At 36.6% G+C, this 72089-nt stretch overlaps 3 protein-coding genes across 3 annotated transcripts; 2 read left to right on the forward strand and 1 right to left on the reverse strand.

The window, feature by feature from the left end:
* Nucleotides 1-13901: 13901 nt before the first annotated feature.
* LOC149968636 (uncharacterized) lies at nucleotides 13902-25326 on the forward strand. Its single transcript, XM_090168203.1, has 2 exons — nucleotides 13902-13968; nucleotides 24737-25326. Exons 1-2 carry the CDS (start codon nucleotides 13902-13904, stop codon nucleotides 25324-25326), a joined length of 657 nt encoding a protein of 218 aa, XP_090024329.1.
* Nucleotides 25327-39832: 14506 nt separating this feature from the next.
* LOC149968637 (uncharacterized) lies at nucleotides 39833-48356 on the reverse strand. Its single transcript, XM_090168227.1, has 10 exons — nucleotides 48207-48356; nucleotides 46889-47079; nucleotides 46243-46437; nucleotides 46092-46170; nucleotides 45606-45773; nucleotides 45336-45545; nucleotides 45108-45276; nucleotides 44990-45050; nucleotides 41320-41535; nucleotides 39833-41130 (listed from the first exon to the last, which is right to left on the reverse strand). Exons 1-10 carry the CDS (start codon nucleotides 48354-48356, stop codon nucleotides 39996-39998), a joined length of 2574 nt encoding a protein of 857 aa, XP_090024353.1. The 3' UTR covers nucleotides 39833-39995.
* Nucleotides 48357-49175: 819 nt separating this feature from the next.
* LOC149968638 (uncharacterized) lies at nucleotides 49176-50225 on the forward strand. Its single transcript, XM_090168240.1, has one exon. The coding sequence runs from the start codon at nucleotides 49176-49178 to the stop codon at nucleotides 50223-50225; it is 1050 nt and encodes a 349-aa protein (XP_090024366.1).
* Nucleotides 50226-72089: the final 21864 nt, after the last annotated feature.

The following is a 72089-nucleotide window of genomic DNA, read 5'->3' on the forward strand; positions in this document are numbered from 1 at the left end:
TTATACCACATTAATTAATTAATTTCTTAATTAAATAATTAATTAAATAATTAGTTAAATAATAAATTAAATAATTAAATAATTAATTAATTAATTAACGAAAATTGTATTGAACCTATATTCCATCCGTTTTTACACACAATCCTAAGGATTTATGTGTATTAGTCTCACGTACAGTGTAGCTGTTGCCGATGCCGCCGATGGCGCCGTGTCGCGCATACCTCTTCAACGGTTAGGGCTAGAAGAGTCAATGATATCTCGTTCGAATGTACAGACATCGCCATTGATAACCTTTTATAAAGTTTTCAAATCGGAGCCCAAAAAGTTGGGCATTTGCCTAATTTACTATTTTCGGTGATTTCCTTTATGTGGTTGATATTTTGTTAAAAATTAAGTCCGGTAACGTTAAAAAAATATTTTTGTACTACAACAACTTTGGTTATATCAGTAAATATTAAATTTAAGTATAGTTTTCGGGGTTATTTACGGGACCCCAATGTTCGTGGTTTTATATTTCCGCCTGAAAGTCGACATAACATTCCTTAATTTAAGTCCGATTTTCATGAAAGTTATATTTTCGGATAGCTGTTGTTTACATTTAACCTAGAATTGCAATTTCGTCACTTAATTTTAATTCTAAGTTAGGTTTTTTGAACAGCGTATACGGACCCCCTCCACTTCCAACATTGTAAATCCGCGTGTTTATAGAGGTCTACGCGCCCGTTTCCCTCTGGCGTTTTTCAGAAGTAACAATTAAGTATGACACTGATCAGCCTAGTCTTCGGCGTGTGACCAGAAGTAACAAATAAGTGTGATCAGAAGTAACCAATGAGTGTGATCAGAAGTAACTAATAAGTATGATCAGAAGTAACTAATAATGGTGACCAGTAGTAACTAATAAGTATGATCAGAAGTAACTAATAAGTATGACCAGTAGTAACAAATAAGTTACTAGAAGAAATAAGTGTGCCACTCAACGACTGACTAGTAGTAACAAATAAGTGTGATCAGAAGTAAAAAATAAAAGTGACACTGATCGAAGGAATCTTCGATGCTTTCAAAGTATGACTAGAAGTAACAAATAAGTGTAAATATGTATATATGTGTGACCGTGGATATACTTTGGTTGCGATACCGGCGTTGCAGGTTGCTGTGAATAGCTCAAACAAACTTAACACATTAGAAGGATTATGTGTATTCTGATCGTCGTACGTCTTGTTTATCTCAAAATAAGTAATTCCTGGTGAATCCAGTCAAGATGATCATTATTTGTTTGTAAAGCTTTTTTATTTTAATTTAAAACTCTACGGAGGAAGAAACTATTTCTGGAGAGGAAAATACGAGACCTCAAGCACGGGCCGATTGTTCGAAGTGAGGCACTAAATTCTGCTAGAGGCGCCAGGTGTTACGCCTGGTTCGAAGGCTTTTAGCGACTCCTATTTTAGGACAGCCATTACGAAATGTTTTATAATGTTACTCCGTTCATACATAGGTGGGGACACTCTACTAAGCACAAAGGTCAATTGTGCCGCTGTTGGCGCGCCTGCTTTTCTTCTCCGGGATAGAGTTTCTTCCTCCATGCTATCATGGACCAAGGTACTGCGCAAACAGGGGGGGGGGACGGAGGAACTCACGTGAATGTTTTGATTTCCGGTTGCAAACTCGCGCCTGCTAGGATTCTAAAGGCTGGAACGCGAGGCCTAGTTTGTTAGCGATCTGTGGAGTTTGGTATCAACGTAATTTTTATGGGGAAATAATGATAGAATTAGATCATCAAATTAAAAATAAAGTAATAGAAACAGAGAAATAGAAACGTGCTAGACCCAGGAAGAACTAGTACTCGGAATTGTTTATTCATTATCCACAAATTTTTCGATTTATTTAAAAAACGTTGGTAAAAAGAATATCATTATAACTTATTTAATTATGTTTTTTACGCAACCAAGCATTTATTTGAATAAAAGTGGCATTTATTTAAATAATTGTTTGTTTTATTTAAATAATAGGCTTATTCACTTTCGATTATTTAAACATTTTACAATTTTATTCAACTATTGGTTATTTAAATAAATATTTAAATATCGCCGAGCTCATTTTATTCATGGATAAAAATTAATCGAAAATCCGAGCACTAGGAAGAACAAAGAGCCAGATTTAAATAATGTAAAAGAAGGGGAAAAGATAAACATTAACAGAGGAAGAGGTAGGCCTAAAATAGTAAAAGTGTCGAAATCTCAAAGTAACAAGCAAGAACCAAAATTGAGACTACAAAATTTGAGCTTCACTATCTTCCTTCCAAGCTCGTCTTGGTATTTCGGGTCCGATATTTAAAACGTCGTTATGTTTATCTGGCAATTTAGTTGATGTTAAATCAATTATCTCTTTCAGTTCATCTATTTTAATAGGTTTTTTTCAATAATTTTAAGCTCCGGCACAAATTATTACGATTAATGCGAATATTTGATATTATATTCCTTCTGCTTTTAGGGGTTAGTTTTGAAATTGCATAATGGGAATTACCATCAGTTTTTTTAATCTTAACGGGCCCTTTCTGCATTTCGTTTTTGCGCTTTACGGGAACTAAATAACCACGGTTTATAGTTCTGACAGCGAGGAAGGTTGAGGTTCAATATAAGCTTTTTTCAAGGTGAAAATTATTTTACAAATGTGTAAAATATAGCATGACACACTACAAAAAATATTAACAACCCAAAAGCATTCTAAACCCTGTAATTCCAACACATTTGAACTAGTTAGGCCTAAATTTTTTAAATAAACGCTCTTAAATTTCTAAAAATATAGTTTTAAATACAACAAAAATATCTAATAATGACTTACTTTTTACGGTTGGAACTACTTGAGCCTTTGCGGTCGATCAGCGAGACAGAAAAGTATCCGGAACCAAAATGGCGCGTGGAAAAATAATCAGCTAATTGGTACCCTCTCGAGATTAATCCAGCATGTGATCAAATCAACAACTAACCCTCAAATTCTATTGGCTGTCTCTCTGAGACAACAGTTCTACGCACTTAAGATCAGAGGTGGGAATTTTTAAAATATTCATTTTAAAAACTTCACCGACAAGCAGAGAATATTTTTAGTTGCCCGGTTAAAAATTTCTTATCTTGAAGGCAATATTTGTACTCCTGAAGTGCACATTTCTTCTCATTGTGCAACGTAAGGGGGTAAAGTTGAAAACTGTAATCATCTTTGATCCTAAGATAACTCTCCTCTGTAGCACGAGCAATTTGGGGCAAATCAAAGCTGTAGTTTTATTCCTAAAATAGAGGGAACTGAAGTGGAGGGATTCTGTTTACTTGTAGAAGTTTTCAAACCAGAGGTTTTTAATCATAATAAAAACAAAACATTTACGAGGAGCCGTCGGTTTCATATAGTTTTTCTACTACTTAGGCTTGTGTATTCCTATTTCAATTACTACTGCGTAGGACTTTTTCCTGGGTGTTAAATCAACCTGCTTTTAATCCCAGATGTAAAGAAATGTATTACAGACAATTAGCCAATGATACGCTTCGCATTTTCTGACGTCATGGGTGCCGAGAAAGTCTGCAAATTCGCCGAAAAACTCGATTTCCACCATTTCGACTTCTTTTTATAATAATTCAAAGACCACTTAACCGATTTTGATGAAATTTTCTGTACTTGCTATAAAATAATTGCTCTTTCTAATGAATCATTAATTAGCCATAGCTAAAATTTCGTGCAACCAACACTTTAACCTATAAAAATGTACTGCGGAGAGAATGGAGAAAGAAAAAGTTATAATAATAAGGTTAGCTGATAGTGCTCGAGGAAATTAAATTTTATGTTCTAAATCGTACATAGTCCGATATGAAGTAACCTTTCTGAATGAAAAGGTGAAGAGAAATGAAAATGGGAAACAGTTACCTAGTAGTAGTGAAAAGGGGGTACTCCTCCACGTTCAAATCAGAGCGGTATCGATTCCCCTGAATAAGACGGCACGGAAAGAGAGAGAAAAGAGAGCCTTAGCTTTACTGCTGCCGTCGGAAAGGGAAAATTGGGAAATTGTCTTCCCCCTTGCTGCAAAACTTAAAGCTTTAAGGCTCGTCCAATGAAATTTGTACACAGCACTACGTTAGCGTGTTTAAAGTAATAAATAATTATGGCACTTGGTTATCGAAGCCGCGTATGGCCAGAAGTAATAAACAAGTGTGACACTTACTTATCGAAGCCGTGTATGGCCAGAAGAAATATTTCACTAAAGTTTAAGGTAAATTACTTATTCATGTTATTATGATACGGGAACAATAAATATTATCAGCTTCTTGGCGAACTTGTTTTAAGAATCTGATTAATTCACGGCCGTCTCATAATACAGGTGGAATTGATAGAGACGACAGTTGCTTTAAGCTGATTTTAATAGAGTATTGTATTTTCATTATTGTCCAGACAAAATTTTAGAAGTCTTGTAACCTACTACACCAAATTGATACCAAAATCATGTTTTTTCTTAATACAGTAGCTAGAACGATAGGTGTGGTTGTGGAGGCGTATTGTTTTATGCAGGAAAGACACGCAAACCAAAACAGATACGCTGAAGCGTAACTCCCCATCGACATGGATATAATTTTTTTTTCATTGGTTGCTAGTAGGGCGGAATAATCACAATGATTACACTATCAAAGGCTAGATGACCCTTCCTTTTAGTTGATGTTCTTGTTCGTCCGTCTTGGCTAATATTTAATATTTAATTTGTTTTAGGCCTTGGTATAAGCAACACCAGTTAATACAAGCAAAAGAGCATTTGATTTAGAGTGAAATTGGCAAAATGAGCAGCAGTGAAGAAACGATGCACAAGTGCTCAAAATGCGTCTACGCAACGAATTATAAGAGTCGGCTCATTCTCCACACAAGAACTCACACAGGCGAGAAACCCTTCGAGTGTGACCAGTGTAACTATGCATCTACAAATAGCGGTGCACTGATTAACCACAGAAGAACGCACTCGGGCGAAAAACCTTTCCAGTGTGTCCAGTGTAACTATGCATCTTCACGGAAGGATAATTTGTTTAACCACAGAAGAACTCACACGGGCGAGAAACCCTTCCAGTGTGACCAGTGTAACTATGCATCTGCAACTAGCGGTGCACTGATTAACCACAGAAGAACGCACTCGGGCGAGAAACCTTTCCAGTGTGACCAGTGTAACTATGCATCTTCACGGAAGGATAAATTGATTAACCACAGAAGAAAGCACTCGGGCGAAAAACCTTTCCAGTGTGACCAGTGTAACTACGCATTTTCACGGAAGGATAATTTGGTTAACCACAGAAGAACTCACACGGGCAAGAAACCCTTCCAGTGTGACCAGTGTAACTATGCATCTGCAACTAGCGGTGCACTGATTAACCACAGAAGAACGCACTCGGGCGAGAAACCTTTCCAGTGTGACCAGTGTAATTACGCATCTGCACGGAAGAGTGCATTGATTTACCACAAAAGATCTCACACGGGCGAGAAACCCTTCCGATGTGACCAGTGTAACTATACTTCTGCGCGAAAGTCGCATTTGATCAGTCACAAAAGGAGACACTCGGCCCAGAAGCCCTTTGGATGTACAAAGTGTGGATATCGGGCCAAACAAAAGGACAGTTTACATCGCCACGAAAGAACACGTCACACTCGGGGGGCAAAGGTTCACAAATGCCACATTTGCGACCGGAACCTTGCTACCAATAAAACCCTTCAAGCGCATTGTCGAAATCATGGTCCACCTGGAATCCATATTGACGCTTCGAACAGTCAATACACAGAACTAGTGCGCCAATCACAGCCTAGTGAATTTCACCTATCTGGTCGTCAAACGGGAGGTAGGTGTTGTTCGATTCAACTGCGACGTTTAACGACGGATCAGATTGCATCTCTAACTAAAAAGCTCTACGGGGCCCACGCCGTGAAAGTAGAATTTGCCCAACCTGACATAGACACCACAACCGTCGAAAGAGAAAGGGTGTTTGATTGCGTCAACATCGATGCCAGCTGCGTCAAACAAGAGCCTTTTTACGACTTCATCGACCAAGTTCCGATTGCCACAGTCGTAACGAGAGAAGAGTTGGAATATCACCCCGAACAAGATCAATTTCCCTCGAAGTAGAAATAGATGAAAAACATGGATCATTTTAATTAATATTTTCATTTGTTCCTAACTAATTTGAGAGGTTAAGCGATTTAAATTCTTTTGAAATAATTTTTTCTTACAGTTAACATAAGCAGTTAAATTATTTTGTATATTTAGCTCCGTGTGTCCGAATTAAAACGTAATAACTTACCTACTTTTAAATATAGAATTGTCAATATTATTTTAATCACTAAACAAAGGGGTGTTCTACACATAAATATTAATTTTATAAGTTAAAATACAAAATTAAAAGAGTTCAGCTTGAAATAGCGCGAAAGTTGACAATGCCCACCGTAGTCATCCCCCTTTAAAATATGTATTTTGCATTTTTAAACTTTTTGAAAGGTCGTTGTTCGTAAATTAAATTAGTTAAAATAAAAACACTTTAATTTTTTCATATATCGTTAATTACGTAAATTAGATATTAAATTTGAGACGTTTAAGTTTTTTATTAAGTCTGAAGGCCTGACCCTTCATTTCTGGATTTTTGTCCTTCGCTAATTTGTGGAGTCTGAGCTTGCAATATGAATTAATAACTTTCTTAATCAAACTGATGCGATGATGTTCGATTCCATCTTCAGCATCAAACATATGTTCGGGGAGATCTGGGAAGATGTCCATACCAGGGTTGCCACAAAATTTTCAGATTCAAATTCCCTGACTATTCCCTGACCATTTTAAGAGATTTTCCCTGACTTATTAAGGCCAAAATTTTTATTTTATATTTTACTTTTATCAGAAGTTAATAAATTTAGATGGCCTTATATTTCAGTAAAAAGGTTATTGCAATTAATGTTGAAAAAATTATCCAAACATTCAAGACAATAAATGATAATCGTGGAATTTGTCATAGATGTAGAGTTGAATTTCCTTCAAAAAGTGCCTAGACAAAATTGAATTCCCTGACTTTTCACTGAATTTCTACCAATTCTTAAAATTCCCTAACTTTTCCCTGAATTTTTACCAATTCTTAAAATTCCCTGACATTTCCCTGACATTTCCCTGACTTTTTAGGGCCATTTTTAAATTATTATTTCTATGCTCATAACCTAGCGTTGGTTCAACGCTCAATCCCACGTCATCGGCGTAAGGTGTTACATTTTAGTAACCTTGGCATTAAACATCTTAATTAAGAATTAAGATTTGGGATATATAATTTAGTAGAGCTTTAGGCGCCCAAATATAATACTCTAGAATGGTTCTTCGACCTTGGCGGCATCATTCTATGGGCTAATTAGCTTTTTCAGTTTACATAAGTTCAAAACCTGCTGGAATTTCATTTGCCAAAGAGAAGATACTTTAGCGAGCGTCTGCACCGACGGGGATGACTTCTACGCCGACTTACTACTTAAACCTACGCTCTTCTTACGTCGTACTGATATAGGGAAGCTTAGCTTCGTAGGTGTTAAACCAAGGGGTTAAACACAGGTGTGGAATTTATATTGTAGGTGTTCTTGAAGGGGATACATTGGTGTTTGAAATTAAAAAATAAATAAAACGGTGTATCTCCTTGTTTTCTCTCTATTAAAATTGTAAATTTTGATTCGATTAGATGGTCCTTGATTTTTGAATTAGATAATTTCTATACTATTTTTATTTTAAATATTTTAGAGTACGTTTATTTTAATTATTTTAGAGTATGTTTACTTAAATTGTTTTAGAGTATATTTATTTTGTTATAGTATATCAAGGGTTACGTTACACGTCCTACATCCAAATGGCAGGGTTTCTAACAAACGCTCACGGTATAAGTCTTACGTTCAATTTGCGAAAGCGTCGGGTGGGATTTGAACTGAGGCCCTCCTGCCCCAGTAGCAAAATTTAGTCGGGCCAACGTCGACAGAAATTAGTCGGCCGACTTAGTCGGGTCTGAGTCGGCCCACTTAGTCGGATCAAAGTCGGTAGGCTTGGTCAAATCGTAGTCGGCTACCCAGTCGAAATGTCACCGACGCCCGACTGCACTTTTTTGGGTCGGTAGTGAGTCCCTTCGTCGGGGTCGGCCCAACTTATTTCTGAACTGATGGCCCACCGTTATAAAGACTATCCTGCCAATCTTTATTATTATGCTTGCATATAAGTCGGCCCAACTATTATTAGGTTATGTAGCCGACCAATATATGGCGATTGCAGATCAGTCGGCCCTAATATTTTTCAGTCATGTAGCCGACCATTATTTGACCATTGAATATCAGTGGGCCTATCCTATAACCTACCAAAATTGTTGTATTACCGACCCCTATAAAGTTAGTCTCCCAACTGTATTTCGAGGGTTCGATATACATGATACCTACGAAAATACCATATTTCAAATATATGTCAAACTAGTGTATTTATTTAAACAATAATTCTTCAATATGTTTTAACAAAAGTATGATTGCTAAAGAAAAGTTACAAAAACTTGGTCACCAAAAATACTATTTAGTAAGAAAAGTCATTTCAAATGAATAAAAAGTCAGCCGAACAGATAAAAAAATATTATACATTTGATTATCAAATACTTATTCAGGGTTCATACAACATTTGGAATATTAATTTCCCTGATATTTCCATGTTTTCTCCTGGAAATTTCCCGGTGCTAAAGCACCGTATGTTTTCGTTTAATCGAAAAAATATAATTATTGAGGCGCTTCCAGACTCAAACGAATTTCCCTGATATATCCAGCTTTTCGTTAAATATTTTAAATTTCCCTGATATCTCTCTGATTTTTTTGGAAATTATCTGTTTCACTGATATTTCCAGGTTTTCCAGGTTCGTATGAACCCTGTTATTGACTAATGGCTGCATTTAAATTATTCAATAAGGCAATATCACAATGTTCAAAATAAGTAATTAATAAAAACATTAAAAAAGGTAACCGAGTGGATATTAATACAGTATGTCTATTCCGTTATCGAATACTTCTTATTTCTAGGTAGGTATATTTCAAGGCTTAAGCACTAAAACTGTATCATTCTATCAACAATGTTTTTCATATATCACAGTTCCAAGTTTTGACTCGGAAAGTAATCTGAATAGATAACAAAAACCTACAGCTTTCCATCACACATTTTAAATTTATCCAAATTATTTTAGTTTTGAATACTATAGCCATTTAAGGTCAAACTTTGGATACTTTAAAAAATTGAAATTAAATTATAATAAATTATTCGAAAACATCCAAACAATTTTATATGAGATGAATATCATAACAAGTAGTATAAAACTTTTATACCCGTAAATTAACAAATTTTAATACCGAAATAATTTTTCCCTTAGTGAAAAAAAGCTCGGAATTGATACCATAACAATTTTTTGGGTACCTACAACTTTAAAAGATAATGATATTTTATACATCCAAGATTGTTTATGTAAAACCATTACAAAGGCCAAAATAACCACTTAACCAGTGTATACATCTACTATATTTGAAGCTAAAGGAATCACTTTTGTCCGGTTCTTCATTGGCATCAACAGTGTTTAAACCATGGGATTTTAGACGACCTCCTTCTCTATCTTTTGAGTGTTTAAAGCACACATTTTCATGGAAGATTCTACATCCATTTCTATGACACCTTTTAAATTGGTTGACACTTTAACAGCATCTGGAAATACACAGAAATTATTAAGTTGAATTGATTAAAGTGTAATTTATTCATGTCACTTAATGCATCCTTCAGCCTTAAGGTCTTTAAATCAAGCTTTTCATTCGCGCAATATCATCACCATCTTCTAACTTAATTTTTTCTGCAAATTCTAACCTCTCATCTTCTATGCCCTCTAACTTATCATCATTTGCACCTTCTATACCACCATTGCCTACACCTTCCAGCCCCTCATATTCAACCCTTCTCAATTAGCTTTCTAATAAACCTATATTTTTATCTTCATCCAGTACCACAACAGTATCAGAATCTATATCACTGTCTAAATAAATGACAGTCATAATACTTTTAAGAAGGTTCTGTTTATATCTAAGCCTTTGCCTTTTAGAAACGTCCAACGAATGCTTGTAGTAATGAAGTTTGGTCTTTTACTTTTATCATCCATTAATACTATTACAAGGCTTAGGTAACCCGAGTAAAGCAGTTTTAAAAAGTAGGCTTAATAAACTTGTAACTTTCTAACAAAAATAAACTTCTAATCTTTGCGATAAACATATTTTACACCACAATAATTAATAAAAAAATAGTATTACATACCTTTAGGAATAGTATTAGGAATTTTATTTACGTTAAAAACTCAAAAAGAACGCAGATCTCTATATACATCGTGGCTGGTAAAATAACGTAACCGCGCATTTTTATTACAGCCCAAAGACTGTCGCGAGAAGGATTATATAGTCTTTGCTGCCGTTGTAGTTATGGTTAGCAGGATTGCCAGTCGAGGTTCTCAGCTCAAAGAAAAATTGTACTCTTAGCTAAAAATCAAACAGGTGACAAAAATAAATATTAAATAAGGGAAACTAATATTTATAACAAAAAGCTAACACACTAAAAATTATAGTAGAAGCAGAAATTGAAAAAACTGGCAGCTCTACTACAGTTTTTTGTTACAAATTAAAGCGATTCTTTAGGTTTTTACGGCTAAATAGGAAAATATTTGTCGGCCCGACGTTATTGATAGTTGGGCCAACCCTAAACTTCACATGCATCTCAAGAATGATGGGCAATGCCTTTTGCCGGATTTAAAATACTTTAAAACTTTAGAACTATCTTAAGTACCAAAAAAATAAAAATTTGAGCTTATAACTAATTAAGGCCAATTTTGATAACAACTTTTATTCAAGGAAAAATGTTGAATAAATCCGCTAAAAATTAGGTCGGCCCGACTGCTACCGAAATCGAAGAAATAGAGATAGTTGGAAGTGAGTCGGTATGACGCCCAAAATAGGACTCGGACTCTCAACCGACTGTCCGACCCTAATCCGACCAAAAAACGGATTACGTGTGCTACTGGGGTGTTTGAACGGCGAGTGTTCAACCATAGAACCAACGACGCCTACTAGCCTTTACCCAAAATTAGAAATTCAGATTAAACGGAAGCGTATATTTTTAGTTAATAGCGTTTAACAATTTGGTTCTTATTTAACTATAAGTGTTCGATTGAAATTATTGCGTAGAAGAAATTCAAAGGTTGTGGCTTGTCTTATAAATTAAAACAATTCCGGAGGTCGGGAATGTACCCGGGCCCCTTCTGCTTGGGAGGCGGGTCATACCACAGAACAGTTTCAGAAACTAATTTTAAATTTTTAGGTTTCATAGAGTGTGTAGGGGAAATCCTACTATGTAAATTTCCATGACGTTGAACCTGGTCTTCAGGGTCATCCAAAAACTACCTCGAGAACCCTAAGTGTTAGAAAGTTGATTCCAATCAGAAAAGTGTTCCCCGTCACGTTTTAGGCCTAAATAACATGGACCCGATTGGATTCGACCAATAGGAAGTCGATAAGTATTTTACCAAAATCACAAAAGTCGTAAAAGGGAAAATTGCAAGTAAGCGCTAATAACTCCAAAACAAATCGTGCTACATTATCGAAATTTGCTAGATAATCTCATCATGGTGGGAGATTTTTATATTCCGAAAATTGTATGACCTTGAACCATATCTTTAACGTCACTCTAAAATTATCTCGAGGACCATTAGGTTTAGACCAAAAATTCCAATTAGCAAGTTGTTCTTCGTCAATAGCTATAATATAATATATATCTAAGATAAATATAATAAATATAATATATATAATATAATATAATATAATATAATATAATATAATATAATATAATATAATATAATATAATATAATATAATATAATATAATATAATATAATATAATATAATATAATATAATATAATATAATATAATATATATATATTATATATTATATAATATTATATATATATATATATATATATATAATAATATTATAATATAATATATATATATATATATATATAATAATATTATAATATAATATATATATATATATATATAATAATATTATAATATTATAATATAATATATATATATATATATATATATAATAATATTATAATATAATATATATATATAATATGTATAATATAATATAATATATATATAGATATATATATAATATATATAATATAATAAAATATAAGTTTAATATAATATCTCCCACCATGATGAGATTATCTAGCAAATTTCGATAATGTAGCACGACTTGTTTTGGAGTTATTAGCGCTTACTTGCAATTTTCCCTCTTACGACTTTTGTGATTTTGGTAAAATACTTATCGACTTCCTATTGGTCGAATCCAATCGGGTCCATGTTATTTAGGCCTAAAACGTGACGGGGAACACTTTTCTGATTGGAATCAACTTTCTAACACTTAGGGTTCTCGAGGTAGTTTTTGGATGACCCTGAAGACCAGGTTCAACGTCATGGAAATTTACATAGTAGGATTTCCCCTACACACTCTATGAAACCTAAAAATTTAAAATTAGTTTCTGAAACTGTTTGGGCGATATAAGGATTATGAATTTTCTATCAGAGTTTACCAAAAAATTTAAATTTATTACAAAAGTGAAAAAAATTTGGTAATATATTACTTTTTTTAAATAATGGGTTTCGTTTTTGCAAATTTGCAAACTATTAGGTTCTTAACCGATATTTGAAAAGCAAGTGCGTCAAATTATTTAGTGTTCGAAATACTTGGTATTTGATGAGTAAACTGGCCTTATTTTTTCATCTGAAATATTCGATCGAACTATTCGACGCTTTAAGTATTTGATTTGATATTTGATATGGCTAAAAAATATTTGATATTTCATACGATCAACAAGAAAGTTGCCAAGCCAACATATACCTCTCCTCGTAAGCGTTTTCATGTGAATATTTTTATTTTCAACTTAGCAACATGAAAGTCAATGGCTAAGTGTAAATAATCCGCCTATTTCAAAATATGACCTGGGTTCGATTTCTGTGCACAACCGTATTATATAAATATATAATTAATTTAAATTTAGTTCTGAAATATTATAGAATAAAGTAACGTTAACACTTTTTTAAAAGCGTAAAGGAAAACGGACTTTCGCTAAAGCTGTTTTTCATTAAAGCGTGATGTCTGTCGGTGGTTCTGTGTTATGACCCGCCTCCCAAGCAGGAGGGCCCGGGTTCATTCCCGACCTCCGGAATTGTTTCATTTAATAGACAAGCCACAACCTTTGAATTTCTTCTACGCAATAATTTAAATCGAACACTTATAGTTAAATAAGAACCAAATTGTTAAACGCTATTAACTAAAAATATACGCTTCCATTTAATCTGAATTTCTAATTTTGGTTGAACACTCGCCGTTCAAGCAGGAGGGCCTCAGTTCAAATCCCACCCGACCCTTTCGCAAATTGAACGTAAGACTTATACCGTGAGCGTTTGGTAGAAACCCTGCCATTTGGATGTAGGACGTGTAACGTAACCCTTGATATACTATAACAAAATAAATATACTCTAAAATAATTTAAAATTATTTTTAAAATAAAAATAGTATAGCATTTATTTAATTAAAAAATCAAGGACCATCTAATCGAATCCAAATTTACAATTTTAATAGAGAGAAAACAAGGAGATACACCGTTTTATTTATTTTTTAATTTCAAACACCAATGTATCCCCTTCAAGAACACCTACAATATAAATTCCACACCTGTGTTTAACCCCTTGGTTTAACACCTACGAAGCTAAGCTTCCCTATATCAGTACGACGTAAGAAGAGCGTAGGTTTATGCGTAATGAATCTTACCTTGAAAGAGAACAAAGTCACGCCTCCCGCCAAAACGCGCTTAGCCATAGGACGAGGTGAGTCCAGAGTCGTCGAGGAATCATCGGCTCGTGATATAAGTCGTGTTCACACTAGACACTTTGGAACCGTTTTTAAACGGTTTCGGAAGCTAAAATTGAACATTTTTGGTGTCAACTGTATTAATAGCCGTACGATGAATACATACGACAGTAAAATTTTACAATTTGTATTTTCGAAACCGTTTTAAACTGTTTCAAAGTGTCTAGTGTGAACGCGGCTTTATTGTGAAAGAAACGGAAGCAACGGATACACTAAAACATATCTCCCCATCGACTTAGATATAAAGTAGAGCAGACGGAGAAACTTCATTATTGTTTGGCAATATTACAGCAAAGGCTAGTGTGATTGAGTTATTATCAGGGTTGGACATAAGGTACTAGTCACTAGTCAGGGACTCACGGTATTTATCTACTAAAATAAATGCTCTGACTACTAAAATTAATCGAAATCCGGGCGCTCACTATGGAATGGTTTTCGCTGTTGGAAACCTTTTCAGTAGTGGTTCGCGTATGTACTGGAATTTACTACTAACTCGAAATCATAAAAATGGGCCTTTACCAAGTTTTGAACTAAGTCCGCGACGAAATTCTGAAAGCCTGAAACTGTAAAGAAAACTGATAATGAATTGGGGTAACGGTGCACCAATTGAAATATTAATGACAACTCAATTATGACTGGGTGTATCTTACTGAAATGTTGAGGCTTCAAATTTAAATGCAAAATGTCTTGATTAATTGGGTTAAGCCGTTGTTCGCATTTTAACATACAGACCCTCGTTAGTTAAAGCGAGAAGCGCCTGGTTGCTATTTCGACAAAGATATTAAATTAGGAAAATGTTTACTCCAACTATTCTGAAGATGGCACCACACATTACTTAGGGCTCTCCCGCTTGATCTCATTTTCCGTGGCAGGTGTTAACTGAACGGGCTATTGAAAAGAAGCATTAAAGCGCCCTAGTGTTGCGAGGCGCCATCTTCAACATAGTCGGCGTAGAAGTCATCCCCGTCAGTGCAGACGCTCGCTAAAGTATCTTCTCTTTGGCAAACGAAATTCCAGCAGGTTTTGAACTTATGTAAACTGAAAAAGCTAATTAGCCCATAGAATGATGCCGCCAAGGTCGAAGAACCATTCTAGAGTATTATATTTGGGCGCCTAAAGCTCTACTAAATTATATATCCCAAATCTTAATTCTTAATTAAGATGTTTAATGCCAAGGTTACTAAAATGTAACACCTTACGCCGATGACGTGGGATTGAGCGTTTAACCAACGCTAGGTTATGAGCATAGAAATAATAATTTAAAAATGGCCCTAAAAAGTCACGGAAATGTCAGGGAATTTTAAGAATTGGTAAAAATTCAGGGAAAAGTCAGGGAATTTTAAGAATTGGTAAAAATTCAGTGAAAAGTCAGGGAATTCAATTTTGTCTAGACACTTTTTGAAGGAAATTCAACTCTACATCTATGACAAATTCCACGATTATCATTTATTGTCTTGAATGTTTGGATAATTTTTTCAACATTAATTGCAATAACCTTTTTACTGAAATATAAGGCCATCTAAATTTATTAACTTCTGATAAAAGTAAAATATAAAATAAAAATTTTGGCCTTAATAAGTCAGGGAAAATCTCTTAAAATGGTCAGGGAGAACAGGGAATAGTCAGGGAATTTGAATCAGAAAACTTTGTGGCAACCCTGTCTCAATTACTGGAAATACTGCTTAGGTATAAAAAGTTGTCAGAACTGTTATTTTTCTAGAAACGTCTATTCCTTAAAAATATTTGTCAGTAATTCAGGCATTTAGTGTTTTAGAATAAGTATTTAACATATCAGGGCATAGACAGAGGGGTTTCAGTGTCCATAGCTTTGACTGTATTATGTTTTTACCACTTTCATAGCCTTTAGATATTTTACTTAGTCCGAGCTCCTGAGTAGGGATGTCATTACGTCCGACATCGTCAACACCGAGGATATGGACGCTACGCCGTGCATAATGGCTATTGCGGCGACTGCCACACCGGATCGCCTATCACAATTACAACAAGCTACCAAGGACGATGATGTCTCAAACTTCCTTCGGTCATATATTACACATGGCTGGCCTGCGCAATACAAAAAAAATCCTTGTCACAGACTCACAGTACACCCTTATGCCAGTTTCTCTGACGAACTTCATATTGTAAATGGATTGCTGTGCAGGGGTAATCGCATTATCATCCGATCAAAGGTACGTCAACAATTGTTATCCACATTACACGCCATCGATGAGGGTATAGTGGCTACAAGAGCAAAAGCCGGTGCCGCTATATATTGGTCTGGTATAATGAAAGATACAACCCTTATGATTCGAACATTCTTCATCTGCCAGCGTTATCAAAATTCCAAGGCAAAGGAACCGCTCCTGCCACATCCCATTCCGGATCGTCCATGGCAAGTACTAGCCATAGTTTTTTATCATTTAAATAACAAAACATACCTTTTGATGATTGATTACTTCTCTAAATACCGTGAAGCTGTCCAAACAATTTCAACATCAGCCATACAAATATATGCAACATAATTTTCTCATGCCACGGCTATCCCGATGAAATAATGACAGATAATGGCTCTCCATTTAATTCCTATGAAGTGGCAAAATACAATAAATATTGGAACATCGAATATTTCGCACAGTCAAATGGCCAGGCCGAAACGCGCCTTCCCAACTGTGAAAGAGGCCTTGAAAAAGGCTATAGATTCTGGACAATACCTTAATCGCGTTCTCCTCGAGCTACGATCTACTCGGCATGAAAGCTTACCATCGCCATCAGAACAACTAATGGGCCAAAAAAATACGTACAGCCATTCCGTTCTTGAACTCTGAACTTGTCTCACACAACCCGCTCTTATCGGAAGCCCGAGCTCGCGTTACAAGCTACAAGGATAATCAAAAGTTATATTTTGACAATCATACCGAACAATTATCGGATTTAAAGAAAGGCCAACCTGTCTGGCATAAAACAACCTCCGTGTGGTTTCCAGCAATAATTGTTAACAAACTAGTGGAACCAATATCCTACGAAATAGAAACACCTGAATTTGTACGATACAGGCGAAATCATTGGCATTTACGGCCTAGAATGGTTCTCCCAACCCATAAGATATTACCACAGGCTGTATCAGTTTCTACTCTTTGCCAGTATCGAAACAACCTCCGCAGAACAACCTATGACCATACCCAGACGCCACAGAATGGATGAAAATATTTTGTTCTGGCCCCGATTGCTCATCACCCTATGGAGGCTCCTTACAATCCAGGACCTCCTCCAGAACCGATTCCTCAACTGCCAGGCGCACCTGTCGCACACGAGTCGGCCCCATCCAATTCGTTAACTAGGAGCACTTCCATCTCTATCCATACTCCTGCTTCCCTTTAATCCACTAGTCATTCCCGAACATCGCGCGCAGCTTACAAATTTAAAATTATGTTATTAAGACGTAGTATTTCATTGTCGTTTGATGAATCGTAATTAATTTGAAGTAAAGTTGAAACTGCCTCTAATATTTGACAATTACCTTGAAGTCGTCTTTGGTTTCTTTCAATTGTATTTATGTCACCAGAATACCTATTTCTGGAACTTTGCTCAAAATCATGGTATAATTCGCGAAGGTAATCGTTTACATCGCCACTTTTACTACACTCTTAGAAAAAAGGATCCAATGTGTGTCCAAAATTGTACAAAATTGTCCAACTTTGGATTATACGATAAATGAAATCCAAGTTTGCCCTCTTAAAGCCAAACTTGGACTTTTAGAAAAATAATCCTATGTTTGTCCAAAATTGTACGAAATATTCCAACTTTGGATCATATGAGTAAATGAACTCCCTGTTTGTCCTGTTAAAGCCAAATGTAGATGCTTTTAAAAAAACGTGTCTACTCTCTCTCTCTCTCTCTATCTCTCTCTCTCTCTCTCTCGCTCTCTCTCTCTCTCTCTCTCTCTCTCTCTCTCTCTCTCTCTCTCTCTCTCTCTCTCTCTCTCTCTCTCTCTCTCGCTCACTCTCTCTCTCTCTCTCTCTCTCTCTCTCTCTCTCTCTCTCTCTCTCTCTCTCGGTTTAAAATTATTGTAGATAAAGTAGCCCCATCCATAATTACTTTTGTAAATCAAATGTCTAAATAAAAAAATAAAATTTATATTTTGTAAAATTATTGCAGTTTTATTTCAACAATTTATATAAATAAAACTTTTTTTATACTTTAAATGTTTCGCTTTTAAATAATTTTTTTTTAATTCCGAAGAGTTTTTTTTATTCGAATCCTACAATTCCAAAGGGCGAATCTTGCCCGTCCAAAAGGGGACTCTCGCCCGTCCAAAAGGGGACTCTCGCCCGTCCAAAAGGGGACTCTCGCCCGTCCAAAAGGGGACTCGCGCCCGTCCAAAAGGGGACTCTCGCCCGTCCAAAAGGGGACTCTCGCCCGTCCAAAAGGTGTCTCTCGCCCGTCCAAAAGGGGACTCTCGCCCGTCCAAAAGGGGACTTTTGCCCGTCCAAGAGGGGACTTTTGCCCGTCCAAGAGGGGACTTTTGCCCGTCCAATATGGGACTTTTTCCCGTCCAAAAGGGGACTCTTGACCGTCCAAAAGGGGACTTTTGCCCGTCCAAAAGGGGACTCTTGCCCGTTCAAAAGGGGACTCTTGCCCATCCAATGGGGGATTAAAAAAAGTTCAAATCCGAACCTTTTTTTCTTCAAATCTGAACCAATTCCTCTCAAAATGCAAGACAACTCGTCTAATTTTGGTTAAATTTAAAGCCATAAAGGGATTGATAACTCTTTAAATTTGGATAGCTAGATCCACATTTGGACTATAATATATCCATCCAAATTTGGACGTCGATTTTATTATCCAAATTTGGACCGAAATGTGTGCTCTCACAGAGTCAGTCATTTGGATCCTGTTTCATCCAAAATTTTACAACTTTTTTAAGAGTGTAGGAAAATATAAATCGCTCAAAGTAAATAATAACAAAAAAATTATGTATATCCTAGCAAATTTATCATTTTTAAATGGTAATTTTCTATAAAACTATATTGTTCAAAATTGCTTTTTATCGTCGTAACCACAGTCCTACGAAACAAATAATTGCATCTGCGAAACAGAGATAAAAGGTGAAAGTGAGATGGTCCCCATACATTTTTTTCGAATTAGGCCCGAGCCCCGAGAGCAGCGTTGTCAACCTTTCGCTAAAATTATCGTACGCTTTAAAGAGAGGATGGAGCTACACATCGAGCAGTTAGTTTGGTGGGAAGTTTGAATTAAACAATATGGTCGGCGTTGTGGAAAGCGACGACATGGTAGATGGAGCTACACATCGAGCAGTTAGTTTGACGGGAAGTTTGAATTAAACAATATGGTCGGCGTTCTGGAAAGTGACGTGGGCCGACTTGTTGTTCATGTTGTCGGTAACGGCCTTCGAGGTACACTTTATGGTTTTTATATATATTTTTGCTACTACCTTACTCAATGGGCACCACAGACTAATAAAGATAATTTTCGAAGATATTTAAAGCGAACGTCTCTTATATTTCACCCAGAATCACATTTATTGATTACAAAATAATGTTATCCAATACTTCAGGTTGTTGTTGAAGTTGTGGTAAGAAAGATTAACTTCAACTTTTAAAATAAGTGAAATTTCGGTATATACCCTATATAATTTATTTAAAAGATGAATTCTTTTTTATTCAATTTTATACCATCACTTAAAAATAATCTTGCCCAAGTCGGAATAACTATATAAAGTAATAAAAGGGTGGTTAAATATTTTTAGATTTAGTAATTGTGATTCAGGGCAACAAATTTGCATGTATTAAAGTAATCGCAGTGAAATAGGAAAATCGCCTTTAAATATAGTTGAAAATAACCATTATTAGATTGTGTTCACCCATTGTGAAAGTTTCATCTGGCCAACTTTTTAAAATAATTAAGTGGTTAATTTTTTTTTGATTCAATAATTGTGATTCTGGTTTTAAAAAAAATCATATATTACAGTATTTAGTTAGGTAAATAAATTTTTTCCCCTGTTACCATACCCAATAGTCACACAAAGATAATTTTCAACTATATAAATCCCACTAAAAATGTTATACTGGCGCCGTATTCCTATAAGACTTGTTCGTGCGCTGATTTTCAGGCAAATCCTCGATGAGGTATCTATCGTATTTCAGTTTTTCAGAAACTACGTATGGACATCTGTACTTTACCGCTGTCTTGAAGGGTTGTCTGGTCGCTTGAGGGTTTCTTTCCACGACCACTAAATCTCCTGGCTCAAACGTTTGAGTATTAGCTCTTTTAGCGTTGTACCGAAAACGCGGTTTCTCTCGATCAGCTCTAATATTTGAGATGGCTTCATCTCTCCGTTTTATCATCTCTTCGTCGAATGTTTCGTCTACGGCAATCGCTACAAAATCTTCGGTCGGATTGCGAGACTTGAAGTTCAGCAAAAGTGAAAATGAGGTTATTATTAATCGCGCTATGGATCGTATTATTAATTCCCCACTATATCTGGTGTATTATGTCCCTATCTAGTGGTTCCCACTGTCCCTATCTAGTGGTGTGATGGGGTCACTAGAGCCTGTGGGGGGCTCCATACCCGGCTCTCAAGGTCATGTGATCGGGGCGCTGGGTCACTGGAACCTCATGGGTGTTCCACACTCGTCATTCTGTGACCTACTAAGGAGGGTAGTTTTGCAGTGGAAGAGGAAGCCACTCTAGTCCTCAGCTGTGCGAGGGTGGGTCTCGGGCAGCCCATGGTGTCGCCTTTTGTTGGGCCATGATGAGGGCGGTTGTTTGCTATATGTGAGGCAGTCTAGGTGGCTGTCTCCCTGGCCGAACGTTGTTTCGCAAAGCGCACTTTTGTCCGGGGCTGGTTGTTTTAGGTGGCCGCTGTAGTGCTTAAGACGGAGCAGCGGGGTACAAATACATATACTTATGTATTATGTATATGGGCATCCCAATCTTTTTCGTCTGGTAGACTGCTCATACTCGCTAACGCTGGAGTCAGTTGTCTATTTACTCATTCGACTTGACCATTTCCGCGTGGCGTCTCAGTGGCGTTCATGATGTGTTTGACATTTGCTAAACCAGGGGCGGCTCCAGACCAATATTTTTGGGGGGGGGGGGGGGCACCGTCGTACTTTTTTTTCAAGACATAAAAAACAAACACTTGTGAATTTGTATACCCATGCACCGTAATACCATATGTAACATAATTACTCATAAGTATGCCACTAGCTCTATTTCTTCACTAACGGTTTGTTTCACAGATATTGAGTCATCCGTACCCTACGTAATATTTGACGTCATATTTGATGTCATATTTGACGTCATCGAATCTCAAATGCCGATTATGCCGTCGTATAATTAGCTCTACGTTTGATAAACCAACGGCCATTATTTTAGTAAACAAACCGCTTTGAACAACCAAGGCTTAGGGGCTAAAATGAACTACAATATAGTGTCAAGTTCTGTTAATGTAATTAATTTGCAAATTAATGAAGTTTTCGGAGACTCATGTTCTAAAATAAATTTGCATTGTCAAATAAAAGAAGCAGGTTTATTGGAAAAAATAGTTGAAATAGTTACTCATTATTTAACTTCATCCGCACAAACCGTCGAACCGAGTGAGTTTATAAATTTCAATAAAGCTACCTTGGGCTGACTAAAATTCCAACGTAAAAAATTCCTTCTCAATTTAGAGGTTTTCCATTGGCTTAAATAAATATGTTACTAGCAAATAGTGTGACTTCCAAAATTACTAGGATGAATAAAAAGGTTAAAATCTAACGTAGTCCACCTTTTTACTGGTTCGTCGTGAAACAAACCGTTAGTGAAGGTTTTTGAATGAAATAAAGGTACAGTGGCATACTTATGAGTAATTATGCTACATATGGTAATACTACTTACAGTACAAGAAAAGTGGTGTAGGGGAAAGAGGAATACTGGGCCTTGATTTAGGTCAAGAGAGTTCACCCATGGCACTGTAGGTATTAGTCCACCTTTTTACTGGTTCGTCGTGAAACAAACCGTTAGTGAAGATTTTTGAATGGAATAAAGGTACAGTGGCATACTTATGAGAAATTATGTTACATATGGTAATACTACTTACAGTACTAGAAAAGTGGTGTAGGGGAAAGAGGAATACTGGGCCTTGATTTAGCAGTGGCGGCGCCAGGAATTTTCGCGAGGGTAGGCAAAACCAAATAAATGGGCCTCCGACCCGGAGCCCCCCTTTTATCAACGAAATCCTTCAATAAAATAAAGAAGTGATGTACATGACGAACAAAAAAGTTCTAACAACAGTAAAACGAGTCCAAATATAACAGAACTGGTTTTATTTACTAGGAGATACCTCAAAAATGTCTAAATACATTATCATTGTTATTTATAAATAATTTTATCTCTTGGGACAATTTTGAGACCATTTCTAGATCAATTTGGGGCCCCTTATAGGGTGATTTTGGGGCCCTTTCGAAATTTTAAGGTAGGCAGTGGCCTACCTGGCCTACCCCCTAGCGCCGCCACTGTGATTTAGGTCAAGAGAGTCCACCCATGGCACTGTAGGTATTAGTGCACCATAGGCATTCTATAAAACCATTAAACTCTATAAAGCTTTTTAGACATTTTTTGGATATTTTTATAAGAAAGCACTTGCATTTGATATTCTAAAGTTCCCATAAAAACTTATCGTTTGTCCCTTATATATAGGCCTACCAGGTTTAGTTTCGACGAAAATTACGACGACATCGTTGAACGGTTGCACTACAACCGTAATTTCATAAATAGGCTTACTAAAATAATTTTATCACTAAGATACTTGTGAGTTGCGACTTACCATAATCGCATACGTGCACCCAAACAAGTTTTGAAGCAGCGACAAAAACGAGGTTTTTGTGTAGTTATAAATTGTTATTATAAATAACAAGTTTAATAAAAAAACACAATGTATCGTACATGTTCCATTGGCCTGGCTCGCGCCCTTGCCTCCCCTAGAAGAAGTCAACGCCTCGCCGTTAAGCGCTGCAGCTGCCGCGGCCTTGAAATTTATCTCCGAATACAGGTCTTGGTGTAGGGTTCTGAACAGTATTTTAATGATTGTTGTATTTTAATGATTGTATATTTAGATAGGATTATTATCGGCCCTGTTATTTTGGGACAGAAATATTAGCAGACGCCGATAGTTAGTTTTAGTTTTAGTTATAGATCAGATTTTTGGAACCGTACAAAAGCCATGTAACGGAGATGAATAAAATTAGTGTCTACTTTAAATCTTACTCATGTTTATTAAACCGATAAACATTACAATGGCGACGGAGATGTTTTTTCTTACTCGTCCTGGGGAATGTGGTTTCATACTTTTATAATTCTCGAATCTCCGATCAACAATAAAGGCGGCAAAAGTGAAGAACAGCCCCCCCCCTCCTTTTATTGTTTTTTTATTTTCTTAGATGAAAGCCCAGTGTGTAAGGAGTACGAAGATATTTTTTTTAGTAACCGCAAATGATAATACGTTAAGTTAACGCGTTTTGAAAACCGTCAATTTCAATGCATTTTCGGCAATAGTTTAATGTGAGTTCTATACTTTTTCTCCCGAGATAGAGCAGGACACGTGAAATCAAACTTTATGTTAGGTGTGTACTAAGGAGTAATACTGAAAATGAAATTTGTAGTGGTAGTGTAGACTATACTTAACTCTTACAAATAAGGGATTTGGGAGGGAACTGAATATGTTAATGATATGTACCTCAAAGAACGGGATTTTTTTAACAATGCAAAAAGTTTTAATCGCAATTTATTGTTTAAAAAGATATGATCAATGTAAAATTGTTACTTTCCAGCAATTGTTACAACGGGAAATACGACATATTTCGAGATTTGTTTGTTTATTTGATGACGTAGAACTGATGAGGAGGACGATTCATTAAATGTCTAGATTTTAATACGTTTTGGAGAACGTAGGACTGATGACGAAAAAGGAAAAGGCTGAAATGCAGAACAGTACTAACTTTTAAGGGTTGGGAATTTTTATCGTATTACAGCGCATTTTAGGTTTTTTTTAACCATACTATGACTTTTGTGTGATGTTGACTTATACAACGTCGAATTTACTCTAAGTATTGGCGCCTAACGGCGCCGCGCACTCACTTCGCTCGAGCGCTGGGGGCACGCAGCGCCTCCCCAACCCCATACTAAAAAAAGCTATGGGCCAACTATAACGCAACCTAGAGGACAGCACAAAGCCTGACGCATCAAGTATCGCAAACCCGAAAACAATAAATAAAACCAATTTTGTTAAAAATAGCGCAAAGGACTTCGTTAACACGTGTGAAAAATCTACAATTTCAAAGCATTTGCGAGGGTAAGAAAAGTTCTTATCGACTGAATTTCAACTTGTGCAATCGAAAACAGAATATTGGTGCCTGACGGTGCCATCCCAACCCCATTCTTGCTATCACGATGGGCCGTCTATAACGCGACCTAGAGGACATTACCTAGCCATAACGCAGCAAGTATTGTCCAAATACGCGGAAAACTAAAATAGTTAATTGGTGTTCAATGCTTCACATTGGCCCAAGCCTATTCAGCGCTCACATCGTATACGACGTACGACGTAGATATTGGACCGGCAGTTTATCACACCACTCAGAGGTTGCATATAGAGTATTTTTGCCTTTTTGATATTTTATTATGGCTTTATCATTACCGGCTGTATTGCCGTTTGACATTCAGTCCGACCGGAAAATCTCAATGCTGCTTGGAAGAAATGGTGCAATCGTTTTGATAACTATCTATTAGCTTCAGGAGTTCGAGATACCATTCGTCAGAAAGCTCTGCTCCTTCACTGCGTGGGTGAGACTGTCGAAGATATTTCTTATGCATTACCTGGTAGTAGTGAGGTTACGGTTTATGACCACGCCAAAACGTTATTGACTGACTACTTTGCGCCAAAACATAACGTAGCTTATGAAATATTTAAATTCAGAGAAGCTAAACAAAATCAAGGTGAATCAATGTATGAGTATCACATTCGCTTACGCACACTAGCTACCTTCTGCGAATTTGAGGACTTGGATTTGGAATTAATACGGCATATTGTGCAAACGTGCTCTTCCAAAAGCTTACGTCGTAAAGCTTTACAGGACCCTACTCTGAATCTCACCAATCTTTTACAAAAAGGACGACTAATGGAACAATCGGAATCGCAGTCTACCAACATTGAAAAAACAAGCAATCTCGATACCATCAATAAGGAAGACTCTCTTTTTGTTCGATCTAAACCTGGCTTTCGACAAACACAGAGTTCTGCATCCAACCAATAAAAATCATCTTATAACCGCAATCGCAATTCTAACTAACAAACTGTTAAATGTGGATTATGTGGAGGTACCTATCCGCACCCTCAAAATCGAACCTGTCCAGCCAATGGGAAAACCTGTCACAACTGTGGGAAACCAAACCACTTCAGCACCGTCTGCCGCTCAGCTCATATGAAACCACTTCCGACTAAAAAGAAGTTTGGCTACAAATCTTCGTCTCGAGTCAATACCGTTCAAACTCAGCAACTCAACCAGAGTCCCGATGATGTGGAATTTCTTTTCAGTCTCCTGTGTCACCATGGCACTATAGAATCTCTACCAAGCTCTAGTCCTTTACCTCGAGTAACCATACATATAGGTACTAATCCTATTGCGTTCTTATTGGACACTGGGGCAAGTGTCAATATTTTAAATCAACCAACCTACCACGCGCTAGTCAATAAACCATTTTTGGAACGAACGAAGCTTGAGATATTTCCATATGGTTCTAACAAGCCGTTACCACTACTTGGACAATTTACCTCTCCTGTTTCAATACCATCTAGTCAAACCCTAGCTACTTTTTATGTGGTTCGGACTTCACATACAGTATCACCATCGATCATTGGCTACAAAACATTACGCGAATTGAACATTCTACCTAGTGACGCCTATCTACGTCCAACTACCAACCTATTGACGTCTCAAGCTATTGTTCAAAGATATCCAAAGCTGTTCACTGACATTGGCAAAGCCAAAATATTAAGGTTAAACTCGCTATTGACGAATCCGTCCAACCAGTTGCTCAACCCCATCATCGCATTCCATTTCACCTCAGGGAAGCACTTGAAGAAGAATTAGCACAACTTTTACAGGATGATATCATTGAACCGGTCACTGGCCCTACACCGTGGGTGTCCCCGGTTGTGATAATCCTAAAGAAGGCTGCTTCTGAACCGAATCTCGATGTTAACGGTCGAATTGATTTTGTTAAGGAAAGAAAAAAGAAAATTTGACTATGTGTAGACATGCGTGTTGCGAATACCGCAATAATCAGAGAGCGACACGTGATGCCTACCATCGATGACATAGTACATAAATTAAATGGCTAAACGGTATTTACCAAGCTAGATCTTAACAAAGAATATCACCAATTAGAATTGGATCAATCGTCACTTTTAGCACCCATAAGGGTCTATTTCGTTATAAGAGACTCAGCTTTGGAATAAGCTCCGCTGCAGAAATCTTCCACCACACCATACGATGCCTAATTCATGACATCGATCAATCCGTCAACGCCACAGACAACCTCTTAGTATTCGGAACAAGCGACGCTGAACACGACCAAGCCTTAGAAAAGGTCCTGAAACGACTCGAGGAGAACAACATTACCTTAAATTTATCTAAGTGTCTGTTTAAACAACCTGAATTTCAGTTTTAGGGACATGTGTTTAGTCGTGAAGGTGTAAAAGTAAACCCTCGAAAATAGAGGCACTTCATCAAATCAAAACACCAACAACGCCCGATGAAATCAGAAGTTTAATGGGCCTGGCAACTTACTGTGGAAGGTTCATTCCTAACTTTTCGGATGTTCTTGAACCTTTGAGAGCGCTAACAAAGAAAAATGCAACCTGCCCCTGTAGCATTAGGGTGTCGGTCAAGAGTCGGGTATGGGTCTAAAAGTCGTTTTCAGGTCGACGACCGTATGCCGACTCAAATTGTTCAATTTTTTCAAACCCCAAAAAATACAAATTTCCATTTTGAGACTTTATGAAGTCGTCAAGTCGACTTTAATGTACAGTCGATATGCCGACTTGATAAGGACCACACATGTATTTTTTTTTCATATTTTTAAAATAATTGTATTTTATTGTATAATTAAACTTGAAGTTAATTTTTACTAATTATGATTAATTAATTTTTTTAAATTAATTTGCTTCCCTTGTAGCAAATTAGAGTCGGGCCGACGTCGGCAAAAGGTAATAACCTCTAAAGTCGGCCGACCTTTGGATTAAGGGTCGAAATGTCGTAGGGGTAAAATGGTCGGCCGACTACAAAACGTCGACTCTTTACCGCCAATTAATAGACCTAAGAACCAACTCCGACACGACGTCGGGCCGACTTTATATTAATGCTTATTTCCGACCCAAAACTGATCTCATTATTAGATTTTCGAATACAAATAAGTTTGAAGAAAAAATAAAAGTGAATAAAAAATTCATCATCATCAAATAGTTAGAAAATAATTAAAATATCCCCTTTTCCTAAATAAATATCATCGGTTTCATAAAGTTAATATCGAATCCAATAATTAAATGTAATGTCTATTTTAAGTTGGATAATGGTTGGCATACCGACCATAAATAGTCCCAAAAAAGGATTTACGGTTTTAGTGTCGAAAAACGTTTCGACGTTTTTAGGTCGGCATTTGGTCGTCGACTATAAACCATTGAATTGGGAATAATACTGCTAGAATTAAAATTACGATTTCAGTTGCCATGGTTACGCGGGACCTAATCTGATAAGACTGTACGAAATTCATCTTAATAATTAGGTTTTCTGTATGGAGACGCCTGTCTAGTAAGCGAACCGTATATAGTCTTTTATCTAAACCGACTTCATGTGTTACTGGGGTTTGCGATTTACGATATTATTTCAAAATATTAATTCCTGATTTTTATTGATATTGATTAATTATACTCTAAATAGAGTAAAAAATTTAAAATGTATTAATAAATAGGCCTATTGATAGGAGCAAAAAGTTTTTCAAACGCTTCATAGTTTAACAAATTCAAAAGCACGCGCCAGTTGATACTTTCGCAGCGCCATCTCCGGACTAGCAGCATGTTAGAAGTTTATTGGCGAACTCGCTTGAGTAGAGGTGTAATTGTTGACTTGTGCGCTTAATTTTCTATTAAACATTAATGGAAAAATCATTGAAATCTTGAGAAATACATTAAATCGAAACTAACAAAGTAAGTTTTTCAATAATATATCAATATAAATAATATCTATATCAATTAATTATAGCTTTGCGAACAATGTTTTGCATGGGTTTGGGTCCACTTGCGCAGTTTTCATTTGCGCACTTCCCACTTCCGCAGTTTTCGTTTGCGCACGTTCCCAATTGCGCGTTTCCCATTTGCGGAATTGCTATTTGCGCAGCTCCCCATTTGCGCAGTTTGTCATTTGCGCAATTTACCATTTGCGCGTTTTTTCCCGATTGCGCAGTTTCCCGCTTGCGCGGTTTTCCCGTTTGCGCGGTTTCCCCGTTTGCTGCTAATACCTTAGCACCACTTTTAAAATGGCTTCTGTCGTAGGACAATATACGTCCTCTGTAGTAGAACACCTATATGAAAACGGTGCCTACGCGCCTGCAGCGCGCCCGGCTAACCTAAGCGTTGCGCGCTTCGCGCGCTAGCCTTGATATAACTACCTCTATATAAAAACTTTTTATTTGAAATGGCCTCCAATATAGGACAGTAAGCGTCCTGTATTTCGTAGGAATGGCCTCTGTCATAGGACAGTTACGTCCTATGTGAGAGGCCAATACCAAGATATTTCGTTAGAATGGCCTATGTCGTAGAACACCTCCTATACGAAAACGGTGGAAAACCACGCAAATGACAAACCTGCGCAAATGAAAAACCGCGCAAATGAAAAACCTGCGAAAATGATAAACCGCGCAAATGGAAAATATCTGCGCAAGTGGAAAACTGCGCTTACGGAAAAAGCGCAAATGAAAAACGCGCTAATGGAAAACTGCGGAAATGGGATACTGCGCAAATGAAAACTGCCCAATGAAAACTGCGCAAATGGAAAACCGCGAAATTGCATTTGTGGAAATGGGAACTGCGCTAATGGGAACTGCGCAATTGGTCCATTACCTTTGCATGAGCTGTTGGGCCTTGGCAATTGCAAGGTCATGTGATTTACAAATAACATATAAAATAGACTACAATATTAAAAGATAATTATATTTGTTAAAAGTATTTGAATTGTATTTGTTTTTACGTATTAAAATCTAGAAGCTTAATTAAAATGTTTCTTTTCTATATCACTACTATATTAATTCTATGTACTTCGCCAAAAGATTTTCAGTCTTGTATATTGTTTGGATTAGTTCTATTAATATAAATAGCTCATTTTTGATTACAAAATAATTGAAAATTAATATCGATTCAATCTCAGCTAAATTACTGTTAAGGCATCAAATTGATTTAATTTGACGTCGGCACAACGTCGTTTCACAGTCGTATTGTATGTATATGAAGTTAGCCCAACGTCGTTTCCGAGTCGGAAATATGCAGTTGTGAAGTCGGCCCATAGTCATTTCTGAGTCGGCCCATAGTCATTTCTGAGTCGGCCCATAGTCATTTTTGAGTCGGCCCATAGTCATTTCTGAGTTGGCCCATAGTCATTTCTGAGTCGGCCCATAGTCATTTCTGAGTCGGCCCATAGTCATTTCTGAGTCGGCCCATAGTCATTTCTGAGTCGGCCCATAGTCATTTCTGAGTCGGCCCATAGTCTTTTCTGAGTAGGACATATATCAGAAGTGAGTCGAATTTTTTTGTCGATCGACGGTCGGCCGACTACTTTTCTACTAGGACATTTCGACCTTTCAGAGTGGGGTGGCCCGACAGTAGGCCGACCTTTCTGTTTTAAGACCATAGCCGACGTCGGCCCGACTCTAAAATGCTACAGGGGTGGGCTTGGGGTAACCAACAAGATCACGCTCTACAGTTATTGAGAGGTCACTTATCCAAGGAAACGGTGTTAGCGTATTTCGACCGCAACAATACCACTGTTCTCTATGTAGATGCCAGTCCAACGGGTTTGGGAGCGATTCTAGCTCAAGTTGATACTCCAGGAAATCATTACATCATATCATTTGGAAGCAAAGCCTTAACCGATGTCGAAATGCGGTATTCACAAACCGAACGTGAAGCCCTGGCGGTAGTGTGGGCTTGTGAACATTATCATTTGTATCTTTATGGTGCGGAGTTCAAGGTAGTAACTGATCATATACCGCTTCTAACATTACTCGGAAAACCACAAGCTAAGACATCGGCAAGAATTGAACGATGGAATCTGAGGCTTGCTCCTTACAACCTAACCCTAGAATACCAACCGGGAAAACTAAATCCAGCCGATTATCTATCCAGACATCCGCTACCACACACATCACAAAAATGTTTGTCACCTGCCACAGAGAGTCATGTTCGCATGTTGCTCATTCATGCAATTCCCAAGGCAATCACTCACGAAGAGGTTGTTAAAGCGTCATTCCAAGACCCCACGACTCAGTACGCAGTAAGCTGTTTAATCAAGAACCGTTGGGAATTTGACCCTTTATGTCAGAACAAGAATATTGACTGGGATACCATCAAATCCTTGGCATTTGTCAAACACGAACTGACCGTCGTGGATATAGTAATTCTGAAGGGCCATCGCCTTTACTTGCCCTCTACCCTACAGAAACGTGCAATTGAAATTGCACATGAAGGGCATCTCGGTCTTGTAAAAACGAAGCAACTGTTGCGAACGAAAGTTTGGTTCCCGAAAATTGATCAAATGGTAGAGAAAGTAGTACGCTCGTGTATGTCAATGCGTTACTGAACCACTGAAAATGACGCCGTTACCTGATAGCGTGTGGACACATCTTGCTGCGGATCACTTGGGACCATTCAAGAATGGAAAGTATCTGCTCGTTGTAATTGACGAATATTCCCGGTATCCGAATGCTGAAGTTTTATCCTCAACATCCCTTGACTTAAATATCAAAGTATTTGCCCGCATATTCGCCCTCTTTGGCCTACCTACCGAACTGAAGACAGACAATGGCCCGCCTTTTAATTCTTATGCTTTTTCCAACTATCTATCGCAACTCGGAATTCATCACAGGAAAATAACCCCAATTTGGCCAAGGGCTAATGGCAATGCCGAAAGATTTATGGCGTCTCTCGACAAATGTCTTCGTATCTCAGAAATCACTGGGGGAAATTGGAATGATCAACTTCAAACGTTCTTATCCGACTATCGACTAGCTCCCAGATCATGTTCGGTCGCTCACTTCGGAATAAACTCCCTTCGTTAGTTCAAGAGAATGCTTCCACCACCCCTGATTTAACTACGTTGCACGCCAAAGATGCCGCAGCCAAAGAGAAGATGAAGACTGATCATGACCGAAAATCAAACGTCAAACACCGAAATCTGTCTATCGGCGACAAGGTTCTTGTTAAAGTACAACGTCAGAATAGACTATCTCCGTATTTTCAACCAGAACCATTCAGCACTATCGCTATAAATGGCCCTATGGTCACCGCTGAACGCCATGGACAAACTATTACACGGAATATGTCGTTCTACAAGGCAATACCGGCATCCACAACGACGAAGTCACATTTCAGCTCAGATATTTCTAAAGATCCTTCTACCGAGGACACTACAGAAGTAGTAAAAGCTAGCACACCAGCTGTGACACAGGACAGATTGACAACCGTTCAGAAACCTGCTCGCTACAATCGTAGATCTCAAACTATACGACCCAAACGATTAATTGAAGAAATGTAACTTAAGTGTCATTTAAAAGAAAAGAGGGTTGTAGGGTTCTGATTAGTATTTTATGATTGTTGTATTTTAATAATGATTGTATATTTAGATTGGATTATTATCGGCCCTGTTATTTTGGGACAGAAATATTAGCAAACGCCGATAGTTGGATTTGGAGTTTTAGTTTTAGATCAGATTTTTGGAACCGTACAAAAGCCATGTAACGGAGATGAATAAAATTAGTGTCTACTTTAAATCTTACTCATGTTTATTAAACCGATAAACATTACACTCGGTTTTCCAGAAGTGAGTCAGTGACTCTGCCTGCAGCTGCAAGAGCTTTAGCATATAGGTGACGGTCGAAGTTCCGCTGTTAAAGCAAGTGTCGGCTCTAGTATAATTGCGTTCTTTGTCGACATTTGTCGCCACCGTGCAAATTTAAACAAGTTGATTAGGCACATTACCCAGAATAATATACCTATATGGCGTGGCCAAAAAGCATGCTTTAAGCTCATTGGGTAATCGTAATAACGTATCAGAAGGATTATTTGTAATCACGTGCTCAGTCGACCTCGTTTGGATTGGCTTTTCGGCAAACACGTAATTATCGACTTGAAAATAAACGATTAAACGTTTTTGAAAGTCGTTACTAGGTGGAAGCACCTTCCCAGCGATCTGAGCAACCATAGCCATCTTTGATACATAGACCCAATCAAAAATAACGTAGGCAATGATAGAGCCGACACTTGATTTAAAGCTCTGGCAAATTTATCTCCGCAGGTATACGTTACGTAGCTCTACTGTAGCTGCAGTATCTCTTGCATGTAAAAGACCGCGACGGCATGTAAACAGTAAGCTGTATTGATTTCTTACACTTATATTAAAATGATACTCATCGTAAATATCAACTATTTTGGGGGGGCCATGGCCCCCATGCAACCCCCCCTGGAGCCGCCCCTGTAATATACCACTTGCGTATATTTACATTTTAGTTTGAAGATTACTGAAATGTAGGAATCTCTTATTAAAATGTACTTAAAATTGAAGTCTATTTGATATTCTTTTAATAATGCCTATTTGAAATAATAACGATAAATGAAGTTTTTACCTCTCCGAGGGTACTTTGAGGGGTTATACAATCACCCTGTCTGTGGGTGGGTGTGTGTGTCCTGCGAACGCGTACGCATTTTCGGGTCAAAGTGTAATCACTGCGTACGCTTTGTGTTGAAATCACCGCGTTTGCAGTTGCTAGGGCTCTTTGCGTTCGCAGTTGCTAGGAATTAGGGAGCGAAGTCTAACGGATGGCAAAACCACCGTTTGACGGTGAGCGTTAACGGATTACAATGCGGTTGGGTTTGGTTTTGATGGTTTTAAGCTCACCGTCGCAACAGTGCGGATGCAGTTTGATTACGTTATTTTAATGTTTATGTGTAGGGTGTGAATGTTTAGTTTGCGTTATGACGGTTGTGGGTGTTGAGTGTGTTATGTTAGTGTTGGTTATGTTAGTGTTGGTTGTGTTAGTGTTGGTTGTGTCAGTGTTGGTTGTGTTATTTTTGTGTTGGTTGTGTGTACGTGCATTTTCTCTCCAACTTTTTCTTGTTGACTTTTGGGACGGACCGAATGCTGAGTGTTTAACAACCTCTCAACTTCCAATGGCAGGGTTTCCACCAATTGTTCACGGTATTCGTCTTAGTGTCTATTTGCGATTTATTGGCGCCGGCCGGGAATCGAACCCGGGTCTGCTGCGTGGAGAGATTTACTCCAACACCTCAGCCACCGACGCTTGTTAAGCTTTTGACTTTTGGTACGGACCGAGTGCTGAGTGTTATGGCAACCTCTCAACGTCCGATGTCAGGGTTTCCACCAATTGTTCACGGTATTCGTCTTAGAATCAATTTGCGATCGCATCGGGCGGGTTTCGAATACGGGACCGCCTGCTTGACCACAGAACCACCTTCAGCTTTATCGGAAGCGTATTTAATAGAGTATGAAATTTTGGTTTAATTGATATAGAACACGATTTCGTGTAAGATTTAAATTATTGCATCGAAGAAATTCTAATTTTGTGATTTCTCTATTGATTAAAAACAAATGCGCCACCCTGGGGCGTGATTATACTATTATCGTTATTAGTTAACGACAGAAAATGTTCGTTGGCTCCATTGAAATTATATTAGCTAACGAAAAATTACTATCGTTCAGTAGCTAACGACAAGAGTAGAATCACGCCCCAGGTTTCGAACCCAGGCCATTCGGCTTGGCAGTCGAGCGCTCTACCACAGAACCACCGATACCTTCTAAGGTTCACTGAAATTAAGACACTCATCGTAAGCATAATAGGTAATAAAGTCTTGAATTTTTTTATGAATGAATAGGTGATTATGAAAAATATCGGCGGTCACGTGATTTGGTTAAGTACTACCAAGTTGAAAGTATAAAAATTGGCCCTTATTGTAAATTCGTCTGGCTAGTTGGGCAAGGGTTAGTGAGATTTCTATTATTTCATTGTTCAATAGAAAGGATTTTTCGTTTTTCGTTTTGAGAGAAGTTTGCAAAGTCGTTAATTTAAGGTAATTGATTTATTAAATGAAATATTTTAAATATTCTATCCAAATAGATTTTAATTAATTTTCAGGAATAATGGAAACATGTATGTAAATATAAACTTGTGTCTTCTATTAAAATTGGGCTTGTTTCTTTATCAATACTTGGTCTAGAACTATAAGAAATAAAAAAATATATAATAAATTTGTTAACTTTATGTATTTTTAATAATTTTAGAAAAATACTAACTTTTCAAACAATCAATCCATGGTTGGTGCTTTTTACTAAACGCGGACGACCGCGGGCCTCGGTAGGTGCAGACGAATTTAAGCAGCCGAAGCTTTGTCAAAAAATAACCAACTCCCGTGAGCCTCTGTGCGCAATTCTTTTTCATAATCACCTATTTATGAAGGCCTAATCTGGTTTTTTTACGAATGAAATTATGTTGATTTAATCTTGTTATTAAATAGAACGAAATTTCGTGTTCCATTTAAATTATTGCATTGAAGTAATTCTAATGTAGCGTATTCTCTGTTGATTAAAAACGAAAGCGCCGCCCAGGTTTCGAACCCGAGCCCTTCTGCACAACAGGCGAATGTTCTACCACAGAACCACCGATAGATATTCCGCTCCTTTGAAAATTATAAACTCAGCTTAGCGGGAGAGTATATTAATGGTTTTTAAAGTCTAAATTTTTTATGTGTGCAATTTTAAAGGTCAAATCTTGTTTTAGCGCAGTCAGCCGAGATAAGAGGGTTAAATGGTAGACCCTGTGGGTGGTCCACTTTGTTATTTTTTTGGTATTTATTTACGGGTTTTCTTATCGACTAATATATAGTTGTGTTAATGCAAGGCCGATAATTTAACGTTTATTGCTTTAAGAGCTGTCGGTTAGTCAAGTGGCTCTCTGTGCTTTGTTGATGGTAAGGTTTTTGCTTCTTGTAAATATATTTGGTGTGGATATTTGGATATCTACGATTTCTAACGCAGTCAATGATTTCCTGGGTGCGCGAGTCATTATATGATATTGGAAATTTGATGCTATTGTTCTTTTTCATGCGGTATGTGTCACAACGTCAATTGGAAGTCTACGAGTGTTGAAATAAAATGAGCGTTAAAGATGCGGCAAGTATTTCGTAAGCGAGAAAAATACAAATACCATCTGTAGATATTTCTTTCATTAAAATTTGCTTCGTATTATATTCAACTGATAAACATGTACTGTAAAAAGGGTTAAATTCAATAGTGCATTGTTTTAGTAAATCTAACTCGCTGTTGTAACTACTTAATTTATAATATTCTGAATAAATTAAACTCGGTTGTTTCGTCTCAATTATTTTAATTAAAATTAAAATTTTATACTGGGCAGGGATTAACTCTGAATTCCGGTGATATCTTTGAGGGTCGTCTCCACTAGGGACAATTCTTCCGAGGAGAGGTATATTTTGGCTTGCCAACTTGTTATTTATTGACAAACATTAATTAAAATTGAAGTCTATTTGATATTCTTTTAATAATGCCTATTTGAATTAGAAACAATAATAACGATAAATGAAGTTTTTATTTATTGACAATCTTTGCATATACATTTAATTATCATCATCGTCATCCGCCATTTCCACCCTTTTTAATATACCCTCCAGGGCTAAAATTTCCTCTAAATCATTATTCACGAAAGTTTTTTTCTCTCCTTTTCGTCTTCACCACTACTTTTTCTTTTCTCTTCCACCCCTCTCCTGCGCCAGCTCCCCGGTACCGTACCGGATGGTCCGGCTTTTGACTGTGTTGGCGGTGCCATTTGGTGAACTTGCTGATGAGCGGCGGGTGCTTGTTGCTGAATGACGGACGCTTCTTGATGAATAGCGGGCGCTTGTTGATTTACTGGGAGATGTTGTTGCGCAACCATGGGCTGTTCCGGAGCTTGGAAAAATTGATTGGCCTCGAGCTCTTCCGCCTCGCTAATTGCGACGTCGCGGTGGTCAATCTACATAAATTGAAATGTAAAATCAATCTAAAAGTGATTTTTAATAAATAAAATATGTATAAAAGCATACTCACACTAATGTACTCTCGTGCTCCATTGCCTAACGCATTGAAAATGTTACGGACATTTGGGTGATATGGCAGATGCACGTCAATTACCCCAAATTCTTCATTTCGAACCATTTTTACAATGAATCCCTTATGGTACTTTCGTACTATAATGTCCATAATTCGAAATGTGAACTGGGGTAAATCTGGACGGTTGGGTATGGGCCCGAAGGTCCCCCGATACCTGATGATGGCGAGGGTGCGAGACATATGCACTTTGACGTTCGAAGGTCTTTGGTTTTCCATCTCTATCGAAATGGCTGGAACTTGCGAATATAGTTCAAACCATCCATGTTCTGGGCTTTTATACGATTTAGAATTCTTATCGTGGGTTAATTGAAATCCACTCTAATAGACTATCAATTTGAAAAGTGTTGAATATGAAAACCACTACCTTCATATGTATGTCAGTTAATCAAAACGAGTAAATAGTAAACAATAGACTATCAATTTGAAGTGTGTATGCATGTGAAAACAACTATCTTCGCATTAACGTCAGTTAATTGAATTGAGTGAATAGTTAACAAGTATCGATTTAAAGTGGTTATTTCCAATATAGGAAAAATTCTGACATTCCACTCGAATGACGTTAATTGTCTGTAGAGTACAATCAACAAATGCAATACTAATGCGGTTATTATCCAAGACAATTTTATTTGTCATCATTTACCCAGTTTACAATTTGATATGTTTTATATAAACAACAATTCATTTCATTGTATAGATGGTATTTACAAACCCCGAATGGCATTGAAATGTTTTTAGATAACTTGGAAAGTTTGGGACATCCAAAATTTTCCACATTAATAACTTCTTTTTTAAATAAATTTGACAAAATTTTTGATTTTTCTAACCCTTTTGTATAAAACACCGTCGCCTTTTTTGATATATCGGAGCATACATCTTGTAAATTGATAAAATCTCCGTCATTCCAAAGAATGTTACATATTTTTCGTGTGACCCATGAACACAGCTGTTTATCTTTTATGGATAAATCATTATAAGGGTACGGTCCCTTAAATGTAAATAACCCCTTTTCTCCATTGTTTGGAACTATGAAGGCTAATTCTTTAACGTAATATTCTCCACGAGCTCTAAGGAAACTTCAACAAAGCATGTGTTACTCTCGTTGCTATAACAAATTAATATATTATAATTGTTAAATAACATTTTAGATATTAGCTTGATGATACTTACATTTCCATTGTGGGGGTTGTGATGGGACCGAAGTAAATAATAAACTGTCGCCGTTCGCGACGTCCCTTTATATACGTATAGATTGTTTACTTAAGATTTATAGAGGTGTTTTAAAGATTTTAAATTTGATTACCCGTTCAAATATTTCTACCTCCATAGCCGAAATTGAATAAAAATATACCACCAAATTAATGAAATAAGATTATACCATCATACCTCCAAAAAATACCATCATATGGTATATAATTGGTATATGACTGTCATTCTTCCCCTACTACGGCGTCAGTTTCGATCGCGTTGAGACTCGAAAATCTTATGTTTTACCGAACCAAGAACGCATAGAGGTACTAAGAACTATGAACCTTACATTTTCCCATACTGCCATGATCTTATACTTTCAGAAGTAGTCTAAGCAGTCGATGGTTCTCTCTCTATGTAAAAATCCATTACACCAAGACCCAAGTTAGGCTTAAGCCATGGGCGAAGTATAACTTCATGGCGTCAAAATTTAAGTATTTGATAGTTCTTAGTACCTCTATGCGCTATTGACCGAACCATTAAAATAACGGGACGATTTACTTTATTTTTAAGGGGAGGGGACACGGGGGAAGGTGCCGTGGGAATCATTGAAGGGGTGAATTGAAAATATTTGTTAAGAAAAGTTTTATTCGAAAGATTTAATTATTTTACATACGAGTTTGCCTCGGCATCGGGCCGAGGGAGTTTTCCTTGCCAACCAGTAAAATATTTTGTATTATAATTAAAATATATATTACAAAACTTATTGCCTTAAACAAATTTCGATTAATAGAACCAAAATAACCTACTTTAGACCGAAAACATTATTAAATTAACAAAGGAATTTTCTATTTCTCATTTTTGTTGCTAATCAACAATTATTAGAACGCTGATGAAAGTAAAATATATACGTACGAGAAACTATTTTAAAGACAAAAACCAACTCATTGTACTATAGGTTTTGAACAATCACATGATTTTGCTTTAACTTTTGTTTTCCCTATATAACAAGGAGACTACCCGAGGTGTAACACACCGATTTTGTTCAAACTCGGAGGTTAAGCATGCCTTAATGAATCAGGGAAATTCCCAAAAGGAAAAGTGTCAACGGGCATTAGTTTTTCCATGGCAACCGAAAATGTCTGTGACAACACAAAATTGAAAATTCCTTACCGAAAAACAACATTGGCTTTTGAAAATTTCTAAGGGAAACTTTTTCAATAAATAAAAAAATATCAAAATGCAAATACTAGAATAAATTTATCAAAATTGCAGAAAAAAAATAAAATTTATCAAAATTTTATAAATTTTTTCAATTTGATGAAAATGGATAAACATGCAAATGATTTGATAGAAAATTAACAAAAATGGATTTTATTGATGAAAAAAATCAAGTGGGAGAGCCCTTAGTGTTGTGTGGCGCCATCTTCGGATTGGTCGGCGGGAACATCTTCTACAAAAAAACCTTAGTCTAAATAGAGACAAGGCGCTTAACGAGGGACTGTGTATGTATGTGAGGATGCGACCAAAGGCTTAATCCAATTAATCTTAATTAAATTTCTTTGGCTAAATACAAGAATCACCCCTGCAATACATTTTGCATTTAAATTTGAAGCCTCAAGTTTTATTCCAACATTTGTGTAAGATACGCGCTGTCATAATTGAGTTTTCATAATTATTTTCATAGGTGCACCGTTACCCCAATTCATCATCGGTTCACTTTACAGTTTCAGGCTTTCAGCAGTACGTCGCGGCCTGAAACGGTAAGATGGCTTTGTTATTTTTACAGGCTGTCTCCAGACAAAACTTAGTAAAGGCCCATTTGAAGATTTCGAGTTATTAGTAAATTCCAGTACATAGGCGAACACCTACTGTAAAAATTTCCACCCGCCAAAAAAATTCCGAATGAGTTACACCTATAAATACCACTTACGTTACCAAAAGAAATAATGCTACTGAAAATAAAGAAACAGAAATATCTCAAATTTAATTTGACTGTACACTATAGAACACTTTATTTTTAAAAACAAAACGTAATTACTTTATTTCAAGTTAATTATATTTACACTGGTCAGAGTGATAAAATTACAATATTAATAAAATGTCGTTAAATTTACGAACACTATCTGAAAAATGTTTAAAAATGAAAAATACATCGTTAAAGACGTCAACGAAATAAGTCTTTTCATGGCATTTGCTAACAGTACAAGCTACTTTCACTGCTTTTGTTAAGTTTATAAATATTTGCTTCCTCAACCTCTCTAAAATTAAAACATGAACAACGTCATTCTTCACAAATTTTCAACTTCGTGAGGGAACTCGATCTTGATCGGGGTGTCTGGGTTCCGTGGGACACCCTCGTTATGGCCTCCAACTGGGCGATATTCCAACTCTTCTCTCGTTACGACTGTCGCAATCGGAACTTGGTCGATGAAGTCATAAAAAGGCTCTTGTTTGACGCAGCTGACATCGAGTTTGACGCAATTGTAGCCAAACACCCTTTCTCTCTCGACGGCTGAAGTGTTTGCGTCAGGCTGGGCAACTTCCGCTTTCACGGCGTGGGCGCAGTGGGGCTTTTCAGTGATGGATTCAATCTGTTCCGTCGTTAAACGTCGTATCAGCACCAAACAATACCTACCTCCCGTTTGACGACCAGAGTGGTCAAATTCACGAGGCTGTGATTGGCGCACTGGTTCTGTGTGGTGACTGGTCGAAGCGGCAATTTGGATTCTAGGTGGACCATGAATTCGATGGTGCACTTCAAAGGTTTTATTGGTAGATAAGTTCTGATCGCTACTGGGGCATTTTTGGGCCTTTGTGCCCTGAGAGTGACGTGTTCTTTCGTGGCGAAGTAGATGGTTCTTATGTTTGGTCTGATATCCACACTTTGTACATCCAAAGGGCTTCTCGGCCGTATGAGTTCTTCGGTGGCGAATCAAATGCCCGTTACGAGCAGACGCGTAGGTACACTGGTCACACTGGAAGGGTTTTTCGCCCGTGTGCTTTCTTCTGTGGCGAATCAAACTATGCTTATAAGCAGACGCGTAGTTACACTTGTCACACTGGAATGGTTTTTCGCCCGTGTGAGTTCTTCTGTGGCGAATCAAACTATGCTTATAAGCAGACAAGTAGTTACACTTGTCACACTGGAAGGGTTTTTCGCCCGTGTGAGTTCTTCTGTGGCGAATCAAACTACCATTCTTTGTAGACGCGTAATTACACTGGTCACACTGGAAGGGTTTTTCACCTGTGTGGTTTCTTCTGTGTATAATCAAACTACCATTATTTAAGGACGCGTAATTACACTGGTCACACTGGAAGGGTTTTTCGCCGGTGTGACTTCTTCTGTGGCAAATCAAATACCACTTATGAGCAGTCACGTAGTTACATTGGTCACACTGGAAGGGTTTTTCGCCCGTGTGAGTTCTTATGTGGCAAATCAAATCCCACTTATGAGCAGATGCGTAGTTACACTGGTCACACTGGAAGGGTTTTTCACCCGTGTGAGTTCTTCGGTGGGAAATCAAACCCCACTTACGAGCAGATGCGTAGTTACACTGATCACACTGGAAGGGTTTTTCGCCCGTGTGTGTTTTTCTGTGGCAAATCAAATGCCCCTTACGAGCAGATGCGTAGTTACACTGGTTACAACGGAAGGGTTTTTCGCCCGTGTGAGTTCTTCGGTGGATAATGAGTTCACTCTTATAGTTCGTTGCGTAGACGCATTCTGAGCACTTGTGCATTTTCTCTCCTCGGCTGCTCACTTTGCAAATTTCACTCTGAATCAAAGGCTCTTTTGGATTTATGAACCAGTGTTGCTTATACAAAAGCCTAAAACAAATTAAAATATTAGCGAAAATTAATCAGAACGGACAACAACAATGCAATGATGACACTATCAAAAGCTATTTCACCTTATATTTCATTAGTTTGAGTATCAGGTAAAATTATTTCTAGTTTACGCAAGATATCTTAAGGGGGAGGAACTTTGGCAGTGGCGTAGGAAGGGGGGCACAGGGGGGCAACAAATTGGTTTCAAAGAGGCAGCAAAGGTTTGGCGGTGAGGTGCCAAAATTATCTATGGAAAACTATAATTTTGAACGTAAGTTAAAGATTTACCATTAGTTTTTGGAGAGTGGAAGTATTTAGTTAAATTTAACTATAGCGGCGTGGATATTTTACGATCTTTTACTGGTATGCCAAAAAAAAACACGTAAAAAAATTGTAATACAAAAAATCCAACTTGGCGGCTTACAGTGATATTTCAAAGTGAAAAACTAATTACTATAGCGGCGTGCATATTTTATAAGTAATCGTTTAAAATCAATTTTGTCTCAACGCCGGGAGCTAATAAAAGACCTACGTTTAGCGAAGATGAGTGCGAGTTTAGGCAACTTTTTATGATAGTCTCTACTGCATTTTCACGCGATGTTTTTACTGAACTGTTATTTAAATTAAAACAAATGCATTATTACTTGAGTTTTAGTTAATAAAAGTAATATACAACGGTTTTTTGGTTCAAAATTCATAAACATTTCGTACTTTTTCCCAATTAATTAGTAAATACAGCCAACATGATATAAGTGCTATCAACTTATTACTTAAAAAATCCGCGGGTTAAAATAGAAAACGCAAACCTAGCGCCATCTATAGGTCAAAATTAATATTAACTCAAGGTCACCAGAAAGGTCAACTTAAAAGAAAAAATTAATGTTTTTATTGAATAAAAATTCCTCCTGAAATTGTGTAAAAGCGACCAAAAACGTTTACGAGTTATCGAAATATGGGTTGTAAATATATATTGGCGTGTAAATGGGTAAAATTTTCATAACGTACAAACTAGAGCAAGGAAATACAATCGTAAAACAATGGTAGGCCCTTTCTACTATACTGAAAATACACCTAAGATTTTAAACCAATCGATTAACTGAAGGTAAGCATTTTTCTTAAATACCGTAAATCCCCTTAAAATTGTAAAATAATCCATAAATCCGCTTTAAATGGGAATATAATCAGTGGTGTAATCCTAAAATAAAAATAACTGGGTACGGCCAACTTCGATGTTTATAGTGATTGAAGTTGATTTGAAATAGACCATTCAATAAATTATCTTCAAAGAAATCACCAAGAAATATTCCGAGAACCAGGACCTGCAAGCTACTGTTTAAATAGTGCTTGTTGAAATAATGGAAACTATTCACTTGAACGGTACGCAAAAAAAAGTTTCCTTTTAATAAGGTACCTTTTTTTGACATATTAAGGCTTAGCAAAAACACGACGTTCTATTTTAGTCAGTTGCGGGCTAAGAAAGACAAATTATATAGTACAGTCGGCGCAAGGATACCTCAGGCCATTTACGGTCAGTCGACCGCGCGAAATTTGAATTTGACCACTTTACGGTCAATTTCAAATTTCGTGATTTTCATCGTATTTTCGCGCCATCTAGGAACCGAAATTAGAATCTATTTTATAATTTCATGTTGTCATGAGTTTAATTACTGATTACAGCCGAATTATTTTGCTAAAGAAGGTTCGATAATGGAAGCTCCAATTATTTAAATAGCCCAAAATGTTACTATAAAAAGCATGATAAGGGTTTATTTTTAACAAGTAAAGAGAAAAACATAATTTTAAATGTTTATAGCTCATTAGGACAACGTTACCCCCAAGAAAGCGTGGTAACTATTTTAAAAGAAAAAACAGCTGTTACTGTTACGCTAACCGGACGCTGAAACAAACTTTAAATGAAGGCTGCACAGTAAAAAAAAACGGTTTGATTATAAACCCTTTAGGGGTATTTCGGTTTTGTCAGAAATTCACTCCCTAAACGGTTTTAATAGAAACCATAGTTAGCGAATGGTTCAAATACACACCGCACAGTAAACCGTCTAAGGTTTAATACAACACCCTATAAGGAGTAGTTTTACACCGTTTAGGGCCGGTTAATGGTATAAACACCAGTCGTCTAAGGTGCAATTCAACACCCTATAAGTAGTAGTTTTACACCGTTTATGGTCAGTTAATGGTACAAACACCAGTCGTCTAAGGTGTAATTCAACACCCCATAATTAGTAGTTTTACACCGTTTAGGGCCGGTTAATGGTACAAAGACCAGTCGTCTAAGGTGTAATTCAACACCCTATAAGGAGTAGTTTTACACCGTTTTTGGTCGGTTAATGGTACAAATACCAGTCGTCTAAGGTGTAATTCAACACCCCATAATTAGTAGTTTTACACCGTTTAGGGCCGGTTAATGGTATAAACACCAGTCGTCTAAGGTGTAATTCAACACCCTATAAGGAGTAGTTTAACACCGTTTAGGTTCGGTTAATGGTACAAAGACCAGTCGTCTAAGGTGTAATTCAACACCCCATAATTAGTAGTTTTACACCGTTTAGGTTCGGTTAATGGTACAAAGACCAGTCGTCTAAGGTGTAATTCAATACCCTATAAGGACTAGTTTAACACCGTTTAGGGTCGGTTAATGGTACAAAGACCAGTCGTCTAAGGTGTAATTCAACACCCTATAAGGAGTAGTTTTACACCATTTAGGATCGGTTAATGGTACAAATACCAGTCATCTATGGTGTCATTCTACACCATATAAGGAGTAGTTTTACACCGTTTAGGGCCGGTTAATGGTACAAACACCAGTCGTCTAAGGTGTAATTCAACACCCTATAAGGAGTAGGTTTACACCGTTAGGGTCGGTTAATGGTACAAAGACCAGTCGTCTAAGGTGTAATTCAACACCCCATAATTAGTAGTTTTACACCGTTTAGGGTCAGTTAATGGTACAAAGACCAGTCGTCTAAGGTGTAATTCAATACCCTATAAGGACTAGTTTAACACCGTTTAGGGTCGGTTAATGGTATGTTATTTTTCGAAATAGTTCTGGTAAAGGGTCTAAAGTTTGAATTTCAGTGTAAAGAAACCAATTAAAAATACTTATTCAAAAAGTGAGTCAAAATACAAATATTAAAACATTTATTTCTGCAATTCAGTGGTAATTTTTTTTACCTTTACTGCACATTTAGTATGCTTTAATCCCAAAAAACAAGACTCAATTAGGCTTAACGTTTTAAACAAAACCGCGGAATATTCTATATTAAATATCCAGTATGCAGCGATCAAGCTGCTCATGGCCATTTGGAAGGTTGACGCTTCGGTCACTTTAACTTGATCGACAAATACCTCATAGTGGTCACAAAAAAATTTCGGGCTACTATACACGATTACAGGCATTTTAGATACTCTCGAAAGGTCGGTCTTTGCGTAAAAAAACCTCTCGTGGTTTTCGTTAAAAAGGGCAGGCAATAATAATAGCGAAAACCAATCCTTGGCACCTAAAAACGTTTAAAATTAGAATTTATAGTATTAAGTGGTTTAATGTTGGCAGCTACCTTGCCATATTTCTGGACTAAGATTTTTTAGTTCGTCTAATATTTTCGCTTTTAAGGTGGTTACGTTTTTTTTCGCCAATGACCAGATTTTAGCCGAGCATTTTCGCAATGACTCTTCTAGTTGTACTTCAATTTTTACTTTTGTAATTCTTTCAAATTCAAGAAACATCTATTGGAAATAAATATTTAATTATATAATATTATGAAGTGTCAAGGTAAATTTTCTACTTGTCTTGCATCTGAAAGAGCTGGATACTCTTTCAACACCACTGTTAAGCTTTGATCTTTTATAATTTTTCTCCTGTCAGCTATCGTCTTATCCATTTTAGTGTCTATTAGTACCCAATCTATCTCGTAGCTTTTCATCTCCACGACCATCTGTGATTTGTGCATCTGAATACTTTCTTCATCTTCAAATTCTTCATCAAACACTACAGGCTATACAGGAATGGTTAGTTAGATGATTGCCGAACCAAGAGTTTTAATAGCAAAAAATACCTCAACTCTCACAACATTAACAATAGATATGTTCTCAACTGCAGTTGCAGATGGATCTTTGTAGGAATCTTTCCCAAATTTCTTTTTGTGCGCTGCTACGACAGCTATTTTACCCAAAGGTTTTCGAAAATTTTTAAACTTGGTAACCAATTTATGGTGCCAGATTTCCTAATAGAAAATTAAATTATTATTATTTTTCTTCAAATCCGTATCGGAGCAATTTCAAAAACCTTGAATAAAAACTACACATTTGAATTTTTCAGTAAATAAATGGGGTTGCACACTGGGTTAAGACCCTTATTTGATTTAAGAGGAACTAAAATACGTTGAAGTGTTTTACATTCCTCAAAATTATGTACACTAGGTTTTTTTTCTCTAAAATTAAATTGCCTAGAAACTCTGGTAGAGAAAAACTATTATGATTTGTTTAAAGTGTCGGACGCCTTGTTAGAACAGCCTAATATTATTGTAAATTTAATTTTTTACCAGTCCTTCTCCAGGCTGTGATTTTAAATGTGGGTATTCCATTACTAATCTGGCCGCCATGATCTTGTGATACGGATACCTACAAAGAGTTAATTAAAGTCATCAGTAGGAGAGTCCAAACTGCTTTGTTAATTGCAAATGGCAAACTCACAGTCCAAATTTTTTAATACAATCACTTAACAAAATGTTTATCAATAGAGCGTTCATTTCTTTTTTCCCATCGACATCAAGTGCATTGTAGTCATCTTTATTTTTAAAAATCTCGGGAACATCAGGTAGCTTGTACTTCATTATAAATTCATCTCTAGTACACGTGACAACTGCTTGCGCTATATTTTCAGCAACCCTGTATTAATAAAATAAAAAACACTTTGAGATATTGGGATATTCAAAGGTCTTGAAACAATTAATACTTCCAATTTGCAAGTTTGAATAGTCGCACAACCATCTATCGTAAATGTAGAGAACTATTAGATTTCCGCTAGTACGAACAATTTTCGGAAATTTTGTCGCGTGTTAAATAAAAAACACAATTTAACCTAAAAAACCCGGGTTATTTTGATTTTGTGCTGCCAAGTTATGTTGACTGTGATTATCGAAACTCGCTTATTGAAATTCCTTAGTTTTTGCATTCTGCCAGAATTTACTCAAAAATTAGGTAATTAAGTTCCTGACATTAAACTTTACATTTACTAGAAAACCAGAATTATTTGAAACCAACGCTTCATAGCAACTCCAACTGCTCTTCTCTGCTCGGACTGAGCTACTCTTTAGAAATGTTATGATTTACAACTCACCAGTCTATTAATCCCAGGTCTTTATCATTATTAGAAGCAGTTTCCATACTTCCATTATTATTCAAGTTAATATTCAATTCGTTGTTACATGTAGCAGTAGAAGTAACGTCTGGTCCACCTTCAATTTCTTGATTTGTATCTGAAATCTTTTGCCTCTTTCCTTCGGGAACTTCACTTATCTCGGTTAAGCGCTGGATATAGAATTGACTAAATGTTAATCAAACCGTTCATTTGAAATAGGTAGACTGAATTATCGCTGACACGAGACAGTGGCGTTGCCAGAAGTTTGTCAATGGGTGGGTTTACGTGATGTAGAAGTATAATTTAGTAAAGTCAAAGCTACGCTCAAGGAAGGGGGGGGCGTTACCCGAAACCCCTCTGGCTACTCCACTGGCAAGATATTTTATTCCATATTGAGCATATCCTAAAACTTGAGTCTTTTTCCATCACGGAAAATTATTTACATTTTGAAATAACCTAGCTTTCCTGATCTTCAATCAAATATTTTTTTAACTCTTAAAAAATAAATATGAAATGATATCGGGTAGTAAAATATCAATAACACGTGTAGTTCAAAACCTCACAAATGATAACTAAGCCAATTGAAACAAAAATAATACCCGTTTACCTTTCATATAAATTTTATTTTGGTTTTATTATTGAATTTGCAATCGGTTTCGACATCAACATATTCATCGAAATCGTCATCGAAGACCTGTTAAAAATCAATTCGAGTATTTATTTTTATCTATACGAGTTTCATCGTGGTCTATTTTCTTTATCAATTTACAGTGACCGCAAAATCTTTGGGATATTTTAATCCAGTGATGGGCACCGCTCGTCTCATTGTGAGCGGTTTTGTTATTATGAGCAAAATTGAGCGGTTAAATTTCCTTTTTAGAGAAAATGAGAGGAGCGCTTTTATTACCGCTTAAAAAAGAGCGGAAAGTGAGGAGCGTTTTATTACCGCTCAAAAAGAGCGGAAAGAGACGAGCGCTTTTATTACCGCTCAAAAAGAGCGGAAAGAGATGAGCGCTTTTATTACCGCTCAAAAAGAGCGGGGAGAGAGGAGCGCTTTTATTACCGCTCAAATAAGATCGGAAAAAGATTAGCGTCAATTTTACCGCTCAAAAATTAGTGAGCGGGAGCGGATATTAAGCTAGCGAGTGCGAGCGGTGTGTGAGGTGAGCGGCCCTTTGATGAAAATGCCCAACACTGTTTTAGTCCACATAGCTTAAAAATTATCCCTCAAAATGGCGGCCATGGTCAAGGCATAGAAAACTAATATATATTATATGTGAGAAATAACAACACCTACCTGATGGATAAAATCTGCCCCCCGAAAATCCATTAAAGATTCATCAGTGTTGATTTTTTCCAAAAATGCCCCATAGCTGTTGTCTTTCACTCGAACTTTGGTTTTTCTTCCACCCAAACACAACAATAGCCAAACGCCTTCATCTTCCATTGAATATTTCAGTTATTTAAATAATAATAATCAGCTAGGCTAATACCCAAGGCACCACCCTAGGCCTAAGTCATCAAGCGACTTTTGAAGCCTTTTAATTCAGGTGGCCGGGTTACACTGCGTAGGAGGGTGGTGGCAAGCCCTGCATGCCACGTGATCGAGCCAACAGCTCCCTACACTAACTATTACCGTTAACCTCAACAAGTTTTTATGGAAGGGGAAACCGAAGAGCTCGGGGGAAAACCCCTTAAACCAGTGGGGAGAGAACTTGCAAACTCAACGCAGAAGGAGTTGTTCCGAGTTTTCACCCAGTGCCACAAGCTGGGATCGAACCCGGCTCCTCTTTTAAGAATTAAGAATTAAGAACTATTCGCTTTGTTAATAAACTATTGTCGAGTATATCGAAAATAAACGGTCGTTTTGAGCTCTATTACTCAAGCCTGATTCCGATCTTTGTAACTTGGAGAAAAAAATGCTAAAAAGAACAGCTCCCCCGCTTGTGGTAGTTACGGGGTCACGCCACCTTGCGTAAGCGCAAAAAAGTGTCGGACGTATCTGGGGGTTTTTTTAGGTGGAGGGGAGTTCGCTTATTTACATTTTTTCCCATATCTGTTTCTTCCAAGGCGCTTCTACAGTTTCTCCTTCACCCCCTTTCTCGTACTCTGCCTTTATAGAGTAGTTAAAAGAAAAAAACTAGGTTTTTTCATCTAAGAAAAATAGGCAGACATAAAAATTTTAAGATTGTACTGAAATTTACGATAGTAAGCGCGAGTCAGAATACTGAAATTTAAATTATATGAAAATAAGTGGAAATAAATTATGGCAGCATCTGGATTATATAGTTGTGTTAAATGTACGTATTACTCGAAAAGGTTTACGGCACTGTTAACTCACATGCAAAACAGCCATTCTCACGATAAACATTTTAATATTACTTGTGGACTGGAAAACTGCGGTAGGTCATATCAAAAGATTAGCTCGTATCAACGACACGTTAGATATAAACATAAACAGTTTCTTTCGGACGTTAACTATCCACCTGGTGTTACGCACGAAGAAAAGAACGCTATGGATATAGAAAATGAAAGTGAACCTGAATTGAGTGACGATGATTCGGGAACTAGGAATGAAAGGCAATTAAAACCCGCGGAAATTCGTGAAACCTTACTGAAAATCATTCTGAAGTATCGCGAAGCCCATCATCTACCGCGAAGTGTTGTGGAATCGTTAACCAATGATATATTATTATTTTGCGAACATATTATTTTAATGAATAAGAAAAATGTGTTAAGCGTTATTCGTTCGAAAACCATAACTATTGACGAGAAAGAATTATTTTCAAAAACTACCGAAGTTGGAACCGCTTTCGAAAGCTTAAATTCCAATTATAAAATTAACAAACTTTGCAAATCTAACTACGGATTAATAGAGCCAGTACAATGCCCGTTTACGGAATCTTTAGACAAGATAGAAAAAAGCTACTTTAATTATGTTCCGATACTTAAAGTCCTTCAAAAACTATATTCTTCGGATCAACAGTTAGGTAAACACGAAGATTTAAAAAAAATACCTGATCAGTGTATTGGACATTTTCTTCAAGGATCTGTCGCTAAAAGAATCATAGCGGAAAACCCAAGTTTCAACCTAAACACGCTGCAATTGCAAATTTATACCGATGAATTTGAAATTGCAAACCCTCTTGGGTCAAAACGTGGAAAACACAAAATAGTAGCCTTTTATTTTTCAGTGCTCAACTTGCAGGCGAAATACCGATCTAGATTAAGTGATATAAATTTAATTTTGTTGGCTGGTACGACGTCTTTGAACCCCTTATTTTTGATCTTAACTGTTTGTTGCGAGAGGGAGTAACCATTGATAACCAAGCGATGTATTTAACCGGAAATGCGGCAATATTTACAGGGGATAACCTTGGACTCGCTAAAATAGCCGGGCTCAACGCGTGCTTTAGTTCCGGAAAAATATGTCGATTCTGTATGATTTCCAAGAACGATATTTCAAGTAAACTCAAGGAAAATGAGCTGCAATTAAGAACGTTAGCTCGACATAGATACCATCTACAGAGCATCGAAAGGGTTCCGTGTGACCAATCTATTTATGGTGTTCGATTCGAAAGTCCCCTAATGAAGATAAATGGCTTCGATATTACCCAACAATTACCACCAGATCCCATGCACGACTTAAAAGAAGGAATTATGCCGAGTATTTTAAAGCGCATTTTGAACTATATGTTTATTCACACAAATTTGAATATCGAAAAACTGAATAATATTTTAAAAAACTTCCGATATGGTAAAACCGAGAGTAGTAGGCCAGAAATCCAAATTCGTTCGGCAATAGCGGGTGACGGGAGCTTAAAAGGTTCTGCTAGTGAGATTTATTGTCTATTTCGACTGCTACCTTTTCTTTGTTTCGAATTCATACCAGAAGAAAATGATTTGCATTGGGATGTATATCTTAAAATTAGGGAGATTGTAGATTTTATATACGCGACACATTTACACATCTCTTTCATACCGAAACTTCAAAATCTAATCGAAAGTTTTTTAGGTTCAGTCTCTCGCGTTTTAGGAAGTGAAATTATGACGCCCAAGTTTCATTATTTAATTCACTATGCGAAAGCGTATCTCATGTACGGACCACTAAAAATAATTTCGTGCATACGATTCGAGAGTAAACACAGTTATTTAAAAAAAATTGCAAAATCTTCAAATAACTGCGTAAATATTACGAAAATGTTGGCCAGTCGACACCAGTATTTACAGTGTTACAACACGTTAGACGAACAAACATTTGGTTTGCAAAATACGAATGCTGGAAATTTTTTATTTAAAAGTGACTTACCACCCCCTTTAAAACAAATTATGAATGACGAATTTCCAGAAAAAATCTATTCATTTACAAAGGCTACTTTTGAAAATGTGCATTATTCGACGGAATGTATGATAGTCTACGAAACTGAACGAAACACTATTAAAGCTTTCATGAAAATTATTTCATTTTCTACCTAAATATGTCGCTAATACTGGCTGGAACGATATACGTGGTTGAAGGTTTTTCTAAACATTTACACGCCTATGAAGTTATAGAAGAACCCCAAAATTTGGTAATTATAAAAGCCGGAAGTGAAAGTCAATACGAATTGTTGGATATATATCGTATTGAGCAAAAGTTTTATATCGCGTGAAGATCTAAGCCCGTCAGTTTTGAGAACTAATCTGAATGTATATTTTGTAAAATTGTAAACACCACTTCAAAATTTACATAAATAGACTAATTCGTTACCTATATAAAGACACATTTGAAATCGAATCTTCAAAGGATTTTTAATATTTCGTAATAAAACGGTACTCTTCCTAAATGCCCTTACCTTTTCGTTAAAATAAAATTATCGTACCACGTGCCAAAAACTATTTATTCCATAAAACAATTATAAAACGCTTTAAAATTAGAGCTAAATTTAATTTTTGCCGTTATATTGAACGACCGATTACTATTATTATATATCTTATGTTTGTTATATTTATGAGGAAACAAAACTTTTAACCATCAACTCGCAATCGAATTGAGTCTGTTAAAAAGTTTGACATATATAGAAAATAAATATTAAAAGTTATTCTTGTTTACATGTCTTCAAAAAAATTAGTTTCCACCATTTTTCCTATAAAGTGGAAAATTATCGAACGTTGTGGAACTTCTGACTGAATTATCGAAAATAGAGCACGATATTGTACGCAGTTGAAATTATCGTATGGCCTAAAAATGGGAAACGAATTATCGACGTGTACTACGTCTGGCAACGGTGGAACTAATTGAAAGATAGAACTGGACAAAAAATGTTGGTCGCGCTTGTGAGTATAAAATTCCGAGAGAAACGTTCGAGACGAATCCAGAGTAAACTTATCGCGAAAACGTATTCATGTTTCACGATGGGCGACGATGGCGCCACTCATGGTGGAAAAAACTACCGCAATTTAGTTGTCACGTTAAGTAAAATTATCAAGTAATCTGAAAATGCATTTAAATTTCATATTAGTTTTTCTACCGAAATATATATTTTTTTAATTATCGCTACTAATTTTGACTATCGAATATATTTAATGTAGTTTTTATTATCCCAATCAGTGGCGTCGACAAGGGAGCGGTTTCCTTGGGCCTACCTTTGACTGTATTTAAGTTTCACCCCCCCCTCTTAACATTCACATACTTAGACACCACTTCAGGGGCGTAGGAACGTTTGAGATGTTGGAGGGGGCAAAGAGAAACCAAAAGGGGTCTGGAGAATTGTTTTGAATTTTTAATCGAGTGTAGCTTCTCCGAATGCATGTGTACCTTTTATTACTATGTAAATTGGCGGGAAAAGACTGAAATTTAAACACAGTTGAGGTTCTATAAGCTTTTTATGCTTTAAAAATGAGAATTTGAGACTTGTGAAGATTTCTACTGACCAAAAAGTTGGAGGGGGCAATAACATTAGTTGCCCCTCCCAGCAAAAGTCTAGGGAGGGGCATTGCCCCCTTTTCCCCCCTGGTTCCTACGCCCCTGCACCACTTCAAAATTGGTGAATTTCTGTGGACACCACTGATCCCAATAAATAAAAGTTGCCCCAAGTCAACGGGGTCTCGATCGAGGAACGGTTTGAAAGAAATTTTGGATTGCTTCAAAAATTCGTCTGCTACTGACGTCACCAAATTGAAATCCCATTGATTTTCAATATTATCTCATCTCAGTGACGTCACGATTTCCGTTAGCGACGAAGTTACCAACCACAGGCCTTAAGCAACCATAGCGTTTCGAGGCAATCTTTTATTGTCTAAAATTTATTAACATTGGCCCCAAGGCAAATTATACTTTGGAGATCAGACACCATTTACATTGTGCAATTAGTCGATTTTTGTTTTATTTCCCAAAAGAGGCATAACATTTAAATGTTTGGAAGTAGATAAAAATTTAAGACTATGGTCAGTAATGGGAAAAATTCGACTAATGTAACTGGGCTTTTCACGGTTCTGGCTGATTACGTTTTAAAATATGTTTTTACAATATTTTACATATACAAAGGCTACGTTCAAAGAAACTCAACAGTAAGAAATCCGTTGAGTTATCGTTGAGTTCTTCTGACAACGTTGTTGAACGCTTTTCGTTTTCCGTTGACTTTTTAACTTAATCGCGTCTGCTACCTTTCACTGTCGAATGACGTCACGCAACCGATGTTCAACGGAAAAAAACCTACTCTTCCGCCCTCTGACTTCGTTGAACAACGTAATTTAGAAACCGGAAGTGAATAAATGTATACAGTAAAATCAACGATCAGCGCTAAGTCCGCTGAGTCTCGCTGAACGTCGCAAAAACAAAATTGGGAAAAGTGTCATAATTCGCGACCAGGCAAAAGATGAGCGAGAAAGAGGGAATTTCAAACTGACACTTGTGAGACATACTGTTTCGAACGATTATCTGAATAATTCAACCGGTTTTTACACACAATCCAAAGGATTTGTGTGTATTAGTCTCACGTACAGTGTAGCCGTTGCCGATGCCGCCGATGCCGCCGTGTCACGCATACCTCTTCAACGGTTAGGGCTAGAAGAGTCAATGATATCTCGTTCGAATGTACAAACATCGCCATTGATAGCCTTTCATAAAGTTTTCAAATCGGAGTCCAAGAAGTTGGGCATTTGCCCAATTTACTATTTTCGGTGATTTCCTTTATGTGGTAGATATTTTCTTTAAAATTAAGTCCGATAACGTTAAAAAAATATTATTGGGTAGGTAAGGATTCAGTTGAACTACAACTTCGGTTATATCAGTAAATATTAAATTTAAGTATAGTTTTCGGGGTTATTTACCGGACCCCAATGTTCGTGGTTTTATATTTCCGCCTGAAAGTTGACATAACGTTCCTTAATTTAATTCCGATTTTCATGAAAGTTATATTTTTGAATAGCTGTGGTTTACACTTAACCTAGAATTGCAAATACGTTCCTTAAATTTAATTCTAAGTAAGGTTTTTTGGGTAGCGTATACGGACCCCCGCAATTTCCCACATTATAAATCCGCGTGTTTATAGAGGTCTACGCGCCCGTTTCCCTCTGGCGTTTTACAAGGCCGTTCAGAGTGGGCCGCACTTTGAGCAGAAGTAACAATTAAGTATGACACTGATCGGCCTAGTCTTCGGCGTATGACCAGAAGTAACAAATAAGTGTGATCAAAAGTAACTAATAAATGTGATCAGAAGTAACTAATAAGTTACTAGAAAAAATAAGTGTGATCAGAAGTAACTAATAAGTTACTAGAAGAAATAAGTGTGACACTCAACGGCGGACTAGTAGTAACAAATAAGTGTGATCAGAAGTAAAAAATAAAAGTGACACTGATCGAAGATATTTTCGATGCTTTCAAAGTATGACTAGAAGTAACAAATAAGTGTAAATATGTTTATATGTGTGACCGTGGATATATTTTGGTTGCGATACCGGCGTTGCAGGTTGCTGTGAATAGCTCAAACAAACTTAACACATTAGAAGGATTGTGTGTATTCCGACCGTCGTACGTCTTGTTACTTCTCATATCAGATACATTTCCGATAAACCACCTGATTTCTCTGGTTACCTATACCCTTTTTTTATCTGACCTACGGCTATCTGATTTTTTTTATCTGGTGCCGGTAATAATATAACCGATGAAGTTCGAACAAACGCACCTACGCCCAATGACTACGATACGAAACATTGCTTACGCGTAGGCGGCGCGCACTGCAGCCCGGTACGGTATCGTTCAATATCTCATATCGGAGATCACATGGCGATTTTGGCGCGTCTTAGGATGTTCGCGTCCGCTGCTTATAAATTCAACGAATTTCATCAATAATTACTATAATATTGCTTTTAATTTCTTTTAATTAGATTTTTTTAAGGACGATATTTAACTACTTTGAGCTTATAATTTTTAGACTTTTAAATAGTTTACACATCAGATAATTAACAGTTCAAAACACTTCAAAACATTAGTACTTAATATTATATTGTGTTGTGTCACGTGTTATGTGTAATGAGTTATATAAATTATATGAATATGAGTTATGAGTTATGTGAGTTACATGAGTTATATAACTCATTACTCATGAGTTACATGAGTTATAACTCTATTTATGAGTTACATGAGTTATATAACTCATATTATTCATGAGGTACATGAGTTATGAATAATATGACTAATATAAGTAACATGCGTAATATCAGTTATTTGAATTACTTGAGTTAAGAGTTAAATGAGTTATATGAATTATGAGTTATGTGGGTTATATGCGTTTTGAGATATAATTAAGTGAATAACGTTTTAAATTAATTATGTTTTATATTAGTTATATGAATTATAAGTTATGAATTATGATTTTTATGAGTTATGGTTTATGACTTTGGAATTATGATTTATATGAGTTATGAATTATGATTTATATGAGTTATGAATTATGTTTTATATGAGTTATGAATTATGTTTTATATGAGTTATGAATTATGATTTATATGAGTTATGAATTATGTTTTATATGAGTTATGAATTATGATTTATATGATTTATAATTTTATATGAATTGTGAAATTTATGAACTTTAACAATATTAATAATCTTCTGTAAATATACACTCTTTTTAGAAACGTTTACTGTGCACCGCCATTATCGTACAAACAACCGACGAGCAAGCGCTCTACCACAGCAATTTCATTCTCCCAAAACCGGTTTTTTCATCACCCTCCCCGTAGACTGTAATGGCGTTTTCCATTGGAGTCCTCTGAGCGCTCCTGGAGCGCTCCTAAATATAAAACGTGTTCCATTGGGACAAAAAGGGCAACTCCAAAAAGGAGGCACGTCTTCCATTGGCACTGTTGCTCCCTCGCGGATTGATCCGAGCTGCCCCAACTCGAGGGACGGGGCAACCCAAAAAGAGCAATTTTTAAGCAAAGTGACTCCGAGAAAAATTCGTATTCCATTGGGAGGGCTGGAAGTCTAGTCCTCCGAGCACCTAGCGGAGTTCTCCGTGGTAGAGCGATGACGTAGAAGGCAAATCCGGATCACGCTCGGAGCAGTCCCAATGGAAAACGCCATAAGGTAATGTCTATAGATGTCACGACAATCGTCAATCAGTCCAATTTGAAAATTGCGCGCTTTTCCTCACTATAATAATGCCGGGAAAATACTGTTCTATTTATGATGAATTAAAATATAAATTTCAGTTTTTAATGGAGGAATATTATATTTAAAATTGTATTAGCTTACCTAAATAGCGACAAATATGATCATCAATAGTTTAACTTAGAAGTTAGCGCTTTTGATATTATTCTACCGCTAAAACTTTTAAATAGTCACGGCAGTAAATCACCGTGGCCGTGAGCGCTAAAGCGTTCGGCTCGGTGGTGGAGGCGTGGAACTTCATGTGTTCGAGTCCCTTCCGGGCATGGCAATTATTTTCCTCGTCTAGGCTTTTGGTTGGAATTGTTGAGAACTGGTAATACGTGTGATAGGTTTTTTTAATGAACCTTGAAATTATGGACACGAACCAGCCATCAATCCATCATCCAGCCAGCCAGTTAGCCAGCGAGCCATTATTGGCAACGCTAAAACTTTTGATCTCAAAAATAAAAACACGGTGTATATATAAACCATTTTAGGGCAAAACAAATTATGGTGCATTTTTAAACTGTTTAGGGTGTATTATTTGAAAAATCTCATTTTATACCATTTACGGTCTTAACCCATACCCTTTTCCGTACTTTACATTTTTTAACACCCTTATCAAACCATTTTTAGACCGGTTTTTTTTACTGTGTAGTGTTTTTATTAATGAGTTGAGACAAAGGGTTTCCATTCTGAATTCGAATCTCCCCGATTTTTCTATTTTTTTCTTTCCCCCGTATGTAACCCCCTCTCCCAGATTTAATTCACGCCACGAAAGGCCACGACTCGCATTTTGTCGCCATCTTCCCCCGCCTTAGTGAATTAATATCTTTGAGCAAGGGCTAGGAATATTTCCGTCCATCAATTTTACCCAGCAAACACAGAACGTCCCAGGGATATCGTATTTTGGTCTTATTGTCTGTGATTGGTAATGTCTAAAAATCCAAGGATTAAATGTTACCTGGATATCTACTATTAGTCCTAACATCTCTGGCAGATAATATCTAAATATCCAAGGAACAATATGTTACCTGGATATCTACTTTTAGTCCAAACATCTCTGGCAAATATAATCTAAATATCCAAGATTTATAATGTTTCTCGGATATCCATTGTGAAACCAAATATCTTTGATGGATTCCATTACTAATTATACAAAATTATATATACATGTATATGGCCGATCGGCGATCACATTTACAATATTAATTTATAAGCTGTCTGCTAAATGGTTGACCGCATATTTTTTCTACATTTGAAACCGAAAATATTTCTTTTAAACAAACACATTTTCAATATATAATAGTTTAAACTTCAATGTGATAATTTTACTATTACCATTTTTGCAGAAACTTGATTCCAACCAAAGGTTTTCATTTAACTTGTTATTATCTTTTAGTCTAGACTTTTAGTGGAGTAATTTCAAATATCGCGGGTTTTTGTCCGCGGAATTTTTAAACTGGCAACTCGGTTCTCAGGAATTTCGGAAGGACATGTGCTTTGGCGTGGGCCCGTGGGCATAGGTTTCTTTTCTTTCTTTATCACTTTCAGTAGCAGACGTAGCCATTACGCCGCGCGGGTTTGCCTTTCTCTCGAGTGTTGTTAATTTCATTACTAGTCAGTCCAGCAAACTTATTGAATCAATGAAAGAGTATCTACTTCAGTTAAGCTAAGGTAATTAACATTTTTCAATAATATTTGAAAAATAGTAAATTGTTTATGTTTCTAATTTTAGGCCTAGATTTTTAGAATTGCTGGCTTCAGCGCACTAAAAGCAGACACGTGTCCGTACGACGCGGCTCTGGTATAATAACACGTGTGAACTTGTGAAGTTGAACTTGAAAAAAATATTAGGCCATATTATTATTAAGGTAAGTCTTTAAAAAATTTCCATTTTAACAAGATATGCTAATTTAGAATTGAAAATAGTTTTATTTTTTGGGTTTCATTAAAATAATTACGTTAAGTTAAATTAAGTGATAAAACTACAAATATATCCAGTCAGGTTTAATACATAAAAGCTGCAGTGTGTCACTTTTGATTCATGATATATGAAGCAATTAATAACATGTTATTTTTTATGCTGTTGAATGTTAAGTAGTTTTTACGTTAATCTCATCAATTACATCTTAAGTAACTTAATAACTATATGTATGGCACTAATTACTATTCCCCTAATGCTAAATTAGTTAATGATAGCTTATATCGAGAATATAAATTATAAATCATTACACTTAGGTAATAGCAGCTCAGTTAAATATGAACGCATTTTAAACATTTTGTATAGTTTCTAAAGGTTATGTTACTTATATATATATTCTAATTTTCTGTGCTCTATTCCTATTCAGCGTTCTTATCTCAAACAGTTTGGTGGAACAAATCTAGGTGACGGAGTGAAAAGAATATTTAGACATATTTGATGATAAACTAGCAGCTCAGTTTAGCTGGGCAGGAAAAAAACATAAGGAAAAGTTGAACATCTTAAGACTAACGCCTATCATAATAGGTAAAAATTAATAATATTAAATCTTTTAAAAAATATTAATTGCGTATTCGTTTTTTTAGAGTCAATCAAAGATTTGAATTGACTTAATGTAACAGACGCCGAAGTTGAGCAAGCAGTAAAAGATTATTTCCGTCATGCCCCTGCAAGGGTAAAGTCGAAGGAATCGAAGAAAAAGGATGAATTTAATTCTGAAAAAATAGGAGAATCTTCTGATGACAATACAAATCAAGTAGACGCGGCTTAAATTGATTTATAATTGACTTATTATATTGTAATTTTTAAAAATTGCATAAAATGAAATTAAAAGTGATTTAAATACAACAAATGTCTCTTAAATATCCAAGAACTACATCCAACAAACGTTTCTATTGCTTCTTTCAGACGTTTCTAATATCATATTTATATCCAAGTTGTTTAAATAAGATATCTCTAAGATAACCAAATGTCTAGTTTTGATGTTAAATAAATATCTCTATGATGTCAATATAACCTCCAAATATCTCGTTTTTGATGTTTTTGAGATGATATGGAGATGTACAAATCAATGACATCTGGATATCCAGGTTATGTCGTTTGACTGTAAACACTAGATGTTTGGTGATCTTGGAGATATAATGAATATCCAACGTAATGTCCTGGGGACATCCATAGAATGTAATTGTGTTTGCTGGGTATGACGAATTCCTTAAAAAGGTTGCAGAATGTTTATTCAATAAAAAGATAACTTTTTTCTATTTTTACCCACGGATTTTTAAGTAATAAGTTAATAGCACTTATATCATGTTGGCTGTAAATACTAATTAATTGGGAAAAAGTACGAAATTTTTATGAATTTTGAACCAAATATGTTTTAAAAATCGTTGTATATTATTTTTATTAACTAAAACTCAAGTAATAATCCATTCAATTTAATTTAAATAAGGCTGAACTGTATAAACATCGCGTAAAAATGCAGTAGAAACTATCATTAAAAGTTGCCTAAACTCACACTCATCTTCGATAAACGTAGGTCTTTTATTAGCTCCCGGCGTTGAGACAAAATCGATTTTAAACGATAACTTACAAAATATGCACGCCGCTATAGTAAATAGTTTTTCACTTTGAAATTTCACTGTAAAGCGCCCCGTTGGATTTTTTATTACATTTTTTACGTGTATTTTTAAAAAAGTGAACAGCGTTTAGTAAGTTTTTTGGCATACCAGTAAAAGATCGTAAAATATCCACGCTGCTATAGTTAAATTTAACTAAACACTTCCAGTCTCCAAACCTAATGGTAAATCTTTAACTTACGTTCAAAATTTCGATAGATCATTTTGCACCTCACCGCCAAAGTTTTGCTGCCTCTTTGAAACCAATTTGTCCCCCCCCTTGCTTCCTTTCTACGCCACTGCCAAAGTTCCTCTCCTTAAGATATCGTGCATTCGCGATCTGATAAACTATAAATAATTTTTACCTGATACTGAAACTAATGAAATATAAGGTGAAATAGCTTTTGATTGTCATTATTGCGTTGTTGTTGTCGTCCGTGATGATTGATTTTCGCTAATATTTTAATTTATTTTAGGCTTTTGTATAAGCAGCACTAGTTCATAAATCCAAAAGAGCATTTGATTCAGAGTGAAACTTGTCAAATGAGTAGCCGAGAAGAGAAAATACACACGTGCTCAGAATGCGTCTACGCATCGAACAATAAGAATAATTTCATTCGCCACAGAAGAACTCACACGGGCGAAAGACTATTCCAGTGTGACCAGTGTAACTACGCATCTGCTCAAAAGGGGCATTTGATTCGCCACAACAGAACTCACACGGGTGAAAGACCCTTCCAGTGTGATCAGTGTATCTACGCGTCTGCACAAAAGCAGGAGTTGATTCACCACCGAAGAACTCACACGGACGAGAAGCCCTTTGGATGTACAAAAATGTGTGGATATCAGACCAAACATAAGAACTATTTACTTCGCCACGAAAGAACACGTCAGGGGACAAAGGCCCAAAAATGCCCCAGTAGCGATCATAACTTATCTACCAATAAAACTCTTCAAGTGCACCATCGAATTCATGGTCTAGCTGGAATCCAATTTGGCACTTCGAACAGTCACCACACAGAACCATTGCGCCAATCACAGCCTCGTGAATTTGACCTCTCTGGTCGTCAAACGGGAGTTAGGTATTGTTTGGTGCTGCTACGACGTTTAACGACGGAACAGATTGAATCTCTGACTGAAAAGCACCACTGCGCCCATGCCGTGAAAACGGAAGTGGCCCATCCTGACGCAGACACCGCAACCGTCGAGAGAGGAATGGTGTTTGGCTACAATTGCGTCCACGTCAGCTGCGTCAAACAAGAGCCATTTTATGACTTCATCGACCAAGTTGCGATTGCGACAGTCGTAAGAAGAGAAGAATTGGAATATCGCCCAGTCGAGGATAATAACGATGGTGTCCCAAGGAACGCAGACACACCTATCAAAATCGAGTTCCCTCATGAAGTTGAAAATTTGTGAAGAATGACGTTGTTCATGTTTTAATTCTAGAGAGGTTGAGGAAGCAAATATTTATAAACTTATCAAAAGCAGTGAAAGTAGCTTGTATTGTTAGCAAAAGCCTTGAAAAGGCTTATTTTGTAGACGTCTTTAAAGATGTATTTTTCATTTTTAAACTTATTTCAGACAGAGGTGGGCAAAAATTCTGAGCGAATTCTGAAATGAACGCTCAGACCTTTTTAATTTGAGTGATTAAGTAAGCTAGTACTCAATACTGGCGATGCTATTTTCTCTCTCTTAAACTGAACCAGCTCAGGCCGAGCGCCGTGAAATTATCTCAGACACTGATCGTCCACGGTGCGTTGAGCGAAATTGGCTGATCGACACGCTGGCCTGCTCAATTTGAAGCGCCACGTCCTCCAGCGGCGGGATAATTCGTTCGTTAGAAAGCGCTGACGGCTGGCTGAATGAGATCGCGCCGAGAGAAGCGGTAGTTTTTAACATTGGAATTTCTCAACGCTCTGAGCACCGGGATAGTCTTTTTTCCGGAATTCGCTCACGGCGCGGTGAGAAAAAAATTATACTAATTCTATTTTATTGTCGATTTTTTTATTCAATGCACTTTTTTGTGAAATAATTTATAAGAAATGAAACTTTTTTTCTCACAGCGCTATAATTAACTTGAAATAAAGTAATTTTCAACTATTGACTTAACACTATAGAACACTTTTTTAAACCAAAATATAAAGTTTAAGTGTTCTTTAGTGTACAGTCAAATTAAATTTAAGATATTTCAGTTTCTTTATTTTCATTAGCATTATTTCTTTTGGTAACGTAAGTGGTATTTACAGGTGTAACTCATTCTGAATTTTTCCAGTAGGTTTTGCCTATGTACTGGAATTTCCTGCTAACTCGAAATCATAAAAATGGGCTTTTAGTCCTTACTAAGTTTTGCCTAGAGACAGCCTGTAAAAATAACAAAGCCGTCTTACGGTTTCAGGCCGCGACGCATTGCTGAAAGCCTGAAACAGTTAAGGGAACTAATGAAAGTGATGATGAATTGGGGTAACGGTGAACCAATGAAAATAATTATGAAAACTCAATTATGACAGCGCGTATCTTAGCGAAATGTTGGAATAAAACTTGAGGCTTCAAATTTAAATGCAAAATGTCTTGCAGGGGTGATTCTTGTATTTAGCCAAAGAAATTTAATAAAGATTAATTGGGTTAAGCCTTTGGTCACATTTTCACAAACAGTCACAGTCCCTCGTTAAGCGCCTTCTCGCTATTTAGACTAAGGTTTTTTTGTAGAAGATGTTCACGCCGACCAATCCGAAGATGGCGCCACACAACACTAAGGGCTCTCCCGCTTGATCGCATTCTCCGTGGCAGGTGTTAACTGAAATGGCTACTGTCTAGAAGACGTCGTGCCTTTATTGAAAAGAAGCGTTAAAGAGCCCTAGTGTTGCGAGGCGCCATCTTCAACATGGTCGAAGTGGAAGTCGCCCCCGTCGTTGCAGACGCTTGCCAATTTATCTTCTATTTGTCAAACGAAAATCCGGCGGGTTATGAACTACTCGTGTTGGCAGCTACGTGGCTCTTATGCTAACTGAAAATTAACCCATAGAAATCCCACAGGGTAGAAAGCTGCCGCCAAGTTCAGCTCGTTCACAGATTATCGATTTTCAAGACGTTTAAGAAAAGCGGGAAATTTCAATTTAATTTAATGACTTTACTGGAGACCGTGGTGTCATCTATTAACGGCAAATGAAGCTAAAATTTAATATAGCCAATTGATAACGTCGTCAAAGAACCGTTGTAGAGTATTACATTTTGGCGCCTTAAAGCAAGTGTCGGCTCTATCATTGCCTACGTTTTTTTTTATTGAGTCTATGTATCAAAGATGGCTATGGTTGCTCAGATCGCTGGGAAGGTGCTTCCACTTAGTATAGACTTTCAAAAACGTTTTATCGTTTATTTTCAAGTCGACAATTACATGTTTGCCGAAAAGCCAATCCAAGCGAGGTTGAATGAGCACGTGATTACAAATAATCCTTCTGATACGTTATTACGATTACCCATTGATGAGCTTAAAGCATGCTTTTTGGCCACGCCATATAGGCAGTGGAGGGCAAAATCGCGATTTTTTCCGCATCAAATTCACCCGTTAGCTTCAGCCCGTATAATATCAGATAATATATTTTAATACGTTCGAAGCTTTCGCATTGTGATCTGTTATTAGAAACCGTTCCTTCTGAGTAGGCTTTCCCCAATTCGTTGATACGATCGTGGCTCTAGAGATCTGCTAAGGCTTTGTTCCGGGGAAAGAAGTTCAGTTTTTTGAAGCTAAATCGAACGAATTAGTTATTGCTCAATCAAAAAGAAGATTCCCGTAAATTAATTTGTCGATGCAAATTCGAGAATAGTTCAAATTTTGGAATGGGTAGCGTAACCTCCAGGAGTTTGAATTCGAGTTCGAGATGCGAATTTGGGAAAATTGTACTAAGGAGTTCAGAATCACAATTCAGAATTTATTTCACTAGAGGGAACATCATTTGACGTTTTTGTTTCTACCACTAGAAATAGTTGAATCAGAATCATGATTACTATTCAGTGACTAAATATGGGTTTTATCACATACAATCGGAAACATCGTAAAAAATCCAACACCGTTTGTATTCGAAAGTTAGATTGACGTTGAATAAATAGTATTATAACTAGAGCATAGCGCCGAACAAATTTTCAACGGCGGCGGCGGCGGGTACGATAATTTTCTAATTTGCAGAAAATAATCGGCGGCGGCGCCTAAGGGGAAAAACTGTCCGCCCCCTCAGAAATAGCGCCAGCCTTTTAATAGACCGCTAGAACTTCAACTGTTAAACACTTTTTAAAATAATACATTTTTTTATAGAATGTATTTAATTAAAATAGGAACCACTTGTTTCCAAAACGAGAAAGAGGCAACTTTTTTTACATACTATCATATGTAACTTATTTAATAATAAGTGTGTCAGAAAGAACTTTTTATCAATGAGACCTTGTTGCAAGGATATGACGTAATTGACGTCACTTCCCAGTCTATGACGGTTTTATCGTCATCAAAAGTAGTTCTCGAGGGGAGGGAATGAATTTAAAACCAGTTTTACGTGACGTTAGTCCGTATTTTCTTTGGCGGTTGTGAAACAAGGTCTTATTTAAATTTTTAATACAGAGATGTTAAACAGAGGCACGTTTATGAGTAACTATGATACATATGATACTATTAAACTAAAACATTTACGCTAGTAATAACAATACTGTACTTATTTACTACCATTTCACTAGAATTATTATCTATACACTCTTTTTCGCGGTCTTTTCGACCTCTCTTTGTGGCCGCCCGCTAGTCGGCCATTACTTGGGGGGTCTAGGCTCGGGTCTTTGGTCCCAGGATATGGAGAATGGGGGTTAAGGGGGATAAACTCAACATGAACGCGCCCAGCAAAATTCACAAAAAAAAAGAGTGTATACACTCTTTTTAGAATTGTTTTCTGGGCTCCGCCATTATCGTACAGACAACTGACGAGCCAGCCCTCTACCGCAGAAATTTCATCCCCCCAAAACCGGTTTTTCCATCATAGATCGTAGATTGTAAGGTAATGGCGGTCGATTGCGAAGGCCCGTTTGACTCTATTACCAAAAATTATTTTATCTTTGTATCAAAGGAATTTTTGAAATATAATAGACTAGTTATTGCTGAATGCAGCTTATACGTTTAAGTACTTATTACAAAATACGAGGCGAGGCACCCCAGAGTCCAAAGCTGCTTTCGTTTCTCTCTCTCCGATCCCAGCTGTCTGTGCAGAATATCTTGGTGCAGTGGTGCCTAATCTTTTGTAATTTTATAACGTGAGTACAGTGCACCCAACAGCCTAGAAATTGTTTACCAATAGAAAAATCTATTTAGTTATAATTTAGATCTCAAAACGCAATTATTATACTTTAATAATGGAAATTAATTCGGCGGCGAAATAAAAATGTATCCGCGTCGGCGGCGTTTTGGCGATATCTAAATAATCAGCGGCAGCGGCGTTCGATCTAATTATAACTCATTTTCTCAAGATAACTGGCGGGGCCGAGCTAGAGGTATCTGAGCATTTAACAAGTTATATTTCATTTAAAAAGGTTAGAACACGAGCCACGCATTGTCAAGATCACACATTACGTCAGAATGTAAAAACAAACACACCCCCCCCCCACACACACCCATACGCGCATTACATACCGCACTGGGACCCTATCGGTAGATGGATCGACCAATAGTTGACAATCATATAAGTACCCGCTTTATTTATCAATAACTTCCGTAAAAAACCTTTAACGATAAATCGAAAAAAAAAACGTGTAGAGGTGATCTTATTCCGATATGGAAATTTTTTTCCAAAAATGAAATATAAAAAAAATCCAACCTTGCTATACACATGGGGACGTAGACCAAATGACGTATTTCCGGTTTTATCTCTTCTACCACTCGTTAAGTATTTAACCAATCTTATGAGAACTAACAAACACTTTAAAAATTATAGCATACTTATAAGAACCACACGGATTGTCCTCACAACGCCGTTAACGGAGATAGCCCGAAATTCCAAAAAGACGTACGTGTGTCTTCATAAAACTACACATATAAGGACTTCCACTTTTATTTTCTAATAGTGTGTTTTATATGTATAGTTTCAATGGAACGCAACAAAGGTTCTCACAAGGTCGTTTCAAGACAAATTTAACACTGGAAGAGAAAAACAAAGTTAAGGTCCTCATATGTATAGTTTAAATGGAAACACACAGAAGGTTATCACATTGCAGTTTAAATACAAATAATACACCATAAGAAAACCAAAGTGGAGGTCCTCATATGTATAGTTGCAATGGAACACACCAAAGGTTCTCACAAAGACTTTTCAAGACAAATTTAACACTGGAAGAAAAATCAAAGTTAAGGTCCTCATATGTATAGTTTCAATAAAAGCCACAAAATGTTCTCAAATAGTAGTTTAAATACAAATAAAACACCCTATCAGGAAATCAAAGTGAAGGTCCTCATATGTATAATTTCAAAGGAAACACTCGAAAGGTCCTCAAATAGTAGTTTAAATACAAATAAACACACTATCAGGAAATCAAAGTGAAAGTCCTTATACATATGTATAGTTTCAATGGAAACACTCGAAGGGTACTCAAATGTGTAGTATTAATGTAAATACACGAAATGGTTTCACATAAGAGTTTTAATACAATTAAAACACACTTTTAGAAAACCAAATTAAGTGTCCTCATATGTATAGTTTCAATGGAACACAACAAAGGTTCTCACAAGGTCGTTTCAAGATAAGACCATTTACTCCTGGACTGCATTGAAGGTAGGCGTTGTTGTTAGGCTAGTGTCGCCGCTACCCCAACGCCACCATCGTTATTTAAAGGCAACTCTCGTCCACAAGAGAATTTGGGCTGAAAAAACGCGTTCACTTCGCGCTCTTCTCCCGACATTTTACTCGGTCGCTCCGCGAGTCGTTACCAATTTTCGCACGTTATTTACGGCGTTAAGAGGAAAACAGCGGAAGAGAGCGCAAACCGTTCGCCTCCTAAAGAAGGGGGATAAAAAAAGGTTCTTTTTGCATGTTTGTGCATTACTATCGCGGATTTTCTCCACTTGGTGGTGTTTTGTAGCGGACACTCTGAAATCGGAGTTATAACGTTGGCATTGTAGTCCAGGTGTAAATGGTCTTAGTTTCAAGACAAATTTCACACTGAAAATGAAAAACAAAGTTTAAGTCCTCCTATGTATAGTTTCAATGGAAACACAGAAGGTTCTCTTATAGTAGTTTAAAAACAAATAAAACACTGTATGAGGAAATCAAAGTGAAGGTCCTCATATGTATAGTTTCAATGGAAACACTCGAAAGGTCCTCATATGTGTAGTATGTAAAAACACGAAAGGCTCTCACATAGTCGCTTAAATACAAATAAAACACTGTAAGAAAACCAAATAGAAGGTCCTTATATGTATAGTTTCAATGGAACACAACAAAAGTTCTCACAAAGACTTTTCAAGACAAATTTAACACTGGAAGAGAAACACAAAGTTAAGGTCCTCATATCTATAGTTTCAATGGAAACACACAGAAGGTTCTAACTTTGTAGTTTAAATACAAATAAAACACACTCTCATAAAACTAAAATAGAGGTCTTCTTATGTATAGTTTCAAGTAAGGTTCTCACAAAGTCGTTTTAGGACCAATTTTACACTGGAAGATAAAAATAAAGTTAAGATCCTCATATGAATAGTTAAATGGAAACACACAAAATGTTCTCAAATAGTAGTTTAAATTTAAAGAAAACACACTATCAGGAAATCATAATGAAGGTCCTCATATGTATAGTTTCAATGGAAACACTCGAAGGGTAGCCATATGAGTAGTATTAATGAATATACATTAATTTTACCTAATTAACATTTTAGGTAGTTATTGAGGATATTATAAATGTAATACAGGGTCGTTCTGTGTGGGAGAAAAATTCCCGGGGCGGTGAAAAACTGCCCACAAAAATTTTAAGTGGGCCAACCGCCGTGCTTCCCCGGCCCCCAAAGCAATTGCATTAATAGGACGGACTAATTGGTTTTTCAAAAATTCAATACATGCTATAGTTATTTTCAATTTGGACCATCTTATTTTAACAAATCTTTCATAAAAATTAATGTTAAAAAGAGCCTTCAAATCTAATTGGGCGCAAGGCCCCAAAAATCTTTATGCACCTCCATCGGATATTTTTAAGCAGAAGTGCCCAAGACTATATTTAGCAGAATTTTCTCCGTGCGGCCCTCATGTCGTATAATGGAATGTCTCAGGTTCTATATCACGGATGGCTATTTGTGAAGTGTTTTATCACGCAGCGCCTTCAGTTGTTGCTTTAATTTTGTTAACACAGTTGACCAGTTGTTCCATTCGCTCTTCAGTGGCAGTGCCAGGGAGTAAGCAAGATAATTCCACCAAGGGGGCCCAAAATAATATTCGCTAAACCATTTCGCGGTTAAGTATTTATTTCCTGAAAACAATTAGCTAAAGAAGAGGCCCCAAAATGCTTCTAAACGGCCCAAATTTTAAAAACTTTCTTGCTAACACTTTCTGGCAACGCCGCTGCTGCTCTTTGACTCTCCAACCAGTGCCAGTAGCCGCTTGGATTATTAAATTGAATTATATTTTGGTCTTTATAAGTGTGCCCTAGTAACTTAACTATGGCCTTACTTAATTACAACTTATTTTCTGTTAAACGCAGTTTTTAACGATTTTTGAGTGGATGTACCAAAAATGTATTTTAAAAAGCTTAACCTTTTACTGTAAGCCAGTTGTGCAAGATTGGTTAAATATGTGATAAAAGCTTTGTTCGTTAGTCTCAATAAACAATTTTAAATTAACAAAAATATTTTTAGTTTACTACGTAAATAATAACCTGGCGCTTTAGGATCGTCGTGTTCCCAGGGGGTGGGGGGGGGGGCTCAGCCCCCCACGTTTTATTTCAGAGGAGGCCCGAGCGCCCTCTGGCCCCAGGATCGTCGCCGCTGCTTGATTCCAGATTCAAGAGAAATTCTCACTTCGCTACTAGAAAAATCACAAGATTTCAGCAATCGACATAAAATGTAATAAAAATCGCGAGTTCGAACACTCGCTAGAATTCTTTGCATTTTTGTTCTTTAAATGAAACCATGGTCTTACTTATTTGAATCAAATTTCTGAGTCTGAATCCCTCACTACTGTTAGTCCTATCTCGCATCTCGAGTGCGATTTGAAACCCCTTAGAGTTCAGCTATCTGTCGCAACATTTGAAGCTTTGAGTAATCGAAAAAATTTTGATTCGCGATTTTGAAAAAAAAACGTGTAAAACAGAGCCGATCGTAATCACAAAACTGATTTGCCTATCATTTCTTGGGAGATATCACGTTCGTAAAAAAATATAGATTGAAGAATACTCTGCATCGAAATTGTGATGCTAATCGAAGCTTTAAAGCTGGATTATAATAGTGATTAATAATTCGATTATTACTTTCGCCAATAGTATGGCTAGTTTAACGATTCGAAATTACATTTTGTAAATATATACGTTCCAATTTGTAATATAAAACCAATAGAAGGAAACAAATCACGATTTTGCCCACCTATGCAAATAGGTATTAAATAAAAAATGCTTTTATCAAAGCAGTTGAAAGGTTGAATTAAGGGGGAGTAGTTGAGATCTATGAAGGCGCAGATATTGAAATTGATAGAGGTAAAAACTACAAAAATTTAGTATTATTCAAATTTATTATTACATAGTATTAAATTTTTCCAAATATTTTGACGCGTGATTATATGTAGCTATTAAAATTCATATGGCTACGTGTAACGATGTTTGAAGGATCTGAGTACTAATATTTAAACTCAATTATATAGAAAGGTAGAGACAACGTTATAAAACGTAGTACTGACAACTGTGGGTACTTTTACTACCCCAATTTGTGGTAGAAGACTTCGTTCCTTAAAATTAGGCACCGATTATTTAAATTACAATTATTTAAAAAAATAAATGGAGACTTTATGGCTTTGGTGTCAAATAAGCAGTTTAGGGAGAATCAGTTATTTATTTTTTGAACCCTTACATTAGAGCCTACTACTAACCAAATAATCAACTCAATATCATATATGTAATATACATTTAGTATCGTTTACCTTCTAAAATTTATAGTGTATGCATATGCACTTATAATTCCTACTTCACAACGGGAGGTAGCTAATAACTATTTTATATAAATGTTTGATACAAAGAGACTAATGACGACAAACATTAACGTTTAAATACACTTATAAAAATTATGCTTTTGTCATTTTATGTATTTTTAAATTTTGATTTTGATGATTTACTTTAATCTATTTCAATTGGGGCAGTGCCGCGTGCATAGTTTTCAACAGAACCGATATTTAAAGCATGAGATAAAGATAGTGTTGTATTTAACTTCCGCATCACTTCCCGATAGAAGTCAGTCTTTACCGTATTTTCAGAAATAGAAAGGGGATGGACGCGAAGGAAATGAAAAGACTTGTCAAAGGTCTATGCTTAAGTTGTGATTTGCCCTTTTGGGAAGACTGCATTTTACTATTCACGCTTGTCTCATTAGAATTAAAAACTAATATTTAATCACCTATTTTACAAATTAACTTCTGCAGTTTTTATACTGAATGAATTAACTTAATCAAGGAGGGGATAATAAAAATGCGTAGTCCCTGGAAAATTGTGGAAACCTAGCTATTCTGTGACAATGGCCGTGGCTCTATCCCCATAGTACCGACTTTGATGACATCAATTACGGGTGGGTAAAAATTGGGCTCGGTGTCGGTAAACTTTTAACCGTAACTAAGACACAAACGAATTTTTTCGAAAAATATTTCTTTTATAAAAATGTTGTTAATATTTTTCGATCAATTTTATTCGTATAATTTGATTAATACGTATATTTTTTTAAATAAAGTTATCTTTTGATGTAATTATTAGCAAATATGTTCAATAGTTTTTTTCTTAGTTCAACTATTGTCCAATAATCTAAAATTCACCTAAGGTTTTTTTTCAACCAAAAAATTAAATTATTCTATCACTTTTTGGCCAAAACTTTATTTGATTATCTTCCGTGAGTTTTTCTTTATTTATAGTTGGTAATATTTAAAAAATTCATATTTATCAATTACCGGGAAAAAAAATCTTTAGACTTTTGGTTTCTTATCGTACTAAAAAAACGATTTTTAAAACTTATGCGCAAGGTAGTTGAAATAAATATTTCACGTTTAATTGTTGCGATTAACCATGGCTGAAACGTATGGGGCGCCAAACCGGAAAAAACTAAATAACATTTCTAGAAATATTTTAACACTTCTAGGAATATTTTAACACTTCTAGTATAGGAATATTTTCAAACTCTAGGAATATTTTCAAACTCTAGGAATATTTTCAAACTCTAGGAATATTTTCAAACTCTATCAATTTTAAGAATCCTATATATTTTAATAGACTTTCTATAGATATTTTAAAGCGTTTCCTAGTTATTTTAAGAGAGACGTTTCCTACATATTTTACGGACATAGAATATTTTTCGGCAAAACGCGGGACAGAAAGCAGCGCTTGTAGTTTCCAATCGGAGAGTTGAGTGTGAACACTGTAAAGGCGAACTATGATGGTACTTGTACCGTTGATGGGATGGTTCTTGTACCGTTAATGGGGTGGTTCTTGTACCATTGATGGGATGGTACTTGTACCATTGATGGGATGGTTCTTGTACCGTTAATGGGATGGTTCTTGTACCGTTAATGGGGTGGTTCTTGTACCATTGATGGGATGGTTCTTGTACCGTTGATGGGATGGTTCTTGTACCGTTAATGGATTGGTTCTTGTGCCATTGATGGGATGGTACTTGTACCTTTGATGGGATGGTTCTTGTACCGTTGATTGGATGGTTCTTGTACCGTTAATGGGGTGGTTCTTGTACCATTG

This window comes from Leiobunum rupestre, chromosome 1 (genome assembly GCF_980474605.1).
Source record: "Leiobunum rupestre chromosome 1, qqLeiRupe1.1.hap1, whole genome shotgun sequence".
Taxonomy (NCBI): domain Eukaryota; kingdom Metazoa; phylum Arthropoda; class Arachnida; order Opiliones; family Sclerosomatidae; genus Leiobunum; species Leiobunum rupestre.

Coding starts and splice junctions, on each gene's coding strand:
- LOC149968636 (XM_090168203.1), top strand. CDS start 13,902: ATGAATCTTACCTTGAAAGAGAACAAAGTCACGCCTCCCGCCAAAACG. Junction 13,969..24,736: donor GCGCTTAGCCATAGGACGAG/GTGAGTCCAGAG, acceptor TTTGACATTCAG/TCCGACCGGAAAATCTCAAT.
- LOC149968637 (XM_090168227.1), bottom strand. CDS start 48,356: ATGGAAGATGAAGGCGTTTGGCTATTGTTGTGTTTGGGTGGAAGAAAA. Junction 46,171..46,242: donor TGTATTAAAAAATTTGGACT/GTGAGTTTGCCA, acceptor AACTCTTTGTAG/GTATCCGTATCACAAGATCA. Junction 45,774..46,091: donor CACAGCCTGGAGAAGGACTG/GTAAAAAATTAA, acceptor ATTTTCTATTAG/GAAATCTGGCACCATAAATT.
- LOC149968638 (XM_090168240.1), top strand. CDS start 49,176: ATGGCAGCATCTGGATTATATAGTTGTGTTAAATGTACGTATTACTCG.